The sequence below is a fragment of the Nicotiana tabacum genome, chromosome 4 (assembly GCF_000715075.1).
Source record: "Nicotiana tabacum cultivar K326 chromosome 4, ASM71507v2, whole genome shotgun sequence".
Taxonomy (NCBI): Eukaryota; Viridiplantae; Streptophyta; class Magnoliopsida; order Solanales; family Solanaceae; genus Nicotiana; species Nicotiana tabacum.
In genome coordinates, this window is record NC_134083.1 from 45,363,788 (window position 1) to 45,435,876 (window position 72,089).

Here is a 72,089-nt window from a genome sequence, read left to right on the forward strand (position 1 = left end):
CGTACCATAGTTGGGCCATCACCTGTAGTACTATCAGTTGCTCCAGCTCAAGAGCAGATTCCAGATATAGGTGAGCCGACAGGACCAGCCCAGGCACCACATGTGCCCATAGAGATTCCAGGCTTTCAGGAGACTTTGGCCAAGATATTGACATTTTGCACTGGTCTTGCTCAGGTGGTTTCGGCTCAGGCCGCATCTGTCACTTCTCAGGCTGGGGGAGGCACTCATACCCTTGTTGCTCGTACTCCAGATCAGGTAGTACAGGGACTTCAGATACCGGGGGCAATACCAGCACAACCAGTTGCAGCTGCTCAGGCCTCGGTAGTCCCTGCTATGGCAGATGATGAGCAGAAAAGACTTGAGAGATTTGGGAGTCTTCGACCTCCATCATTTAGCGGTGCTGAGTCAGAGGATGCTCAGGGATTTCTGGATAAGTGCCAACAGATGATTTGGACAGCGGGTATTTTGAAGACCAGTGGGGTCTAGTTCACTACTTTTTAATTTTCTGGAGCTGCCTTCAGATGGTGGGAGGCTTATGAGAGGAGCAGGCCGGTTGGTGCAGTACCACTTACATGGCAGGAGTTCTCTGTTCTCTTTTTGGAGAAGTTCGTGCCGCAGTATCGCAGAGAAGAGCTGCGCAAACAGTTTGAGCAGTTATGTCAGAATAGCATGTTTGTGACGAAGTACGAGATGAGATTTTTAGAGTTGGCTTGTCACGCAGCTTGGTTGGTTCCCACTGTAAGGGAGAGGATTAGGATGTTCATTGATGGCCTCACATATCAGCTGCGATTACTTATGACTCGGGAGAGGGTATCTGGTGCTACCTTTGATGAAGTAGTTGGCATTGTTCGGCAGATTAAGATGGTCCATAGTCAGGAGCGTGGAGAGAGGGAGGCCAAGAGGCCTCGTGGTCCAGGTGATTTCAGCGGTGTTCCTTCAGGGGGTCAGTTTTACCGTGGTAGAGGTCGTCCTTATAGACACGCACAAACGAGTCGTCCAGTTCACCGTGGTGCATCATCCAGCCATGGTTCATACAGTTCTCATATGGGTCAGTCATCTCCTAGTGCCCTTCCAGCCTAGAGTTCATCTCGTGCCCCTTCAGTTCAGGGTTCATTTGCATCGGGTGCTTCTAGCAGTTATTGTGGTTCTCGGGGCCCGATTTAGTCAGCACCACCACCAGTACCGAGGAGCTGCTTTGAGTGCGGGGGTTTGTGGAGGCGGTGTCCTCATCACTCGGGAGGTCCAGTGCAGCAAAGGAGTCAGACTACGACTTCAGCACCAGTTACTTCACCACCCGCCCAACCAGCTTGGGGTGGGGGTCAGTCAGCAAGGGTCGCCTAAGAGGGGGAGACCGATCAAGTGGCGGTCATGCCCGATTTTATGCTTTTCCTGCCATGCCAGATGTCGTTGCCTCAGATGCAGTTATCACAGATATTGTCTCAGTGTGCCACAGGGAAGCTTCTATATTATTTGACCTTGGTTCTACTTATTCGTATGTATCATCATACTTTACTCATTATATGGATATGCCCCGTGAGTCCTTAGTTTCACCAGTTCGTGTATCTACGCCGGTGGGCGATACTATTATTTTAGACCATGTATATCGGTCTTGTGTGGTAACTATTAGGGGACTGAAGACTAGAGTTGATCTTTTACTGCTCAGTATGGTTGATTTTGATGTAATTCTGGGTATGAATTGGTTGTCTCCATGTCATGCCAAAACCCATGACGTTGGCAATGCCGGGGTTGCCGAAGATCGAATGGAGAGGTTCTCTAGATTATGCTTCCAGCAAGGTAATTTCTTATTTGAAAGCCCAACGTATGGTTGGGAAGGGGTGTTTGTCATATTTGGCTTTTGTGAGATATGTTGATGCAAATACTCATATTATTGATTCAATACCGGTTGTGAGAGACTTTCCGGATGTATTTCCTGCAGACCTGCCGGGTATGCCGCCCGATAGGGATATTGATTTCGGTATTGACTTGGTGCAGGACACTTAACCCATTTCTATTCCTCCGTATCATATGGCACCAGCGGAGTTAAAAGAATTGAAAGAGCAACTTCAAGAACTTCTTGATAAGGGGTTCATTAGGCCTAGTGTGTCGCCTTGGGTGCACCGGTTCTGTTTGTGAAAAAGAAAGATGGTACTATGCGGATGTGTATCGATTACAGACAGTTGAACAAAGTTACAATCAAGAATAAGTATCCTTTGCCGCGTATTGATGATTTATTTGACCAACTTCAGGGAGCGATGGTATTCTCCAAAATTGATTTGAGATCGGGTTATCACCAATTGAAAATTTGGGATTCAGATATTCTAAAAACGGCATTCAGAACTCGTTATGGTCACTATGAATTTCTTGTGATGTCATTTGGGCTAACCAATGCCCCATCATCATTTATGCACCTGATGAATAGTGTATTCCAACTGTATCTTGACTCATTTATCGTGGTATTTATTGATGATATCCTGGTGTACCCACATAGCCAGGAGGAGCATGCACAACACTTGGGTATTGTATTGCAGAGGCTGAGAGAGGAGAAATTATATGCCAAATTCTCTAAGTGTGAGTTCTGGCTTAGTTCGGTGGCATTCTTAGGACACATAGTGTATAGTGAAGGAATTAAGATGGATCCGAAGAAAATAGATGCAATTCAGAGTTGGCCCAGACCATCTTCAGTTACTGAGATTCGGAGTTTTCTCGGCTTGGCCGGTTATTATCGTCGCTTCGTGGAGGGTTTCTCGTCTATTGCATCGCCTATGACTAAATTGACCCAGAAAGGTGCTCCGTTCAGGTGGTTAGATGAATGTGAAGAGAGCTTTCAGAAGCTCAAGACAGCTTTGACTACAACTCTAATATTGGTGTTGCCTACAGGTTCAGGGTTTTATACTGTGTATTGTGACGCGTCGCGTATTGGGCACAGCCCTTATGCAAAACGGTAGGGTAATTACCTATGCGTCCAGACAATTAAAAGTACATAAGAAGAATTATCTGGTCCATGACCTTGAGTTAGCAGCTATTGTTCATGCCTTAAAAATTTGGCGGCATTAGTTGTACGGTGTCCATTGTGAGGTTTATACCGATCACCGGAGTCTACAACATCTGTTTAAACAGAAGGATCTTAATTTGCGGCAGCAAGGGTGGTTAGAGTTGCTTAAGGATTATGATATCATCATTCTCTATCATCCCAGAAAGGCCAATGTAGTGGCCGATGCCTGGAGTCATAGGGCGGAGAGTTTGGGCATCTTAGCATAATTACTGGTAACAAAGAGGCCTTTAGCTTTGGATGTTCAGGCCTTGGCCAACCAGTTTGTTAAATTGGATGTTTCTGAGCCGAATCGAGTTTTGGTTTGTGTGGTTCCTTGGTCTTCTTTATATGATCGCATCAGGGAGCGCTAGTATGATGATCCCTATCTGCTTGTCCTCAAGGACACAGTTCAGCACGGTGATGCCAAGGAAGTCACTATTAGAGATGACAGTGTATTACGGATGAAGGGCAGGCTATGTGTGCCTAATGTAGATGGTTTGCGTGAGTTGATTCTCCAGGAAGCTCACAATTCGCGGTACTTTATTCATCTAGATGTCGCGAAAGGATTTGACGCAGCACTATTGGTAGAGGTGAATGAATAAAGATATAGTTGGATTTGTAGCTCGGTGTTTAAATTACCAACATGTGAAGTATGAACATCAGAGACCGGGCGGATTGCTTCAGAGACTTGAAATTGTGGAGTGGAAGTGGGAGCGTATTAACATCGACTTCGTAGTTGAGCTCTCACAGACTTTGAGGAAGTTTGATACTGTTTGGGTGATTGTAGATCGGTTGACCAAGTCCGCGCATTTTATTCCAGTTGGCACTACTTATTCTTCGGAATGGTTGACTGAGATTTATATCCGCGAGATTGTTCGTCTGCACGGTGTGTCAGTGTCTATCATTTCAAATTGTGGTACACAGTTTATATCACAGTGTTGGAGAGTAGTGCGATGAGAATTGGGCACACAGGTTCAGTTGAGTACAACATTTCACCCTCAGACGGACGGACAATCCGAGCTCACTATTCAGATATTGGAGGATATGCTACGCACTTGTGTCATTGATTTTGGGGGTTTTTGGGATCAATTTCTGCCACTTGCAGAGTTTGCTTACAATAACAGCTACCAATCGAGCATTCATATGGCTCCGTATGAGGCTTTATACGGGATATGGTATCGGTCTCCAGTGGGTTGGTTTGAGCTGGGTGAGGCCAGGCTATTGGGCACTGACTTAGTGCAGGATGCTTTGGAGAAGGTTAAATTGATTCAGGAGCGGCTTCGCACAGCGCAGTCTAGACAAAAGAGTTATACCGACAGAAAGGTCCGTGATGTTGCTTACATGGTTGGGGAGAAGGTTTTACTTAAGATTTCACCCATGAAAGGTGTGTTGAGGTTCGGGAAGAAGGGCAAGTTGATCCCTCAGTATACTGGGCCTTTTGAGATACTTAAGAAAACTGGAGAGGTGGCTTATGAACTTGCTTTGCAACCTAGTCTATCACGTGTTCATCCAGTATTCCATATGTCCATGCTCCGAAAGTATGTCGGGGATCCGTCTCATATGTGGAGCCGATGGCTATTTTAGTCCGGCATGTTCGAAAGCTGAGGTCAAAGAACATATCATCAATGAAGGTACAGTGGAGAGGCCAGCCAGTCGAAGAAGCTACTTGGGAGATTGAGCAGGAGATGTATAACAAATATCCACACCTATTTGAGACTCCAAGTATGATTCTAAACCAGTTCGAGGATGAACATTTGTTTAAGAGGGGAAGAATGTAACGACCAGATCAGTCGTTTTGAGAATTATAACCCCATTTTCCCATTTACTGCTCAAGTTATGCTTTACAATTATTTTATGACTTACCGAGTTAGTTGGTTTGGGTCCGGAAAGATTTCGGAGTAAAATGAGACACTTAGTCTCATAATTGAAAACTTAAGTTGGAAAAGTTGACCGGATATTGACTTATGTGTAAACGACCTCGGAATTGAATTTTGATGATTCCAATAGTTCCGTATGATGATTTTGGACTTACGAGCGTATCAGAAAAATTATTTGGAGGTCTGTGGTGGAATTAGGCTTAAAATGGCGAAAGTCAAATTTTTGGGACGTTTGGCCGGGGTTGACTTTTTGATATCGGGGTCGGAATCCAGTTCTGAAAATTTTCATAGCTCCGTTATATCATTTATGACTCGTGTGCAAAATTTGAGGTCAATTAGACGTGATTTGATAGGTTCTGGCGTCGTTTGTAGAAATTAGAAGTTTCAAAGTTCATTAGGCTTGAATCTATGTGTGATTCGTGGTTTTAGTATTATTTGATATGATTTGAAAACTCGACTAAGTTCGTATCATGTTTTAGGACTTGTTGGTATATTTGATTGAGGTCCCGGGGGCCTCGGTTGAGTTTCGGGTGATTAACGGATCAAATTCAGACTTAAAAGAAAAAGCTAAAATTTCTGCCTTCTGGTGCAATCGCACATGCGTAACTTGGCTCGCAGGTGCAAGCATGCAGAAGCGCAATGGCCATCGTAGGTGCGCAGGGTCCGCAGAAGCGGACAAAAATCTCGCAAAAGCGAGCTTGCACATGCGAGCTAGGATGCGCAGAAGCGGAGGCTGGGCTGAGCGCAGATACGGAAGGCATCTCGGAGGTGCGGACACACACATGCGCGTGGGGATCGCAGAAGCATTAATTTGCGCAGAAGAGGGGGAAAATCTGCAAAAGTGATTGCACAAAAGCGGTTAAAAATTTTGCAGGTGCGGAACCTCTAGACAGTGTACAAAAATAGAGGGGTTCGTGATTTTTTCATTTTTTGGACATTCCAAACACGAGTTGAGGCAATTCTTGAGCGGGAAATCACGGAAAATCTTGAGGTAAGTCACTTGTGATCATTTCTACTCCATAATATTGAATTATCATCGAATAATCTGACTAGATTACATATTTTTGAGGTGTAAATCGGGAATTTGGACTTAGGGATTTGAAAATAAGATTTGATGATTTGGGGGTCGAGTTGAGGTCGGATTTTGAAAAATTGGTATAGTTAGACTCGTGGTTGAATGAGCTTTCGCATTTTTTAACTTTTGTCGGGTTCCGAGACATGGGCCCTACGGACGAGTTTTGAGTTAAATTTCGAATTTTGATGAAAAATTAATATTTTCTTATAGAATTAATTTCAATAAATTTTATTGACTGAATTGAATTATTTGTGGCTAGATTTGAGGCGTTTGGAGGCCAATTCACGAGGCAAAGACATTGCAGAATAAAGAATTACACGGTTTGAGGTAAGTAACAATTCTAAATTTAGTCCTTAGGGTATGAAACCCTGAATTATATATTATGTGATTGGTTTTGAGGTGACGTACATGCTAGGTGATGAGCGTGTGGGCATGCACTGTAGGAATTATGATTTGGTCAATTTCATGGAATTGTGTAGTGAAAAAATCTGTTGATATCCGTACATTTTTTCCCGTATTAGAGCAATTGATCTATGAATCATGTTTAAATCATATGTTTATACTGTTGGGACCCACATAGGTCGTGTACTTATGAAATTATATGCTAAGTTGTTATTTGCACTCAGTCATAGTTGTATTTGCACATTTTTACCTCAGTCTCTCTTATTCATTATTGATGCATTATATCATTATTATTGGGCTGCTTATCATGATTTTTGAGATCCCGAGAGACTGGAGAAGTTGATGACTGAGTGAGACCGATGGCCTAACTGTGAGGATATTTATGGGATCGGACTCCACGCCGCAACATGTTTCATTGTTATATGCCATGATTGGTTTGATATAGCGCTTGGGCTGAAGGAGCCCTCCGGAGTTTATACACACCCCCAGTGAGCGCAGGTACCTACTAAGTGCGAGTGCCGAGTGCGAATGACTGTGAGGAAAGAGTGACTGTGAGGTTAGAGTGAATGGGAGGATTGAGTGACTGTTACTCTGTGATGATGTATTGATTTCATTAATTGCTGCATTTCAGCTGTCATATATCACTATTTTGAAAATTCGAAAGAACATTATTTTCTGTTTCAGTCAAATTTGATATGAATTTTCTGTGAAATTTTAAATGTTGAACTTGAGAGCATGACTACCCTTTTATGATTGGAAAGTATTGTATTTGGACTTAGCTGAGAAGCTCGTCACTACTTTCAGTTCCTTATTTATTATTGTTACTTACTGAGTTGGTTGTACTCATACTACACCATGCACTTCATGTGCAGATCCAGGTGATCCTGGGCACATTGGATGTTGATTCTTTCACACAGTTGATTTTCCGGAGATTCAGAGGTAGCTGTTATGTTTCGCAGACCTTGTCTCTCATTCGCTATCCTTTTGTTTATTGTATTTGGTCTTAGATTATTATAGACCGGATTTTCCCAGACTTGTAATGTATAGATGCTCATGTACTCAGTGACACCAGGTTTTGGGAATATGTTTTACCTAGTATTTGTGGGATTTTCACTTAAGTTTAAATTATGATGTTTTCCGTATTTAAAAGATATTGTAGGTTATTGGTGATGTTGGCTTGCCTAGTATTGAGATAGGCGCCATCACGACGGGTGAAATTTCGGGTCGTGACATAAAGTTCATCAAAACTATAAATACGATAAGTGAAACCTCTTCTTAAGAAAATATATTGGCTAGATTCTTATTGGTCTAAGTCTAAATTCTTTCTAACATATACATTCAAGACCAAATAAAAGTTAACACTACCTTAAATTCATTCCGGATAAACTCTTCCATTAACGATTTTGAAGTTCCAAAATCAAGTTCGCTCAGGACAATTTTTCAAATTTATAGTTATTTCAAAGTTTCAAGTATATTAATTTTATTTAAAGTTTAAATATCATTTATAATTAGAATTTTACATATTATGGATGTAAATTAATTTATTTTTAAATTAACATTACCACTGAAAATTCTGACTTCTAGAAATTTATACCTAAAGTTAAATCAAAACTATTTAAAAGTAAAAAAAAAAGGAAAAAAGTTAACATGCATTGGTGATGTATTTTAGGTAATTAATTATTGAAAGTATTTGTAAAAGAAAAAGAGACTAACAATTATATACACTGGAGACTAAAAATACACATTAAACTCTAAAAGCACGTCCACAAGCATATAAATGTTGGTTTAAGGAAAGAATTGAAGTAAGGTAAATTTTAATTGAATTTGAAGTCCTAAATATTAGGACATTCTATATAGTTTAAATAAGAAGTTTTTATATATAAAAAAAATTATTTGATTTTGAACTTTTAAATATTAGAAAATAATTAAATGACTGTTTTATCTAGTATGAAATCTGTTTTTAAAGGATAAAAAAAGCGAATAATATTTAGGTAAGGGACATAATTTTACAGAAAGATAATGATGGTTCGTTTCTTACATCAAATTAGAATGGATTTGAAACCTTTTAAAAAGAAATTAGATTGTATTCAAATTAAAAATATAACATCTCTAAAATTCAAAACATAAATAAAAAGGGTTAAGAAAAGACTCTTAAGTTTTTATTTGATAAGGATCAATGTTCCCGGAAAAAAATCCCATAACAAAAGTAATTAGAATTTCTTTTTTAATAAGTATTTTTCTCTTGTTGAAAAGATATTTTTCTCTTTACTTTGATTTTAGGAATTGAAAAAAAATCTAATTCCTAGTTGAAAACATATTTTTCACATTTATTTATGTATGAATTTTAGGAATGCAATTTTTTTACTTTTCTTTTATTTACGTTAGAAATTTAGGAATGTTTTGTTTTTTCTTTTAACTTGTAGATGGATACTTTTTTACTTTTCGTAAGTAGATTTCATATTAGATAAAATTGTAATTATACTCAATATATGTTTTTTTATTTAAATTAGGAATTGCTAAATACTTTTAGGATAATTTTGGCCCTTCTTGAAAAGATATATTTTTTATTTACATTTTGGATATTTTTTGTTTTTTCGTAAAAAAATTATTTTGATACTTTGACATAAAAGAAATAGGGTTAATGAACATATTTCAAAGGATCAAATTAACAATAGAATGTTGTTTTGCTATCTTTTGGTTAACATAAAGGAAGAGAAAGTTTTCAAAGGCTCTTTTTCCTTTTACTGCTTGATAAGTAGCAAATTTTTCAAGAAAAGTTTTTTCATAACAATAACAGATACATATTCTTTCTTACGCAATTTTGAAGGAACTAAAATTAAATACAAATTCCTAACTATTGGTTTAGCTAAGATAAGTTTTTTTTTTTGGGTAAAAAGGTGTAGAAAAAGTCAAAGTCGTATATTTTTAGTAAACTTCAAAAGTTCTAAATATATTAGGACATTTTAAATGATTCAAATAAGTAAATATTTAATAACCAAAATTTTAGTTGATTTCATGTCAAATGACTATTTTGTCTAATGTGAAATTTATTTTAAAAAGGGTAAAAAAGTCGAACGACATTTCGCTAAGGGTATTCGTACTTTTAATATAGTATATAGATATAGATTGTGTAATAAACATCCTTTTATTAGATTATAGGTCGCCGGTGTAGCTTAAGAGATTTGACAAATAATAAGAGACTTGATCAGAAATAATCATATCTACATACTACAGACTATAAATGAAGTTGTACTAAATATGCGCTATATCTCAATCCAATTTCCTTAAGCAGTAATGTCTAATAGTATGAAATATTAACTAGTAGTACTACAACAATAAAAGATAGTAGATAGGAGTATTATTTAATTTAAAACATCGTCTGACAAATACTAAAAATCTTTTGTCACGAGGAAGTTTATCTAGTTTTCTAAAAGATTTTCCGATGACCATACAATCAAGAATAGAACTTGTAATCCTTGGCTTGCAATATGATCTGCCTCAAGGCACCAATGGGAGCTAAAATCATCAGAAGAACACCAAGTATGATGCATATCTGGCATTAAACAAAGTACTATTAGCAATTAATACAATCAAAGTTTATCAATTCCAAATAGAGTTAATTTGCAAGTTTTGTATATAACATACCCAATTAGTGAACCAGGACAAGCCAAATTTTTTAGGTTTGTAGATTGCAAGCCACATGATACAAGGAAGCTGCAAACAACAGTGTAAACGCATGTCAATTTCTGAAAGATTTAGTTTTGTAATTCATTACAAATGTTATTTTAGTTATATGACCTTTTTATCTGAAATAAAAATTAAATGGAAATTAGGTAGAGAATTGGCTTACAAAGTAAGTAGTAGGAGCAAATGCAAATCCTCCGAAGAAACCCAGTAGCCCACCAAAGAATGGGAATGTTATACCAAGAACCATTGTTAGGGCTGCACAACACAAAATAAGAAAACAATAAGTTATGTCCAAGCTTTAATTTACTGAGCAAATTAATCAACATTAAAATTGTTGAATGCTGTGACATACCAACATAACTAGTCCGAACAATGAACCGTAGCGTTTTAGTTGGACTGAATTTCCTTTGCTTCACCAAGTAAGATTCCACCATGTCAAACACACCCATTGCAAACACCTACAACATCAAGCAAATAAAACAACAATTAGTAAGCATGAGATACCATTATGTTATGCTAAACTTTTGGAATGGATTAGACGCACGTCACGAATTCAAACTCTATACTTGATTAAATATAAATATAGAAGAATTATTGAGGAGCGAACTCATTATTCACCAGAAAGTTTCAAACCATGCCCTGATTCTCAAAAATTTCTAGGATGGATAAGATCCCATCACCCTCAACCAGAAGTAACAGATTCGAGCCTTACGAATGAAAAAACTTCTTGTAATAAGAGGCATTTCTTCTTTTAGTGGGCTCTATGTTGTGCGTGTCTGAATTAGTCGGACCAGTGAGTTTCGATGGTCGAAATATTAAAAAAATTAAGGGTAATGAAGAAGATTATTGACCTGATAGCTTCCAATAACATGGACAACAACGAAGGCGTTAGCAATGATAATAAGCCAAGCAGGTTTCTCAAGGGAGATCAAGATATTATCCTCAACACTTTTCCCAAAAACTGCATAGCCAACAAAAGCCACAGGAAAGTAACACAAAGCCACAACGATATAGGCAAAAATGACTCCTTTCCACATAGGTTTCTTGGCTGGTTTCTCAGGAGAAGAAGGCATAGTTGCCTGAATTTCCAAGACAACATTATGACCAGCAAATGCAAAAGCAACATCTCCTAAAGCACTTAAGAAACCAAACAATCTTCCTGCTGTTGTTGAAGCCCTTGGACTGTAATCAACCTCTGGTGCTATTCCTTTACGTACTGATGCTCCCCAACCTATCGTTGAATAACTGCACAATTTATATACATAACCAGAAAAAAAGAACTGTAAGTCAATATATAGAGGAAAAATCTTTGAAAAGAGATTTAACTTGTACTATAAACTGAATGTAAACAAAAGGGATCTTTACACAAATAGTTGCGGGATTCACCATTTACTTTTTATATACATAAACTATACACTGATTGTATATAGTTATACATATATTATACATGAATTATATATATCTGTACGGCTATTTTTAGTTTAAATGATTGGATGAACAATTATTTAAGTTAAATCTTATAGGCAAAATTGATACTATTTATATTATTACAAGTAATCTATCTCATATCTCAGGTTAATTACTAGCTCAGTCATTATGTACACTTCCATGTAATTATCTTTACAATAATCTGGTGGTTGTGTAAACATCTTTTGCTCTATTAGATTTTCTCTAGGAAAAACTTATAGGAATCAATTATATATTATTCCTTGTAGGAAAAACTTATAGGAATTAATTATTATTCAATTCCTTTCCTCTAAACTTAAACTCTAAATAAACAAAAAAAAAAATCTACAGTTTATGTATATTGAAAGTTAGACAAGTAATGATCTCACTTTTTATGAAAAAATACATTAGTTATCCGACCTATTAGTGTAAAAAATTAGGTTATTTTATACGGTCAGCATACAACAACAACAAACTCGGTGATTTCTTACAATTGGGATCTGGACAGTCAGCAAGAAAAATCAGGTAATTAAGTGGGGAAGAATAACCTGAGAGACATGATGGCAGCAAGGAAGGAGACAAGAGTAATGGAGTTGAAATTGGGACAATAGGAGAGGAAGAAGTGAATAGAACTAAACATCATGATAAAATAGGTGGTTTTCAATGGTCTACAACTAGGACAAGCTGTGTCATATATCTTTTTAATGGATTTGCCACCAGTAACCATATACACTATGTTCACTCCAACTTCAACCATTAGCTGCTGAGGAACCACAATCCAAAGCCCAAGTTTTTCACCAAAAGCATGTTGTCCCAACTCATGGTATCTGTCAAATCTTTTACCTGGAACCATCTCATGCATCTCTACCATTTGCCATAAGGTGTATAATGTTATCACCCATGATAATACCATTACTGTTGCTCCAGCACCCCTGCCATAATATTATAGTATATATGAAATTAATACTCCACTAACAAAATATTTAGCAATTATGAAGCATCTAGATCTAGTAATGGCCTGTTTTTTATGTACTAAGTTAATTATAACTAAAATTTTACGATAAACATTCCTCCGTTTTAAAAAGAAATGAACATTTTACTATTTGGGGAGTCAAATAAGGTTTTCTTTGACCATATTTCTTGCAAATAGTTTTTAAATATTTTGAATTGTTATAAACTATTGTGACATATATTATCTTTTATTCAGTTTATAAGTATGTAAATTTCACTTTAAGAATTTAAGAGATCTATGTCTTAATTCACATCGAAAATTAGTCAATTTGATCCTCGTACTCTGAAAAGATTCAAATAAATTAAAACGAATGGAGTAATTAATAATATCACGCATATTAAACTACACTGATAATAGTATAAAAATATTGACACTTGGAAGAGTCAGACCACTAAACAAGCTACAATAAATATATATGCATCTAATAATCTGCTCGATATATATCAACAAGTACCACATAGAATAAGATCAGTAAACAAGCTGGTAAATTCAAGTGAAAGCAACACAGTGGGTTTTCTTCATATCAAAACGATGATGTTCAATATTATATCTCACGCCAAAATCAAATACTATACATATGTATGTTTGTCCGATTAAAAACAAAGGGGAGGCTAGTAACCCTTGCATGGAAAATGAACAAATTAAACTCTCATAATATAACTATGTACGTGTTTGTCTATGATCAATAGCCTAAACTTTGAGTATGGTAATCGGGGTAACGTTTCAATTAATTTCATGAACCTCAAAGAGCAATAAGCAAAATAGAATGCAAAGTTAAGATCTAGAGTAAGTGAGTTTAGGATGAGTACTATAATCTTATTATATGCATATATTTTGAAGAAAACAGATCATAATCTACAAATATAGCGCGAGTCTGAAAATAATTCGTTAAGTTGAAATCCACAGAACTTATCCTAGATCCGTCTCGAGACATATAATTTTGCAATAGTGAAGAGGTAGTAGAGAAACATACCAACCCAACTGAGACATGGCATAAGGAAGGCCAAGAACACCAGCACCAACCATGGCAGTGACATTGTGAAACGCCGAATAGTACCACTTTGCATTCCTTGATGATGTGATTGGTAGCCAATCGTTCAGATCCTTATTACTGCTTCCCTCAGATCCTGATCCTCTCTTTTTCTTCTCCACTTCAGTCATCTTCTCTTAATTTCCTTTGTTTTCCTTTTCTCAATCTCAATTTTCTGGATATAGATTTCCTTGTTAGAGGATTATTTGAGGATAGTATACGTAGAGACTGAGGACTGTTGAAAGTGTCAAGAGCGTGATAACCTTCTCCCCTTAATAAATAAAGAGTTTGTTTCCTTTTAAAACTCTATTTGGGATTGTTTCATGACCTTTTTGCGTTTCTATTTTATCGTTATAAGGATTAAAGTTCGTATTCTATCCAAATTTTGCCGCTTTAATTATTGAAATATCAATATATAATTAACCTGCTCATACTCGGAGTTGGACTAAATTTATAGTATCTTTATACCTATCCCTGCCACATTATTTTTTTTCCTAAACATAGTGGCTTCATGCAAATAATTACGAGTATAATTATCTACGTAACTTTCGATGTATTTTATCTAAACTAAAAAAATTACACATTGGAGGCAAGTAGTAAAAATCTTAACCTACCAATACAATACACGCTATTCTTCCCAAAAAAACTTATTCGGTCGGATAAAAACAGCGCAATATTCGCGGGTAGAGTGAAATTAAAATGACCTCTGCAATTCGTTATTTACATATAGCGTTTCAGATTCTTAAGATTCTCCGCAGGGGAGGATTTTGTACAACTTTTATGGTATCAACAGAATTTCTTGAATTAAGTTCTACTAATTCAGGAAATTCTGTTGATATGGGAGTGAGTTCCCACAAATAATGAATGACCGATCCCAAGAAAATAGGAAACGAAATTGTATACGGTAAAAACCGAGCTTCAACAGAATTGTATACAGAATTTCTTGCCCTTCGTAGACTAATCGAGACTGGAACATGATAGAACAAGATTCAACCTCGTGTGATATCGAGCCCTGATGCGAAGTTAGATTGCCGGTCTCGTGAACCAGAGACCGATCAAGATCAAGATCAGTCAAGATCAAGATCGAGATCGAGCAAAATAGAGACCAATCAAGATCGAGATCGGCCAAGATCGAGAACGAGCAAAATAGAGACCGATCAAGATCGAGATCGGCCAAGATCGAGGAAAGCTTATCGAGCCAAAAAATAGAAAGCCGGAATATCCGCAATTAGGCGAGAATCTCGGCGGAAATTCCGGCGCATATTAAGGAGAGGCCAATTAATTAATCTATCATAGGATTCCTTGTTGTATTTAGAAATTCTATTAAGAATAGTACTTCCCTACTATATAAAGGGGGTCTGATCATTTGTAGAAAAAAACAACATTCACGCAATAAAAAACTATATACTATCTTCTTTCGGCTTTCAATATTTTGCCACTCTGTTCATATAGTAGCGGAATCTTCACTTGGTTCTAGGGTGATCGAACTTGAGGGCCAAGGCTAATTGATTCACTTGGTTTGTATTTATTTCTTTTACAGTTGATTTCTATATTAATATTTATATTTTTTCAATTTGTGCCAAGTTATATCACGTATCCTTAGAGCCGCGTATAAATTCAATTGTTATCCGTTTTTCGGGTAAACAATAATCTTTAACTTAAATTATATAGTTGTGTTTATTTGATACAAATCTCTATAAAACACACAATTTTACACTTAGCTCTTTGAAGTATCTTTGATTTTAGGCTAATGATGACGAACTCTCAATTACTACCCCTGCATATCGACAACGGATCTGGCCATCAGGGTGAGAATAACAACGTGACGCCCGGTGATGTAAGGCCACCAGCTAACCCCGTTGGGACTCGGGCCGTGGATTCAATTGGCGTTAATTCACATGTGGCCATCGACGCGAACCAGCATACTGGTCCCGAAAATAACGTCCATGGTGGAACTCGATATGCAGCTCGAAATACTCAAAATATCGGAGAAGACGAGATCAGTCTACGTATGATCTTCGAAATGCTGCAAGCTCAACAGGTGGCGATAGCTCAGGTGCAGAGCCAAACCCAGGCATCGAGCAGGGCTAAGCCCGGTCCACCCCAAGAAGTCACCCATAGAACGGGGTCAGCCGTGGTAAGGTCAAATGAACAAGAATCGGGGACTAACCCCTGAAATTATAAAAATGCTCGAGGAACTGACAAAGCGGATAAAGTCAGGGGAAAAGAAGATCGAAGCAAACGACAAGAAGGTGGAAACTTATAACTCCATGGTTTATCAGATCTCGGGGGAACCACCAATGTTGAAGGGTTTGGATTCCAAAAAGCTCGTACAAAAGCCTTTCCCCCCGAGTGGGCTCCTAAACCGATCCCCAAGAAGTTCTGCATGCCCGAGATTCCTAAGTATAATGGAACAACCGACCCCAACGAGCATGTCACCTCTTACACATGTGCAATTAAAGGGAATGATCTAGAGAATGACGAGATCGAATTCGTGTTACTAAAGAAATTCGGGGAGACCTTGCCAAAGGGAGCGATGATATGGTATCATAATTTACCATCCAACTCTATTGATTCTTTTTCCATGCTTGCAGACTCTTTTGCAAAAGCACATGCCAAAGCCATAAAGGTTGAGACTAGGAAGTCGGACCTTTTCAAGGTAAAGAAGAAAGATAACGAGATGCTCAGAGAGTTTGTGTCTCAGTTCCAAATGGAACGAATGGATCTACCACCGGTCGCCGATGATTGGGCCGTTCAAGCTTTCACTCAAGGGCTAAATGAACGAAGCTCAGTGGCTTCACAACAGTTAAAGCAGAACTTGATTGAGTACCCGACTGTTACCTAGGCCGATGTACATAATCGATATCAATCGAAGATTAGAGTAGAAGACGACCAGCTGGGGGTTCCTTCCGGGCCCATTACCAAAAGGGATGTTGATCGAGAACCAAGGTCGAACAGGGATCGATACCAGCCATATAATAGAGATCGTAGGGGCAACAGACCAGGGCACACCTCCGTACGAGGTGTAAGGAGAAATGATCAAGGCCAGAGCTCTCAAGGGCTCATGAGCAAGAATTGTTTCGACAGGCATACCGGACCTAAGGAAGCACCGCGATTATCAGAATATAACTTCAATGTTGATGCATCCGCCATCGTATCGGCTATCGGACGCATCAAGGGTACTAAATGGCCCCGATCTCTGCAGACAGATCCAACCCAAAGGAATCCTAATCAAATATGTAAGTATCATGGCACCCATGGCCGCCGAATGGAAGATTGCAGACAGTCAAGAGAAGAAGTAGCTCGATTATTCAATGAAGGGCACCTTCAGGAGTTTCTAAGCGATCGGGACAAGAATCATTTAAAAATAGAGAGTTCAACAGAAAAAATGAGCAAGAAGACCCGCAACACGTTATTCACATGATTGTTTGAGGGATCGATGTTCCCCAAGGGCCAGTGTTAAAATGCACTAAGGTGTCGATCACAAAGGAAAAGCGATCGGGCTCAAGATTACATACCAAAATGAACCTTATCCTTCAACGATGAAGACGGAATCATACAACCCCATAACGATGAACTGGTAATATCTGTACTCATGAATAGGACCCAAGTTAAACATGTGTTAATTGATCCAGATAGTTCAGCCAACATCATTCGATCGAGGGTCGTAGAATAACTCGATCTACAAGACCAAATCGTGCCCGCGGCCCGAGTGCTAAACGGATTCAACATGGAATGTGAAACCACTAAGGGTGAGATAACTTTGCTAGTAAACATGGCCGGTACCATCCAAAAGATGAAGTTCCATATGATCGAGGGCGACATGAGGTATAACGCCCCGTTCGGGAGACCATGGATCCACAACATGCCGCCGTAAAGGAAATGTTTGCTGTTAACGAAGTGATTCTGATATCAACACTCTCATCGACGAAGGGGTCAAATTCGAAAGGAAAACAGGAGGCCAAATAGCAATCACAAACATCGGACTCAACCCAACTAGAGAAGCAGGGGACTGACGAAGATGATGATTATAGAGTCCCTCAATCCTTCATAGTCCCCGATGACTCCGACGCTACCAAATCAACAGTCGAAGAGCTGGAGCAAATCATACTAATTGAACATTTGCCCGAACGAAAGGTATACCTGGGCACGGGGTTAAATCCCGAGCTCGGGAAAAGGCTTATTCAATTTTTATAGCTAACATGGATTGTTTCGCTTGGTCCCATCTCGACATGACAGGGATCCCATCGGAAATCACCACCCATAAACTAAGCTTGGACCCGAAGTTCCATCCGGTGAAGCAAAAAAGAAGACCCCAGTCCAGGGTCAAACATGCTTTCATCAAAGACGAGGTAACCAAGCTTCTTAAAATAGGGTCCATCCATGAGGTAAAATACCCTGAATAGTTAGCAAACGTAGTAGTAGTCCCTAAGAAAGGAAACAAACTTAGAATGTGTGTAGATTACAAAGATCTAAATAAAGAATGCCCCAAGGATTCTTTTCCTTTGCCTAATATCTATCACATGATCGATGCCACGGCCGGCCACGAGATCCTCAGTTTTCTCGATGCCTATTCCGGGTATAACCAAATACAAATGAACCCAGATGATCAGGAAAAGACCTCGTTCATCACTAAGTATGGTACCTACTGCTTATAATGTAATGCCATTTGGATTAAAAAAGTGTTGGTGTCACTTATCAATGCCTAGTAAATCGGATGTTCGAAGAACAAATAGGGAAATCTATGGAAGTTTACATTGATGACATGCTAGTTAAGTCCCTGCAAGCAGAGGACCATTTGAAGCACTTACAGGAAACTCTCAGTATATTGAAAAAATACAACATGAGGCTGAACCCGAAAAATGCGCATTCGGGGTCGGGTCAGGCAAGTTTCTCGGATTCATGGTATCCAATCGAGGAATCGAGATTAATCCCGACAAGATCGAAGCTATCGATGGAATCACGGTAGTAGACAACATAAAGGTCGTGAAGAGGTTAACCGAGCACATGGCCGCCCTGGGGAGATTCATCTTGAGGTCCTCCGATAAGGGCCACCGATTTTTCTCGTTGCTAAGAAAGAAAAATAACTTCACATGGACCCCGGAATGCCAACAGGCCTTGGAAGAGCTTAAACGGTACTTATCGGGCCCGCCGCTGCTTCACACGCCAAGGGCAAATGAATAGTTTTTCTTGTATTTAGCAGTATCAGAGGTAGCGGTAAGTGGAGTCCTAGTCCGAGAAAATTGAGGTACACAATTTCCTATTTATTATGTTAGTCGGACCTTAGGTGAGGCCGAAACTCGATATCCCCACCTAGAAAAATTGGCGCTCGCTTTGATAAGCGCCACTAGGAAACTAAAACCATACTTTCAATATCACCCCATATGTGTTGTAACAACTTATCCACTTCGAAATATATTGCATAAACCCGAGCTTTTGGGACGGTTGGCCAAATGGGCTGTAGAAATCAGCGGGCATGATATTGAATATCGACCCCGAAGAGCAATTAAGTCTCAAATTTTGGACGACTTCATAGCTAACTTCACGCCGGCCCTAGTACTCAAGGTCGAAAAAGAACTGTTGATAAACTCGGGTACGTCCTCGGGAATCTAGACCTTCTTCACGGACAGTGCCTCGAACGCGAAAGGGTCCGGACTCGACCCATAGGCAAATTGGTTAGACAATCTATTAGAACTGTGAAATTGACTAACAACGAGGCCGAATATAAGGCCATGATTGTAGGTCTCGAACTGGCCAAAGGCTTGGGAGCAGAGGTGATCGAAGCCAAATGCGCCTCCCTCCTCATGGTGAATCAGGTTAACAGAACCTTCAAACTTAGGGAAGAACGAATGCAAAGATACCTAGATAAGTTACAAGTAACTTTGCACCGATTTAAGGAGTGGACTTTTCAACATATGCCTCGATATAAGAATAGTGAAGCCGATGCCCTCGCAAACTTAGGGTCATCGGTCGAGGACAACGATCTCAATTCGGGGGCCGCCGTGCAACTCATGAAGTCAGTAGTCGAAGAAGCCCACGCCGAGATAAATTCCACAAGCTTGACTTGGGATTGGAGAAATAAATACATAGAGTATTTGAAACCGAAAATCTTCCCTCATATCCGAATGAATCGAGGGCCCTGCGCACGAAGGCAGCACGATTCACCTTGTCCGAAGATGGAACCTTATTCAGAAGAATGTTCAATAGTCCATTAGCAATATGTCTGGGACCAGGAGACACCGAGTATGTTCTGAGGGAAGTTCACGAGGGCACTTGCGGAAAATCACTCTGGTGTCGAATCATTGGTTCAAAAGGTAATTAGAGACGGCTATTACTGGATAGACATGGAAAAAGATGCAAAAGAGTTTGTTCGAAAATGTGACAAATGCCAAAGGCATGCACCAATGATTCATCAACTCGGGGAACTGCTCCATTCGGTCTTATCACCATGGCCATTTATGAAGTGGGGAATGGGCATCGTTGGCCCTCTTCCATGGGCACCAGGTAAAGCTCAATTTATTTTATTTATGACTGATTATTTTTCTAAGCGGGTTGAAGCACATGCCTTCGAGAAAGTTAGGGAGAAGGAAGTCACCGACTTCATTTGGGATCACATCATATGTCGATTCGGGATGCCATCCGAAATTGTGTGTGATAAAGGAAAACAGTTCATCAGCACCAAAGTAATCAAATTTCTCGAGGATCAAAAGATCAAAAGAATCCTATCAACACCTTATTATCCCAGCGGGAACGGGCAAGCCGAATCGACCAACAAAACCATCATCCAAAAATCTTAAGAAGAGGTTAACCGACGCCAAAGAAAAGTGGAAGGAAATTCTACCCGAAGTTCTCTAGGCATACCGCACAACCTCGAAGTCCAGTATCGGGGCTACCCCATTCTCATTAGTTTATGGCGTTGAAGCTCTAATACCGGTCGAAGTTGGAGAGCCGAGTATCCAGTCCCGATATGCAACAAAGGAGTCAAATGACGAGGCCATGAATACCAGCCTAGAACTATTGGATGAAAGGCGTGAAACAACCCTCATCCGACTGGCCGCCCAAAAGCAACGGATCGAGAGATACTACAATCGAAGAGCCAATCTTCGATATTTTAACGTCGGGGACTTAGTGCTAAGAAAAGTCACCCTCAACACCCGAAATCCCAATGAAAGAAAATTGAGTCCGAATTGGGAAGGACCATACCAAATTCTCGAGGTCACCGGAAAAAGGGTCCTACAAGCTCGGAACGATGAATGGGGAACGACTACCGAGCAATTAGAACATATCTCACCTAAAATAGTACTACTGCTAAGGTACGCCCCTTTTCCATTCATATTTTATTTCAGATTAACACTTGCAGGTGGTCGACAAGAAACGATGATGGATTTTTCAGCAAACGACACGAAGTCTTTAGGTTTGAAAGTACGTGTTGCACTCTTTTTCCCTCAGACCGATTTTGTCCCAAATGGGTTTTTTTGGCGAGGTTTTTGACGAGGCAACGATGAATCATGCTAACTTAGAATCAAGCCCGATTATGAATCGACATCGAAGATCCATTCAATAATATCTGAAGTTCCTTTGCAATCAACCTCGAATACTGGGGGACTACCCTCGGATATGCGTTATCTTCGAATATCAACTCTAGCGACGAAACTACTTCATAAAGGGAGGGTCTCGATAGATAGAATTTTTTGTAAGGGTCAAACGATCAAAATGAACTGTTCCCACGCAGATTGCTCGAGCCTTGTTTCGATCGAGAATAAAGAGAACTACCTCCCTTACAAACATCTTATGCTTTAAAAATTTGTTATCTTATCTCTTTACATCTCTTAAAGAGCTTCATACTTCCGAAAATAACGAGCCCAAGGGCAATACTTAACAGGAATACGAACGATCTCTCCCTCACTCGGGGACTGCCGTCCGACTCAAACAGCCCAAGTCATCGGGCCTCGGGAGCAAAACACCTAATAGGCAACGCCCCGATTTCTAAAGGTCATGGCCACCCCACTCGGGGACTATTATCTCGGGCAAGCCCGGATAAAATGAGAAAATAAACCCAATGGGTAGCTCCCGAACTAAAAGGCTACAGGAAACTTAACACAGCTCGGAGACGTCCGAAATTCGTAACAAAAATAGGCCTTCAAAAAAGAGAAATCTTTCACAACTGGTTCTAAAGTCTACCCTCGACAAAGTCTCAAGCTTAAGATATTTTCCGAGAAAAACTTTGGTAACATCAAACCCCAATAACGCCTTAACCCAGAAAGGCAGTAAAGTCAAGGTTTGTTCGATCCCTCGAACACAACTTTATTGTTTCATACTAAGGCATTTCAATCATGTAAATACAAAATAACAAAGCAAAGGAAAAATATGAGAGCCGAAAGGGAAAGAAAAACCTTATATTTATATATAATAGTTTTTAACAAAGACCAAATCGGCTTAACACAAAAATTTACAACGGCCAAAAACGGCCTCAGAAAAAATGCAAAAGATAAATAAAAAAGTTGGGATTTTCTCCATCTTCAGATTCACTTGAGCTCTCGGAGTCTTCCTCAGGGAAGGCCAGCCTCCGGGCCCTGGCATCCTCTGCTTTGGCATTTTCGATCTCAGCCATAATATCGAAACCCTGGGCATGACTCTCTCGAGGGATTCCTTTCGAGCTTGCCATTTTGCATGATCCCCCATGCCCTTGGCCTTGCCCTGGATGGCCTCGACGTCGACCCTAAACTGGGCCACTTTAGCATCAACTTTTGTATTGGCCACGGTCACCTCAGATCTGGCCACGACCACCTCAGATCTGGCCACTTCGAGTTCGTTGGCCAAGCTTGCTTTATCATAAACGGCCAAATCCAACTGAGACTGAAGCTCCTTGAGCTTCTCGACCTGCACTGGGGCCTTCTCTTTTGCAGCTTGGAGCTGGGTTTCGGCCGACTCCAATTGCACTTGAACAGTTTCCTTTTTTGAAGCTAGGATGTTCATGTTCTTTTTGAATTCTTCTGCCTCGGCCTGTACCGCATCTACATACGTCTGGAGCCGTCCAATTTGTTCGAGCCTTTGCCGGACATGCAGAATCGGATCATTAGTAGTTATCTCCAATTTATCTTCACTATCGTGAAAAACTTGGAATACCTGCTCGGCCATCTCGACATGCTCATCCCGAGCCGTCACTAAATCGGCCTAAAGCCTCTCACTAAGAAGCTTGTAAGTATCATTTTTCTCAGTGAGGTCCCGAACCTCAGCCTTGTGCTCCTCCCAGATTCGAAGGAAAGCCTCATAATGCAACACCGAAGCCTACAAATAAGGAAGAAGATGTTAGAATTATCTACAACTCCAAAGTTTAAAAGAAATAATGAGAGACCCTCGAAGTTACCCAATTCAGAGCATGATGGGCCTCATTAAACAAGTAAGTGGCTCCCATCGCGTTCATCACGGCTTGATTTTCCTCGGTCACCAAGGATCTAAAGTAACTAGCAATCCCTACGGGGGGAGAGAAAATCCGGACATCCACCGGGACAGAAAGCACTATATTCCGCCTACAGTCGGGGTTAACACTATGGGCCGGGAATCGGTCCACTAGTTTTGGGCTCGATGAAGACCCAATAACGCCCGATGATGGTACCTTCTTCGGTACCGGTAAACCACCAAACTCGGTGACATCCTCTGAGGCAGCGGACTCAAACCCATCCAAGAAGCCATAGATATCAGTCGCCCCCTGAAGACCCTAGTAAGAGCGACCTTCCAACATATTGGCCTCACAGATCATAGCGTCCGAAACCTGAGGGGATCCAGAAATATCGATTAGTCCGAGCTCGTCCGTCGGGATATCTTCCGCTGCCCGGGAAGCCTCGTCCCCGGTCTCTCTCTCGACCATCTCAGCTTGGGATGGAGTGGCCTCAACTCTTTTTGGTTCAGGAACTTCGGCCAAAGCTCTCTCATCAACCTCCGCTGATTCGAAGGACCTTTGTATCAAAACATCATCCCGCACACGCACCACTAGTTTAGAATTATCTTCCTCTTCTCCTTCTTCGGGCTCATCCCTTAATCGGCGGATCAAGTTCGAAGGCATAGCACCAGCGTACCCCTTAAGCTTGCGAGATTTCCTCGCCGACTTTTTCTTTTCCGAGCCTAGGGAACTCGAAGCCCCTTTTCTCTTCTTCTCTTTGGCCTGCTTTAGAGCAAATGGAAGGACTTCTTCGTCACCATATGGGGGCCTCATTGCAACATCCTTCTCGAGGCCTACAAAGGAATAAAAGGGAGTAATCAAGAGAAGAAGGTCAAATGATAACCATTCTAAGAGAGAAACTTATCATAATTGCGGGCCTCTTATCGACCCTTTGATAACTCGATCCAAGCACGCTCGGATTATGGTATCTGCGACACCAGGCCCTCGACCCATTGCTTGAGTTCTGGAATCGGTTCCGGCATCTGGGCCACAACAAAGAAAATGAAAAGTAAAATAGCAAAATTGAACGTTCAAAGGGAAATACTACTTACGATTCATGTTCCATTTCTCAGGAAACGACATGTCTTCAGCAGGGATCAGGTCCGACGTCCTTATTCGGACAAATCGGCCCATCCAACCTCGGTCACGAGTCTCATCTATGCTCGAGAACGGGGCTTTGTTAGTTCGGCGAGCAAGCTTGATCAGCCCTCCTCGATAGAGTCGGGGAATGTAAAGGCACATAAGGTGATCGAGGGTGAAAAAACACCCCTCGATTTTGCTTGAGAAGAATCGAAGGAGAATCACTATTCTCCAAAAGGAAGGATAGATCTGGCTGAGGGTCACGTCGTATCTCTTGCAGAAGGCGACGATGATCGGGTCTAAGGGACCCAACGTGAAAGGCTAAGTGTAAACACTTAGGAACCCCTCCACATGGGTAGTAATCGATTCCTCGGGCGATGGGACTACCACATGCTTTTTTCCCCAGTTGCATTCCTTTTTCACTTTGTCGAGGATTTTCTCGGTGATTGAGCACATGTACCTCGAGATCGCCTCACATTGGCCCGGTACCGAGGAGGCTTTTTCGACCTTAAAGTCGAGACATTTGGGCACCCTACCGGAATGAATTCCTCAGGGTGGGGCTCCACCGCATCCTCACCACCGGTTGGTCATGATGAAGAAGCGACCTCTTTTTGCGGCACGGTTTTGGAGGTTTTTGCCATTGATGATCAAGGGAAAAGAGAATTAGGATGATATGCGGTTTGATTAGGGTTCTAGAAATTTGGGTGTGAAAATTATGAAGCAAAGGAATTTTCTGAAGAAGAAGCAAGAGTAGAAAGAGCTTTCAGTGTAAAGTTTGAATGAGGAAAGATAAGGTTCTTATAGGTTGCTGGCGACGGTTCGGAACCGGTAATGGCCGACCAGCAACTGACATGCATTTAATGCCTTGGTAACTGGACTGACGGGACGTTTCGTCGCATACGTCATAATCAGACTCATCGCTGACGTCATTACCCATCGAGTTGGAGTTCGGAAATTCATATCGTTTCTCGCCATCTTCTTTCCGAGAAACGAGGGGACTATCTGTATACGTTCAAAATCGAGCTTGCCCTTCGTACGACTAATCGAGACAGGAATATGATAGACCAAGGTTCAACCTCGTGTGATATTGAGCCCTGATGTGAAGTTAAATTGCCGGGCTCGTGACCCAGAGACCGATCAAGATCAAGATCGGTCAAGATCGAGATCGAGCAAAATAGAGACCGATCAAGATCAAGATCGGCCAAGATCGAGATCGAGCAAAATAGAGACCGATAAAGATCGAGATCGAGCAAAATAGAGCCCGATCAAGATCGAGATCAGCCAAGATCGAGGAAAGCTTATCGAGCCAAAAAACAGAAAGCCGGAATATCCGTAATTGGGCGAGAATCTCGGCGGAAATCCCGGCGCATATCAAAGAGAGGCCAATTAATTAATCTATCATGAGATTTCTTACTGTATTTAGAATTATATTGAGAGTAGGACTTCTCTACTATATAAAGGGGGTCTGATCATTTGTAGAAAAAAAACAACATTCACGCAATAAAAAAGTAATACACTGCCTTCTTTCAGCCTCATTATTTTGTTACTCTGTTCATATATTAGCGGAATCTTCACTTGGTTCTAGGGTGATCGAACTTGAGGGCCAAGGCTAATTGATTCACTTGGTTTGTATTTATTTCTTTTACAGTTGATTTCTATATTAATATTTATATTTTTTCAATTTGTGCCAAGTTATATCACGTATCCTTAGAGCCGCGTATAAATTCAATTGTTATCCGTTTTTCGGGTAAACAATAATCTTTAACTTAAATTATATAGTTGTGTTAAAATATTCGGTGGGAGTTCTACCTAATTAACCAGTCCATGCATGCATATTCAGTTATTCACATAGTGAACTTTTGCAAATTGTTGGTTACAGTAAAACGAACCAAATGTGCTATGAAATCAAATGACTCTACGATTGATGACGACTAACATTGGATTAACACTATTATTAAACATCAGAACTTTAATTCGTGGTTTCATAATGTGGACGTACACTTATATTGCATCATGTTAAGATTTTTTTTTTACCGAATTCAGTATCTATGATATATTTGGGAATATTGAAACCCATTAACCCACATAATAGTTTCAGCATCTCAAGGTTGTTCCTCTCTCATTTAATTTGTACTGTAGTGTTACGAGTTCAAATCTCATTATTAGTTACACTACTATCCAGTTAATTTTTTTCCTCTTCTGTTAACTGTGTAAAATAAATGACAGAACTCAAAATGTTACCAAATTTGAAACTTATCTTAAGATAAAACTTGGAAGTGCGGAGGAATTTCAATTTATAGATTCATCCACGTCAATAACGACGCAGAAAACTTCGATCATCCCTTTTCGCATGCATTGAATTCATCTCTGTCAAAAACATCTATAAACTTGCCAATACGGCGAAGATTTTAACTTTTATCCTTTTGCTCTTGGCCAAACCAATGACTACCCTCTAAATTAGGCACTATTTTCATTTAAACACTTTGTATTCAATCTATTGAACATCTTACCTTGCCGAAAATGTGCCCGTTAAACACAATCAGGTAAAAACCAAAATGCGATTGACCTGGCATTGAAAAAAATGAAACCCGCTTTCCATTGTGTGTGTCCAACCAAATATAAAACGAATGTCGGATTTTTATTAAGCTATTAGTATAACTACATAGTTGTCTTACTAGGCTCTAGCGACATAACCAAGGAATATTGCATCTACCATTTACGAGTTCTCCAAACCCGAGAATAGTATTCTCTACGATCTTTAATAAACCTCAGAATTTACTTATTAATTTAAGGTCATATCTTTTAGCAAATCCTTCCGTGACTGTAATCAGCTAAAGCAAACAAAGCAATTAATGAATGAATAGCATGTGAAGAAAAGCCAAAATTTGCCCATTTGGGCAAATATTTGACGTTTAAGCAGGAAAAATTTTGAAACTGTGAAAAAAAACAGTTTATGGCCATAAAATATGAAGTTTTTGGGGCTAGCCATAAAATATGAAAAAAAAAAAAACAAATCATCCCCTTTTCTTTTCTAGTAGGAGTTGGGGCTGGTTGACAGAATTCTCTCAGTTTATGGCTAGTTACATCATTGAAACTCTTCGTCACAAAGTTTTGGCAATAAAAAACAAATTGATCCATAATTTTTTTTTGGGAATTTGACCGTCATATTATAGTGATCAGAAATAATGAACACAGAAGGATACATTTTCAAAATTGCAGGGAAAATAAACATAGAATGCTCGGTGTGGGCATGTATGAACTACTTTGTAGCGTATTCCAACTTTCAAGAATGACTACACGTAAGTTTTGGTACTCCAAAATAACTCGAGTAATTTATATACTTTACTAGCTGCAAATGAGTATCAGCAACATAAAGTAACTAGAGAAAATGGCCACAAAGTAAAAGACCACCTAAACTAATTCTATTTCGTTCTCTGTACCTTTCAAACAATAGCTCTTCACTTCGTTGAAGTCTGTTATATTCAGCCATATCAAATCCTGAACTTTGGCAACTTTCAAGTTCTCCGGATACGTCTCCACCATCTTCAACTGTATAGATTGCTCTATTCTTCGGTTGACTGTGCAGAATTGCTGGGCTCCAACTCCCATGGCTGCTGATGGAATAACTACGATCATTCTGAGGGGAGGTGACGTCCTACAAGAAGGTAATTTGGAGCAAAGTACAATAGATGTCATAAGGGAATAGAATGGCATTTACTACTACTATATATGTACAAATTATATGGCTACCACACTACTACAGTGAACGCGTAAACTTAAATGGCACGGCTGGAAAAGTAACTTCAAGCAATTTGTGTTAAGTAAATGAATTTGTTTAATGTCTAGCATTTTTAGATGGAAAGGCTTCCAGGTCTTCCTTATGAAGAAGTATTAGCAAGATAAATCACCAAATAGGCAAAATGATGGTACTTCCTCACCTGACCAGAGTTAGTCAACATCCTCCTAGTTTGACCACTTGAAGCCAACCAAAGAAACTAATTCCCAAAAGAAATCCAATCATCTAGCAAATATAGCTAAAGGCAGCACCTAATTTCTTGCTAGTACGTCATACCAAAGGCAGCACCTTTTTTTCTTCTTTTTGATGAAGTAAGACAATTGCATTAAAGGCATCAAGAAGATGCAAGGAGTACAAAAGAGAGAAACATGAAGACATAGTCAGCTCTACAGCTAAAAACTAGGCTAAAGCTAAGGAGCTGACGAAGTCCCAAAAATTAATAGGGCAATTAACAGGAACTAAGTTCTGCCAACTATATAACCATAAAAGACATCTAGCCTTAAGTGCGTATATAGGAGTTGATATCCCATCACAACACAAGCATACCAGATCAAAACAAAGTATCAGTTTACCTGTCTTGCATCACATATTGACGTTTTCCTACTAACAGGAGTTGGCACTTCATTCTTGGGAGTGAAAGAACCATCGTTGCTTGTCTCCCACTGCAACCAAGGTAAGATAACCCCATCAGTTCCAACAGGATGACAATTAGCTCCTGCAGGACTTTGGTTAACTGCTTCCCCATAAGTAAAACTGTCCCTTGGCTTAGCTATTCCTCCTAATGTTGAACTTGCATCACTTCTTTCTCCATCAAAAGAAGAAAAATCTGTATCTTCTATATTTGCAATGAAATCCTCAAAAAACTTCTCTGCCTCCTCATTCAATTGTTTTGATGTCCTGTTTCTATCATTGCTTCTCTGGAAAATTGTAAAAAGCTAGTAATAAAGGATCTACTATAGAGGTGAATAATAGCTAATCAAGAAGGTTGGAAATTGCCGTTCAACTAAAAAAAAGGAGAGACCTTCCTACGTGGTTGTTTCTGCGCAACAACAGAATTTTTTGTATCAGCCCTACCTCTTTGGTCTTCCTGCAGAATTTCATCAAGCAGATATTGATTACACTTCTCTGACTTTAATATTAAAGAATGTTGAGGCATTAAATTTCCAAGGATTAAATCGCATGACATAGTGAGTGCCAAAGAAGAATCAGAACCAGTGTGCAAAAGGAGGCAGAATATTAGACTAGAAGAAAGACCTCATAACATAGTGACCCGTGTGCGACAAGATGGGAAAATGTAAGCATGGAGAAAACATACCTGCTCCAATTTTGTTACATGATTCTTTCTGGCCTCATGACCTGACTTGGCGCCACTAATTTTCTTCCCCATGGTCTGCATGAGTAAACATCAAATAGTTAGCAAGCTCGTTAACTATGCAGAAGTAATTTTTTCTTATTTCATGGAACAAATAAATCACACACCTGTTCAAGTTCAGTTTTGATTTCTTCAACAGCATGCCTGAGTTCTTTTCTCATAGCTTCGTACAGTTCACCATTCACAACATCTCCATTTGGATGCTCACCCTGAAGAACAAAAACATATATATTTTTTTAAAACGATTGATAAGGCATAAGAAAAAGTCAGTGTGTGCTACTTCGACAGATAACAAAGTAAACCTTTTTCTGCGCATAAACCGCTCGAATGGTTTTCTCGATGCCATTTTTACAGGTAAGAGCATCCTTTGTGTCATCGTCAGTCAAGGCAGAAGAGTGACTCTAATATGAATGAAGAATTACATATTTAGTAAATTGCCAAAAGGCATGTAGTGACACACAAAAATCAAAACATTATGGGAACAAAGGGCAACAGCAACTGAGAAATGATACATTAAGCTAATAAGCTCCCTACTATTCAAAGATAAGCAAATATAAATTGTTGTGGCTTACAGAGTAGCCATCATGCAATTGCGACATGTCTTTTTGGCTAAAAGACCTCCTTAATTGTGGACTATTTACAGTTGTTGGTTTCAGCGATGAAGGGAAGTCAGTGAGCCTGATGCTCTGATTCTTCTTGATGTCAATTCGGCTGCTGGAATTTCGAAAATGATCTGCATCACTCTGTCATACAACAAAGAAAATTGCTGATCAAAAAGTGTCTCCACTGCACATTTTATTTGCTGATACCTTTAGTTTTCTCTTATTTCTGCTTTTTAAATAGTGATCTTAAGAACTCATAGATAATACTTAAACAACCCAAAGCTTTCTGGACATACACCAATAGAAAATGTAGATGTGCCAGAAGTTGCATGTTGCACTAGTGTGTTTTCAAATCAGTATTAAAATTGCAATAACCTATTGTGGTATGTCCAATCACTGGTTGGAGATAAAGACCTTTAATAAAAGAACCAAACCAGGACATTTAAGTTCGAGGCGAGCTTTGTCACAGAATTAATTGAGTCACAGTCAGCTTGTCCTAAAAATTAATCGAGAGCTTGCATTGTAAGAACTAAAATTATTAAAGATGGAGGACATCATCAATTAGTACAAAATTTAAAGCCTAAGAGAATTTGTTACAAGTTCGCAGTATAAGACGAAAAACTGGGAAATGTTACACACCACATATAGTCATCTTTATTCTCTTGCAATCCAATGGGAGAAATCCAATTTCAACACTTAAAACCACTGAAAATCCCCCATATTCTTTTGGATAATAAAACTGACCCTAACATTAAGTCACTGATTCACCGGACAGCACTTACATCAGAAGAAAAGAGCACTATAAACAGAGTAAGTAGGAAAAACACTTTTTTTATGACGGTGATAGCCAGGCCAGCTTGCGCGCACGTCTGACTAATCCACCGGCTACCTCTCACCGGCACTTGTACGGGGATGCAGTCCATCAAGACGTAACAGATTAAAAGTAATCTCTTAAATCTTTTGTCTCTACTGGGAACCGAGTTAACAAGAAAAACACTTTTAGTACAGAATGTAACAGAATACCATTCGATAGATGCACCACAAAGGTAATGTATTGCTAGAAACAAGCATTTATTATTTTGTTTTCAGCTATTTCTACCTTCTAAAGCACTTCGGATTCAAACTTCTTACTGAAGTTATCAGCAGTTCAAAGTTTTCAGAAGAAAACATTACCCTCACAAATTTGCAAACATCCTAAGTTAAATACACATGCTGACATTTAGGATAACACTAATAAAGAAGTTAAAGGGGGCAGCCATTACATTTGAAGAAATCTCTGCATAAAATAGGGTAATAACATACAAATATAGACATAGTACATGAAGGCACGCCTCCTCAATTTAATTTTTCTTTATTTTTTACGAGCACTAAAAACATTCATTTGATAGTTTCTTGTTATAGGATTTCATGCACAGTTTCTCTTTGATGATACAGGGAAGTTATATATTGAAGGAATTCATATTTTGATAAAGACACTGAAGGAGTTCATTAAGGCTAATTTATCATTAGATGAACATGAGTGACATAAATTTTAGTCTTTCCGGTCAAATGTACTCAATCAACACAGTTTTGGTGAAAAAGGACCCTTCCGGCTTGGAAATTAATAACCAAAAGAGATGTCTACTTTCCGATGCCATGACCAATTAGGTTTCAGTGTACTTATCATCATACTATATTATAAGTAGGAAGCCTCTAAATCAAAAGTTAAATTACGAAAATGTCCATCTAAAATTAATTTGTTCCACTTCAAATCAAGAGGTTGTGAGTTCGAGTCACCCCAAGAGCAAGGTGGGGAGTTCTTGGAGGGAGAGAGCCGAGGGTCTATCGGAAACAGCCTCTCCACCCCAAGGTAGGGGTAAGGTCTGCGTACACACTACTCTCCCCAAACCCCACTAGTGGAATTATACTGGGTTGTTATTGTTGACCTTCATAAAAAAGGAAAAAATATAATTAAATAAAGAATTTCAGCTACACTATTCAGTATTAATGCCCGAGAGTCCCTTCAAATTTTGTAACATTCACCTTTATGCCCGATAGTCTCTTCCACTTCCTACATTGATTGGACTCTTTAATCCAACACTAAATACTAAAGAAACTTATCAAACCACGTTTGAACATTAATCTCATGTCAAGTTTAAATAGTGAGAATTTTATGCTGATTAAGTGGAGAAAGCATGAGCTATTTACACCTCTTACTGGATCATTTTTGTCAATTCTTATATTTTTGTGGTGTATCCAGTTGATAAATTCAAAAGTCAGTGCAGCCACCTCTTGAATATAAACACTGCAGACATTCTTCTAATGGTTAGTCTTCTTTTTGAATGTTCTCAGTATTACTTATTTTTTCTCCTTATTGTCTTCTTATGGTAGTTGAAATTGAAAATAAAATGGCAATAGTTATTATTTGTAAATTGAAGTGGCAATTAATAAGTTTATTTTCAGATGCATCACACTTAATTTTGCATTCTTAAAACCCCATGTATAATTAATCTTTTGCTTCAATTACTTAGTTCCAGACATGGAGTTCGAATTAAGTTCTAAGTTCGATAATTTTTTTTCTTGATATTCTGCTTAGAAGTGTATTCGATGCCTTTTCATTAATAAGGGGAATAAAAAAGGAGAAGGGAAACACATTTGTCCAAGGAATTGGAGTACTTCATTAACTTGAATACTAATCTTATAGCATATGACTCCTTTTTTCTGCTGCTAAAATTATAGCATATGACTCTAAATATTATTTTTCTTAAAAAAAAGGACTCTAAATATTATTAAAATCTACGCATTAAATTTTAATTTCTGGTTTAGCATGTTGTTAACTCATTTTTTTTCTTTCTAATTTCCTCTCTAGAATATTTATGGCTACAAAGACAAAGAAGTCTGTTGACAAAAAGCCAGCAAAGCAGAATAAAGGCAAGCTGATGTTAAGAATAAGAAGAAGAGGAGAAAAGCTCTGGCCATCGTAGAGTCAATAAGCAGCATCCAAAACAAATCAATCCATTTATACTTTTTGGTTCTGCTTCACTTAGTTCTCTTGTTTATTAGAAGTAAAACAAATGCATTATGCCTTGAGAAAAGTTTGCTGAATATACTAACCATGTTGGTTCTTCTTTTCCATTTTTAGTCGATGTAAGGTTGCTCAAATTGGCTATACAATTCATATTTTTAACTAATTATTGTATCATTTTGCGCATTTATTGGAAATTTTTTATTTTCTTTTTGTTCCATTTTTATTATTGTTGGTTGCTTTATACTTAATTGGCATTTTTTGTACAAACATCTTATTCTTACATTCTTTCGGAAAAACTATAGTATGTACGAAAGAGTTACAATTTCTATCCATATTTGCTATATGGATAATTTGATATTGCACTTTCAAAAAAAATACTAATGTCAATCGGTAAACAAAAATTCTTGTTATGATAGGGCAATCGTTCGTCAGAAGGAAGCATAGTCCAAGAATATCGTCTATAAAAATATATTAGGTGAGATATATGATCATATAACATGATTGTACCTCATAAAATGAAAATTAATATAATTAGAAACATATCTAGCTAACCAAATAGAATTGTTTACCTTTACAACTCAAACTCTATCCAATCATTTTGAGCACATAATAACTATATCATTTTCACCATTCGTTGTTTTCAGCTTGCATTTTTTCTCTTCAATTTTTTGTATGATATATGCTTGACATAACTTTTTTAATAATATTTATGCCATTTCAAAAGTTTATACTCATAATATGAAATACACGTGCAACGCACGTGTCCAGAAACTAGTGTGTTTATAAATTTGTATATTACATTTTCTTTATTCTGATCAGTAAAAGAAAATTTGTATATTACATTTTCTTTATTCTGATCAGTAAAAGAAAATTTGTATATTACTTAGTCCATTTGAGCTAAGTTCAGTTTCATCCCTCCCTAGTCCATTGGAGCTAAATTCAATTTCATCCCTCCCTCTTCGCCTCCACACAAACTAAAAAAGGGGAAGAGAAGTGAAAGACTTCCATATAAATAGTTTTAGGAGTTTTTCAAGTTTTTTCAAATAATCATTCACAAAACATCAACTTGGTTTTCGTGTCCAAACACAACTTCAAATTCCAATTACCCTGTTTCAACTTCAACATCAAATACTACTTTTTGCAAATCTCAATCATTTCCAAACGATGCTCCTAGTTTAACATTCTCTTTGGTGAAATTACTTGAAGCACTCCAACAGTTGTAGAGGTATGTTCCAGTTCTACTCCCTAATCAAAGTTTAGGAATAGACAAAAAGCGAAGGAAAGGGCAGAAAAGTTTCACCTCAGAGTCGCTAATCTGATAACGAACAGCAGAAACGGACCTCCTCCTTCTCGAACTGGCATCTGAAGTAGCTATGTTACTCCGGGAACGATCAGCAGTAACGCTTTTCCGATCACTAGCAGAGGTCTTCGAACCCTGCCTCGACACTGACCTACCCCGCCTCGTCGACGACGCCGTTTCGCTCGCCCAATGCCCAATCCCCGACGCACGCTTTCCTGACCGGCCACGGTCACTATTTTCTCTCTCCTCCTCCTGAGAGAAGAATTCTATAGCCAAATCATCAAGGCTAATTTCAGGAACTCCCGATCCTCTAGTCGTATTAACAAATTTCCCACGCGGAGCAGCATTGTAGCCTAAGTCAGCCTGCGCAGGCTCCTCAAAGCGCCGAGGCCCGTGGGAGAATCGGCTCAGACTTCTAGAACGGCGATGAGCTTTGTTACTAGAGGAGCCGGAGGAGTCGTCGGCTCCGGCAGGACTTCCACCTACGGTGGTTCTCCGAGTAGTGGATTTGAACGCCGATGACGCCATCAGTGAAGAACCATTCAAAAACGATTTTGATTAAAAATAATCAAATATCAATTGTTTATAGTGGAGCGTCTTGCCCGTGTACCTAATTAAATGTATTTTAATGAGAGAGAAAAGGATGGAGTTAGGGTTTGAACTTGAGAAGTGAGGTGTAGAGGGTTTTCTGAGAATGGAGTTTTGATGAAACAGCTCAGAGAGAGAGAGAAGAGTATATGATTAGGAAGAATGAAGAAGAAAATTTGGCGGAGGTATCGAAATTGGAGAAATTTTGAAATGATACAGTTGAATGACTTATTAGTCCACACTAAAATATTCAATCAAATTTGTGTCATAATTAATTTATTAATTCACAATAATGCGACCAATAATTAACAATAATTAATAGACGGAAAACACGAACATGAGAAATATATGAGAATCTCCCAATTAATCGAATTGCAGTAATAAAATATTATCCTACGGTTTTACACCTTCAATTGTAATCTCAGATATTAATGTGACATTTGACCAACTAATGCAGAGCTATGACCAAGAAATATTCCTTGATTACATTAGTCTTTTGGTATTAAACAAATGCTACTTTAAACCAGATTTTGGGGGTGAGGGAAGGAGAGGGAAATCTCAAACTGACTGTAAAGAACAGTTCTGGTCCAACAGAGGAATATCATTTATTCTCCATTTTCAAATTTGAAATTGAAATGAAGCATTCAATTTATATTTTGTTTTTCAACTGTTTTTGTCCAGCAGAAATATCGTACTCTCCATTTTGAAATTCGAAATTGAAATGGATTTTGTTCCCTCAAATTATTTGGAGAATTTTTCCAATTTTATCTTGCTGTCAAAATATTAAAAACAGTGTTTTTTGGGGAGTTAGCTAGTCCACTGCGAGTTACGCAACTAAGCAGAATACGTGATGAAACTCTTGTTTAAAAAAGAGAACTTTTACCCCAAACCGAGAAATAAGTACTAAGCTAGGTTTGAATATAGATTTGATTGAAACTTGAAAAATAATTTTTTAAAGTTATGTTTGGATATATATTTTATTTGACTGTTGGGACCGTTTGACCTGCGAGGGGACCGGTCTAGTCCTTGGCGGGCCCAAAATATAGGACCGGCCCCAGGGCCACTAAAACCGGTCCTAACGGCCCTGGCTCGTTTGACCCCGGTTTCGTCATAGTCGACTCCTTGTTGAGAGTATCCTTGAGCAACTAATCTGGCTTTGTTTCTCACAACTTTTCCAAATATTCTTGAACTACGTAATGACCTGATTCATGCGGCGCCATGATACGTAGGCGCTCATCGGATTCGATCAAAATCATAAATAAATTGAGTGAAAAAATAAACCGAAACAAAGAAAGAACAAAAAAATAATAGAAAACGACCCCGGAATAGAATTTTGATGATTACAACAGCTCCGTATGGTGATTTTGGACTTAGGAGCATGATCGGAATTTTATTTGGAAGTCCGTAGTGAATTTGCGGACGCGTAATTCTGACTGCGTCCGTGCTTGGGCTTTCACGGCCGTGTAATAGTGAGCGCAGTTCACGTTTCTTCATATCTGGGCCTGGTTTGAATATAGATTTGTTTGAAACTTGAAAAAGGATTTTTTTAAATTATGTTTGGATATACATTTTATTTAAAGAAAAATTGAAGATTTTTTAGCAGTAGAAAAAAATTTCACTCAAAAACTGCGAAACTACAAAAATTTTGAATTTTTTTTCTTTCTAAAACATGATCATTTTGCAAACAATGTTTTCAAATAAAATTTGAAAAATTGAAGCCAAAATGGGAGCTAAACGTTAGCTAAAAAGGACAATACGAGCTAAATGAACCCCGACCTCCATATATTCAAAACGTCAATTCAGTATTTCATCTACCACACAACTGCTCTGCTACTATTAGTTGTTAAAGCACCTAAGCTCTCAACCAAACAAGTTAAAGCTTAAAAGAGAACGAGGCCGCAGACATTTTGGTTACTTGAGCTTCTCCCCATTGGCTTTCCAGGGCTGTTAAGGAACCTGACGTGCATTTTATACTTGGGACCTGTTGGCTAAGCACCAGGTTCCTTTGCCAGAACGTCATAACTCGTAAGTGTGATCTTGTTTTTCCTTTATTTGGGGGAAAGGGAGACGAGAAAGAAAGAGCACCAAGCAAGGTCCAAACTTATTACACATTCATAACACAACAAAAACAAGAAACATATCCAGAGTTGCAAAGACTGGGTCTCGGAATGTGTGGGGAAGTCTACAACAACCCAATTGATGACCTCAAACCATATCCAAGAGTGCAGATATCCCTAAATTACATCAAAGAGCCGCTCACTTGTAGTCCGAGTGACTACTTTATTCTAAACCGCTTTATCTAGTAACACAAATCAGACTCCTCACCAGCAGCACCACTACACTTGGCCACCAATGAGTAAACTGCCACTTTTACTGAACTGATGCCATGTGCTTAATCAAGTCCACCACTCGTGTGCTGCAATTCCATCAAGGATTACTATTAGCAGGAAGGTACAGATCACAAAACTCTTAACACAATGCAGTCACGCAGAGCATATACTGAATTGGAATGATAATGAATAAATATACACAATCTCTTATGTTTTTACCTGTAACCCCATTCATTGTCGTACCACGAAACGAGCTTAACAAAATTCTTGCTCAAAGCAATTCCAGCCTTGGCATCAAATATGCTTGATCTGCAAATTATTTCCATTCAGAAATACAGATCAGTCTGATTAGAAGAGCAAGATCAAAGTGGATCAGTAGACAAGGTTCATGCAAGAACTTTAGTGGAGCTCGTGGAACATAAAATGGAGAGAAAATAGTTCATGAAACACTTCAAAATCCCAAACTCACCTATTGTCTCCCACGAAGTCTGTGGACACCACATCATCTTCAGTGTAACCTAGAATTCCCTTCAATTTTCCTTCAGATTCCTCCCTTTAGAAGTTATATACCAATGCAAACGTTAGCAACTCAATACAATCTAGCAGCTCCAAAAGAATAATTTTGGACTAACAGATACATCATTACAAACTACTATTGATGCGATAACAGAATCCTTGAGGGGAAGGGGAAAATGACTTGCACATACTAGTGCCCTTGTGAAAATTAAGTACAGACAACAAGCTTACTTAATGGCAGCCTTGATTTCATCGTAGGTAGCTTCTTTCTCCAGCCTCACTGTGAGGTCAACCACGGACACATCAACAGTTGGGACTCGGAAAGCCATTCCGGTTAACTTTCCATTCAATGCTGGTAGGACTTTCCCAACAGCCTTGGCAGCTCCAGTACTGCTGGGAATAATATTGAATGATGCAGCTCTTCCACCCCTCCAGTCCTTGGCTGATGGCCCATCAACAGTTTTCTGTGTGGCTGAAATAATATAAAACAGGTTGCAGAACTGAGTGAGCAAGCTACAAATGAAATATATTTAAAAGTAAAAGCAAGAGTTACCCTTACCTGTGATGGAGTGGACTGTGGTCATGAGACCCTCAACAATTCCAAATCTGTCATTTATAACCTGCAGAATGACATGAGAAATTGTGACACGTTGTTTCATTCTCGTATCCATGTTATGCAATGACACAAAAAACAAATTTGAAGAATCGGGTGGGTAGAACCTTGGCCAAGGGAGCAAGGCAATTTGTGGTACAGCTAGCATTTGAAACAATGTTGAGCTCGGGCTTGTATTCTTTCTCATTGACACCGACAACAAACATCGGAGCATCCTTGCTAGGGGCAGAAATGATGACTTTCTTGGCACCACCCTGATGATTCACAAAAATTGAGCAGATATTAGCTCCCTTAAATCACTGATAAAAACTGAAGCTAACGCCGAAAGGAAAAATAATCAATTAACCCAACTATCACAGCATTAGCAGCAACTAGCAATTAGCATACAAAGCCCGAGGTGGGTAGTAACCACTATACCATGTTAATTCAGAGTCCTTAATTTGACTCAACAATCAGATATGCTTTATCTAAAGTTAAATTGCTTTAGTTGCACCAAGGCTCGAAATTAAATGTTCTGTAAAAGTTAATGTTCTTGCCAAGAAAATACTTATAATATCATTTATATATAGGTGCTAGCGTGCTCACCAAAATGCAGGTATAGATCTTCCGTTCATCACAATAAAAGATGTACACATCAAGCAATGATTAACATCACTAATACCAATTTTGTAATACTGCTTTCAGTATGTCATCACAATAAGAGATGTACTCATCAAGCATCAGTTAACATCACTGAAACCAATTTTGCAATGCTGTTTTCAGTATATCATCACAATAAAAGTTGTACTCGTCAAACATCAATTAACATCAGTAATACAGAGTGATTATGTTTAACTTGACGATCATACAAACACAATGCACATAATTGTGGAACTTTTTCCTTATATAATTTAAAACAAGGAACATCAGTTAAGAACAGAGACCAATTTAAAAATGATTACAAACCTTCAAGTGAGCAGCAGCCTTGTCCTTGTCAGTGAAGACACCAGTCGACTCCACAATGTAATCTGCTCCAGTCTGGCCCCATGGAATCTCCTCTGGGTTCCTTCACATATTCCAAGAAAGTTCAATCACGAATTCTGCTCGACCCAAGAAATTTTTAAAGCAATCTCTATGGTAAACAGACAAATATTAGTACCTAAAGCCAAAAACAGTAACAGCCTTCTCACCAAAGAGAAGGGTCTTGTCATCCTTAACCTTGAGCTCGTGGTGCTTCCACTGGCCGTGTACACTATCATACTTGAACATATATGTCTACAACACCGACATACATAACCCATCAACTAATTAAGCTTTCACAAGATTATTAATGAAGTTATTGAAATTTTCGTTTCTGGTTTTTGGGACAAGTACCATGTATTCAACAGAGATGAAAGGGTCGTTAACTGCGACAAGCTCAACATCATCTCTTTGGAGAGCAACCCTGGCCACTAATCGCCCAATTCTTCCAAATCCTAAATCATGAGAACAATATTTCAAAACCGATCTTAGCAAAAAAACATGGAAATTACCTAACAAAGCTAGATAAAATTCACTTGACGAGCACAAACTCTTACCGTTAATTCCAATCTTAACCTTGGCTGTGAGAGTAGAAACAAGAAAAGCAAAAGGATTAATTAATCAGAGTCCATGATGTAAAAAGAAGAATTCGTGTGCGAAACCAGGAAAAGAAAAAGGAAAAGTGAATCGAAATACCCATGATTTTTGAGAAATGAGAGGAGGAGCGAAGTCCGATCTGACTGAGTGATTGAAGGGCTTTGTAGAAGAGTGTAGTGGATTCAGAGTTGGTGGAAGGGTTTGATACAACGGGGGAGAAGATTTATGAGAACAGTCTAGTGGTATTGCATGTGTATGTACTTATGTTTTTCTTTTTTTTTTTAATTGTCATTTAAATCAAAAAATTTCCTGTAAGCAACTCAGTAATCGTTTAAGATAAAACAATATGAATTTGTAAGTGTGTTTGTAGCGCACAATTGACGTTATTGCAATATAAATTTTGTTGGAACATTACATACATACAAGCTCTAGTTAATAAAAAATATATTCAACAAACATATACTCCTCCCATTCACTTTTATTTCGCACATTTTGACTTTTCAGGTCTTTTAAGAAATAATTATTTACATGATAATTTTATCACAATAACTCTATTAATTGATACTCAATAATTGAATCCAAAATCCCAAATAACTTCTGAAGAAAAAAAGAATAAAAGAATTAAAAATAAATTTAATGGACTTTTGTATTTAACGGAGGGTGATAATAAAAAGTTATTTGTGAATTTCAATATTAAACATTGAAAAACTATAATTAATTATTATTTATTCAAGAAATATTAGTTAATAAATTAAGGGTAAAATAAAAAAAAATCTTTTCTTAATATATGTATAAAAATAAAAATTTATTTTTAATATACCTCCGAATTAAAAAGTGAAGTGAGTAATACTCTCTAGTCTCTAGGTGGCCACTGCACCAGTCAACCACTTTGAGTTGAAACGGACGGTGTACCTCTTGATTTGCGTGACTGGTAAGCGGATAAAACCAACCACGGATTACTTGGCAAAAGCGGAGAGCACAATCTTACACTTGTCAGCTTTTTAAACACATCTCTCTGTAACAATCGATGTTCCCCTTTCTCAACTTGTATATAATGTATGTCCCACATCTTCTATTTTAGGATTAGGAATTAGGTTATACATAAAACGGAAAAGGTCAAATGTACTCTAGTATTAGGAAATAAAGTTTATATGTACCCCTCGTTATACTTTTAGTTCAAATATACTTCTTTTATTATATTTTTGATTTAAATATATATTTTTTTTGTTAAGTTTGTCCACGGTAGATATCAAATTCTGCGTGACACTGACATTTGATAAGGTGGATGCCACGTGGCTTGCCACCTCAACACCCTTAACTCATTTTACCTTTTCCTTTTATTTTTTTCTACCACTAAAATTTTCTTCTCCTCCATCATTATTGCACTATTGTCGCTACCATGGAAAATATTGTATTTCAAATTTTAGTCTTTTATATATGAATTAGGGGCACTGAGGTGGCATGTCATGTGACATCCACCTCATCAAATATCAGTGTCACGTAAGATTGGATGTTCACCTTAGACAAACTTAATAGAAGAGTGGTATATTTGAATCAATAGTATTACAACAGGGGTATATTTAGACCCAAAGTATAACGAAAAGTATATTTAAGGGATTGTTACACAAATAGCCGACCAGATTCAATATTTACTTTTTCTAGTCGGTATACATAGATTATACACAATTATACATTGATTATACACTATATATATATATTATATTAATTATATTTTCGCCGACTATTTTTAGTTTAAGGGATTAGATGAGCAGTTATTTGAGTTAATTTTTCTATATTTAAACCTTTTCTCATAGTACAAGAATATATTTAGCCATTTGCGGTATATCTACTACTAATATATAAGGGACAAACCCAGAAGCGGCCCCCTAAAGTTGGCTCCGCCTTTTATTTTGACACCTTTACTCAAGCCTTTTCCATTTTAACACTTTAACTCATTCCTCTATGTGCCACTTAAACACGAAAAGCTGGCTTGTCACATTGTGTGATTTGCACCTCTTTTGAGCGCGTGGAAAGCTGCATTTTTTTGTTTTTTGATTTATTTCTCTTTCTGCTTCCTCCCTCTCTCTCTCTCAGCCATCACCTCTGACCTTCCCCTACCCACCAACCCTTCGAATGCCACCCTCATTTTCCCTTACCCCTCCCTCTCACTTCTATGTCCACTAATATGATAAATAAACGACGAAACTGTGTACGCGGTCCTTGTAAATCTTTTCTCCATCATTACATAAAAAATGAGCAAGTCTGGGTAACCCCTATTTATGATATCCAGAAACATCAGAGCACAAAACTATGTTACAAAATTCAATAATGTCAATAGATTTCTCTTTCCAATTAAAACTGGTTAAATTCATTAGTTATGTAAGAATATCATCTTTGATTTCTTGATGCAGATATGCAAAATATCAGTTCTCTATATTGTAGTGAATCAACTAAATAAAAAATGATTGTCAAATTTGAAGGCAAAATAAATTCGAGAAATGAGAGAAATTATCTAAGTGAAATGACAACTTGAAGCCAGTGATAGAAGATTTCTTATTGAAACCAGTGAAGATTTCGGTGGTGAAAGCTCTGGTGGTTGTGGGAATATGATAGAACCAGAGGATGGGGTGAGCGGAGAAGATGACGGGGGTGGGGGTAATTGAAAAATATAGTTTCTTTTTTTTTCCTCAAAATTTATCTTTAAATTAATTGGGAACAAATGCCACATGTCATCATTTCATTTGTTGTTTTGCCACATAAGCAGCTTGTGAATTACACTCTCTTTGTATTTTTAACTGGTCATGCTTTGTGTTTAAGTGGCACGTGAGAAAATGAGTTGAAATGTCAAAATGAAAAAAATTTGAGTAAAGGTGTCAAAATGAAAAGTGGATCCAATTTTAAGGGGCCGCTTATGGGTTTGGCCATATATAAGAGACGATAAGCAGCTGATGGTCAACATGCCTGCTTGGCACCAAAAGGGCGCTTTGGTAATTTCGGTTAAAATGGAGCAATATGATTGCTTAAAAAAGAACTTTACTGTAGCTTCAACATAATCTTTGAGTGTTTTGACTAAATTACCCCTGGGCTTAGGTCATCAAACATCACACACACTTCTACACTCCAATCCCTCACGTGGGCCCCACGTCCTACCCCACCCAACTTTTTCCCTAATCGTTCAGTGATGCACCCGGAGGTCCCATTTATCTTTCCTATTTCTTCGTTTGATTTATATTGTTTTAGTATTGATTGATCAGAGTAACTAATATGTGATATTTAGTATTATTTACTCAAAAAAATAATACTTCATAAATTTTAATATCTAAATATGATTTTTTTACTTTAATTATCTCAAAAGTGTACTTCTTTGTTGGTTCTTTCTTGGCAACTAAAATATTATTTTCTGTCACAATAATTTACACAAATATTTTCTTGGCAACTAAAATATTTTCTGTCATTAAAATAATCTCTAATAAATTTATTGGCATCAATTCTATTGAGTTATCTCTTACATTGCATATATATTGTCTGTCAACATCGTAATTTTTACTTTATTATTGAAATCTTACATGATCAAGCAATTAAAAAAATAAACATTATTTATTAGTCCATCTAGAAGGAGAAAAAGGGGAAGAAGGAGTACGAGCAATTGCACTAGCGGCAAGAAAACTCTATATATAAAACAATAAAAAGGGTTAAAAAAAATCACAGTAAGAGAAAGTATGCAGTAGGCAGAAAAAAGGCAAAAGGAGCACCGGGGCTAGAATTAGGAGCAAGAAGTACGCTTCGAGAGACAAATCTGAGGAGAAAAATAATTTTTTTAAAATATATTTAAAAAAATAAGATTTGAAATATCATATGGTAATTATACTATATTATTACCATAAATTTATTATCGCCTTTGATAATTGCAAAGTGTAGTTACCTCATTTTAATTATGCATAATTTTATGTGGACTAAGTAATTAAATGTACAGACAAATATATTAAATTGTGTAATTACAATAAACTACACTCAAATTCAATTACATAAAAACTTTCCAAACAATCACTAAGAGTTTAAATATTTGAGCTTCAAATTATTGGGCACGTGCTCAGCACGGGCTAAATGGGACTAGTAAAAAAGAAGCGAGAAGCTTTTAGGTTAGGATGCTCTTTTGTTATTAGGAGTAGTGTTTTTCTTTTAGGCTGTTCAATGAATAATTCTTTTTGTCCAAATTCCAAATCATGAATTCGTGTTCGACCCAGATTATTCCTATGGTCCGAACTAGGATGTATATTATCTCCAACTTCAATTTTAGCATTTAAATTATAACTTTATTTATTCATGTTATAAAGAAATAGAAGAAAACAACCTAAAATTATTCTAGGTGGCTGTCACGATCTCAAATTCCCTCCGTTGGATGTCGCGATGGCACCTAGTCTCTAAAATTAGGTAAGCCTATTAATGCGGAATACTAATAAATATCTGAAATAAATAAACTACAATTCAAACAATTTCAACTCCCAAAACCCGGTAGAAATAAGTCACAAGCTTCTAAGAATTTATTCTCAATGTCTCTATATGTCAAGGTCTAAATAAAATATAAGGAAGCAACATAAAATGATAGAAGGGGACGCCGGAGTCTGCGGACGCTGGCAGATATACCTCGAAGTCTCCGTGCGCAGGCAACTCACTAACGTCTAGGCTGGTAAAATGTACCTGGATCTGCACAAAAAGATGTGCAGAAGCGTAGTATGAGTACACCACAGCGATACCCAGTAAGTGCCAAGCCTAACCTCGGTAGAGTAGTGACGAGGTCAGGTGAGACCCTACAGGAATATAATAATGGTATGGTAAAATGTTTATCAATGTAGTAAAATAAAATGACATTGAAAATGAATCAAATAGTATGTCACATTTAATGACATCAAATAATTACAAATAATATCTCGTGAAATCAAAACAAAATTTCCTTCAACTTTATGAAAATCACAACAATTAATCGAAAGCAACTATGGCCATAAATCAATATCAACAAGGGCACTCCCGAGGTACCGCCTTCGAAGTCCCAAATCATAAATAAATTCACAATATCTCATGTCCTTATATCACCGCGGGAGCCTTCACAATTTATTTAAAGAAAACATTTTTTTTTCGAAATAGCATCCCGCGTTTTAGCCACCCTTATCACACCGCATGACTTCTAGTAGTCACCCCTACTAGCCACGCGTATCAAGCCACCCTTATCTCACCGCATGCGTTTCAACACCCAGACCTTATACCACCGCATGCGTATCAATATCACAATATATCACAATTTGCACCTCAAGTGCTCAAATAATTTAACTTGCCAAAATAATTCAACAACAATATTTTTCCACAATAAAGAGCTCACGGCTCATGCCAAAATAAATCATCAATAATAGTTTTCCACAATAAAGAGCTCACGGCTCATGTCAAAATAATTCAACAACAATATTTTTTCACAATAAAGAGCTCACGGCTCATGCCAAAATAAATCATCAATAATAGTTTTTCACAATAAAGAGCTCACGGCTCATGTCAAAATAATTCAACAATAATATTATTCCACAATAAAGAGCTCACGGCTCCCTCCCAATGAGTATAAAAATATTCAGGAGTAAATAATTTAGGAAAATAATATTTCAAAATCTTTACTACGTTGCTTCAATATCAAGTTTAAAAATGTCAAATACTTCATATTAATAATATTTAATTTAAAGAAAATCAATTTTCAAATAATGTACAGAATAAAAAAAACCAAGTTTCAACTAAACAGGTAAAACAATTAGTAAGAAAAGATCAAACAAATTTGAAGTATATATCTCATATCAATGATGAAGAATATAACAAGATAAAATAATTTAATAAATGCGCAACAGTGATCTACACAATTTAAAAATATAATCTTTCACAATTTAGTCCGTGTACACACTCGTCACCTCGTGCACACGACTTTCAACAAATTTCAATAATCACATCAATACCAATCCTAGGGAAAATTTTTCCCACATAAGGTTAGACAAGTCACTTACCTCGACTTGCTGCAATTTAACCACGTATTATGCTTTTTCCTCGATTTTCTGACTCCGATCGACTCGTATCTAGTCATAAATTCGATACAGTCAACAAAAATTATAGTAATCAATTTCATAAGAAAATATTACATTTTCATTAAAATCCGAAATTAGCTCAAAATTTGCCCGTGGGGCCCATATCTCGGAATCCGGCGAAACTTTTAAAATCCGACAACTCATTCAATTACGAGTCCACCCATAATAATTTTACCAAAATCCGATAACAACTCGACCTCCAAATCTTAAATTTTCGTTTTTGGAAGATTTTTGCAAAAATCTTGATTTTTCTTCCATAAATTCACGGATTCATGATGTAAATGAGTATGGAATCATGAAATATAATCAATATAGGATAAGGAACACTTACCCCAATGTTTTCCCGTGAAAATCGCCCAAAAATCGCCCAAGAACCGTACTCCAAAAATCCAAAACGAAATGAATGAAATGACCATTTTTGGTCCTTAAGTTTCTGCCAATCCGTCACTAAAAGTCCATTTTTCGTCACTAAAAGTCCACCAAAAACAGCTCTACCAGTCTTACTTCAATTGATCATAACTTTATGTACAAATGTCCAAATGATAAATGGTTTAACTTTCTGGAAACTAGAATCCACCGACTACAACTTTCATGTTTTACAATTATTCTGATTCCTTATGTATTGCGAGATATAGGCTCCCAAATTCGGCTGCATGCATCAGAATTTCTGGCGAAATTTCTGGCGAAACTGCTCTACCAGCCTTCATTCAATCTCTCATAACTTTCTGTACAAATGTCCAGATAATGCATAGTTTAACTTTCTGGAACCTATAATCAAACGGCTACAACTTTCATGTTTTGAACATTTTCTGATTCCTTATGAATTACGAGATATAAGCTTCCAAAGTTGGCTCCACGCAGGAAATTTCTGCAACAGAAATTTCTGCAAACAGAAATTTCCAGCACTTTGTCCGAAATCCATTCCGTTTACCTTCTGAAATCCACCCGAGACCCTTGGGACCTTAACCAATTATTCCAACATGTCCCAAAATACCATACGAACTTAGTTGAGGCTTCAAACTACATCAAACAATATCAAAACGACGAATCGCACCTCAAATCAAAATCAATGAACTTTGAACTTTTAAATTCTATATCTTGTGTCGAAACATATCAAATCAATTCGGAATGACTTCAAATTTTGCACACAAGCCATAAATAACATAACTGAGCTATGAAAATTTTCAGAATCGGATTTCGACCTCGATATCAAAAAGTCAACCCCTCGGTCAAACTTCCTAAAAATTCAACTTTCGACATTTCAAGCCTAATTCCACTACGGACTTCCAAATAAAATTCCGATCACGCTCCTAAGTCCAAAATCACCATACGGAGCTGTTAGAATCATCAAAATTCTATTCTGGGATCGTTTGCACATAATTTAACATCCGATCACTATTTAAACTTAAACTTTTAATTTTTCATCAAAATTCCATATCTCGGGCTAGGGACCTCGGAATTTGATTCCGAGCATACGCCTAAGTCCCAAATCACGATACAGACCTACCAAAATTGTCAAAATACTGATCCAGGTCTGTTTGCTAAAAATGTTGACCAAAGTCAACTCAGTTGAGTTTTAAAGTTCTAATTCATATTTTAATTCATTTTTCACCTGAAAACTTTCCGAAAAATTTTTACGGACTGCACACTCAAGTCGAGTAATGGTAAATAGTACTTAGATCACATAATTAATCATTAAATTTAAAGATAATATTTTGGGTCATCACATTCTCCACCTCTAAAACAAACGTTCGTCCTCGAACGGAGTTAGAAAAAGTACCTAAGATGGTGAATAAGTGTGGATAACATATGCGCATATCATGCTCGGTCTCCCAAGTCGCCTCCTCGACCGGATGACCCTTCTACTGAACCTTCCCGGAAGCAATGTTCTTTGACCTTAGCTTTCGAACATGCCTATCCAAAATAGCCATTGGTTCCTCAACATAAGATAGATTCTTGTCCAACTGAACCGAACTGAAGTCTAGCACATGAGACGGATCCCCGTGATATTTTTGAAGCATAGAAACATGGAATACCGGATGACCGGCAAAGAGACTAGGTGGTAGTGTAAGTTTGTAAGCCACCTCTCCAACTCTCTCAAGAATCTCAAAAGGCCCAATATACCTAGGCTCAAATTGTCCTTCTTCCCGAACCTTATCACACCCTTCATAGACGAAACCCGGAGCAATACCCGCTCACCAACCATGAATGCAACATCATGAACCTTCCGATTCGCATAACTTTTCTGTCTAGATTGGGCTGTACGAAGTCAATCCTGAATCAACTTAACCTTTTTCAAGGCATCCTGAACCAAGTCTGTACCCAATAGTCTAGCCTCGCCCGGTTCGAACCAACCCACTGGGGACTGGCACCACCTACCATACAAGGCCTCATACGGAGCCATCTGAATGCTTTACTGACAACTGTTGTTGTAAGCAAGCTACGCAAGTGGTAAGAACTGATCCCAAGCACCCCCAAAATCTATCACACACGCACGAAGCATATCCTCTAGTATTTGAATAGTGCGTTCGGACTGCCCGTCCGTCTGAGGGTGAAATATTGTACTCAACTCCACACGAGTACCTAACCCTCTATGTAAAGCCCTCCAAAACCATGAGGTAAACTGTGTACCCCGGTCAGAGATGATGGATACCGGTACACCGTGAAGTCTGACAATCTCGCGAATATATACCTGAGCCAGCTGCTCTAAAGAGTAAGTAGTAATCACAGGAATAAAATGAGCTGACTTAGTCAATCTATCCACAATCACCCAAACTGCATTGAACTTCCTCCGAGTCCGTAGGAGCCCAACAACGAAATCCGTAGTGATCTGCTCCCATTTCCATTCTGGAATTTCCAACTTCTAAAGCAATCCACTCGGTCGTTGATGCTCATATTTCACATGCTGACAATTTAGGCACCGAGATACATATTCCACTACTTCTTTTCTTCATCCGCCTCTACCAATAGTGTTGTCTCAAGTCTTGATACATCTTTGCAGCACCTGGATGAATGGAGTACCGCGAACTATAAGCCTCCTGAAAAATCAAGTGGCACAAACCATCTACATTTAGCACACATAGCCTTCCCTGCATCCGTAATATATTTTCATCTCCAATAGTGATTTCCTTGGCATCGTCATGCTGAATTGTGTCCTTAAGGACAAGCAGATGGGGGTCATCATACTGACACTCCCTGATACAGTCATAAATAGAAGATTGAGAAATCACACAAGACAAAACTCAGCTCGGCTCGGAAACATCCAGTCTAACAAACTGGTTGGCCAAGGCTGAACATCCAAGGCTAAAGGCCTCTCTGCTACCGGTAAATATGTTAAGCTGCCCAAACTCTCCGCTTTACGACTCAAGGCATCGACCACTACATTGGCCTTCCCAAGATGATAGAGAATGGTGATATCATAATCCTTAAGCAACTCCAACCATCTCCGCTGCCGCAAATTAAGATCCTTCTGTTTAAACAGATATTGTAGATTTTGGTGATCGGTGTAGACCTAACAATGGACACCGTACAAATAATGGAGCCAAATTCTTCAAGGCACGAACAATAGCTGCTAACTCAAGGTCGTGGACCTTTTTTTTTTTGTTCCTTTAACTGTCTAGACGCGTAGGCAATCACCCTACCGTCTTGCATCAACATCCCGCCGAGACCAATACGCGACGCGTCACAATACACAGTATAAGACCTTGAACATGTAAGTAATACCAACGCTTGTGTCGGAGTCAAAGTGATCTTGAGCTTCTGAAAGCTTAACTCACACTCGTCTGACCCTGTAAATGGGGCACCCTCTTGGATCAATTTGGTCTTAATAGTTGTTCATAATCAATTACAGAATCGTCATTTAACCTCATGTTAACAAAAATCTCGTTGCAAACCTTCACAATACTGATAACTAGATGCGAGGCATGAAGACTTCATAATTATTTACCCGAATTAACGAGTCACATTTAACGCCACCTAGGCGGGCACCTACCTCGTAGGTTAAAAATTAATAATTACAACACGAATTTGACAACTATGCACAGAGAATTTCATATAAGAATTTTCAAATAAACCTAACATGCATGACTCCCTATTAGTACTATAGTACAAATTTAATTTCACATGGGAGAACTTAAACACAAGAACTTTTCTCACAAGGATCTCGTCCGTATATAACTTCCACCGCAGCTCGTAGCCCGGTTTAAACGTATCAATTTATATAAAAATGTGAGGATCTCGTTCCCAGTTCTGAATCACAAGTAATATGCACATCGTGCCAATTGAAAATTTCTATTTTCTCCTTTTAAATAATTTCGGTTACACCAAATCACAACACATAATGAACCCCACATCGGTAGGGCATATAATTCATAATTTGCAATTAATTATTCGGAATTTACATCAAAATTTACCAAAATGAGTAACAAAAAGCCACATTTAGCCTCGCAGCTCTTATTAGTGACCAACACGAAATGATAGGCGTAGTTATCTCCATAAAATCTCCCAACAGGGATAAACACATAAGTAAATTATAGAATTATGAAGCTCACTCATAATTGGAGCACAATAGGAAGACTCATTTCGATATTGAGAACTGAATCAACTTAAGGAAATTATTCCTTTATATTAAATCGAGGTCATACCTGTAACGACACCATCTGATGTAGCGACCTCCGCCATACCGTAAAATAAATATATCAACGGCTGGGTCTCCATCTCTAGGACGCCTTTTACCCGTATGTCCTCCACCCTTAACTGGTCGTGTGGGTGGTGTAGTAACTATAATAAGGCACGTAGCCTGAGTGCTTTGATGAAATATGCCTCTCCCAAGTTTGAAATAATTTTCTCATGATGTGCCTAGTATCACCGTATTCATAACAACCCTTTTTGCGGGTTAGGCTGCTCATATTAAGTCTGTGCAGATAACTGGAATAACCATTGTAGGAACTCATGTCGGTGGTGCATTAAAAGAACTTACTGGAGCACCCCGAGTAATCCGATGTGCGGAATGGGCTGGCCGACTGCCCGAGCCCCCGCCATAATGATTTATACTTGCAGAGTAGAATCCACTGAATCCCCCAGAACCTCAAGACGTCTTGGTCTCCTTAGTTTCCTTTTTCCTTACCCCGAACACGTTCTAATATTTTGGCAATTTGTACAACTAGCATAAATGAAGTATCAGCTTATAGCTCCCGAGTCATACAAAATTTTACGATTATAATTAAGTCCTTTAATGAGTCCGTGGACTCGCCCTCTGGCTGTAGGAAGCAAAGTAGGAGTATGACGGGCTAACTTATTAAACTTTATGGCATATTCTGACATCGTCAATGGTGACATGACGCAACCGTTCAAACCCTATGCACCACGCATTACGGAGAATCCGGGAAACAAACTCTTTCAAAAGCATTTCTGAGAACTAAGCCAAGTGGGCGGTGTTGCATTGGCTGGCCTGCCCTCTTCATAGGCTTACCACGAACACCGGTGGTGAATTATCTCTCCCAAGGCAAATTTCTTCTTTTGTTATGCTAACTTAACATTGTTGAGCTGACCCATTTCTTAACATACTCTTCGACTCTTCTTTGGGGTAACCCTTACCCTTATTTATACACAACGATCACAAAAGTAGAGCTCCATACAGAAAAATCTTGTCATGAACCACATAGTTCAGACTCTCGTCAACAAGTGTACTTACTCCGAAGCACCCCAAAATCCACAACAGTGACGTCCACGCTGAGTAGACCTTCTACAAATTTAGAGTTGTTTCTATAACTCCTTTGATATTGAAGTATTGGATTATTAAGGAGGCGTACATACCGCAAGTCCTAACCTTATCCTCCACAAAATCTCATGTCTTAAACATGTGTAAATTTTAGGGAACCTTTCAGTACCACATATATACATTTCAGGCCAAAACTGATATAATACATGACCCCGCAATACACCCATTGGTAGTGGACTCCCCCCACTCGGCGCAAAGTCATAGGTCACAACGTCCAATGATCCTCAATAATAACCTTCACAGCTTGTATAAATCAACCAGACGCCAACGTCCGTTGCACCCCCACATGATTCACTAGGTGATCTCTCAATACGTCCGCATCTTCAGTCGGAACCACACGTTGAGGCAATGTTTGAGCATCTCTGGCTCCCTCATAGTCCATATATGGCATTACCACCGTCGACGCACATTTGATACCGAGTGCGCAATGTCATACACGAGTGGATAAAAAGGAATATAAGATATATGTTTCAAGCTAAATCAATGCCGCACGATAAGGAGTCAAAGAAGTGAATATTTCCTAACAGTTCCATAGCCTCTCGAAGATAAGTACAGACATCTCCGTACCGATCCGCAAGACTCTACTAAACCTGCTTGTGACTCATAACACCTATGAACCTAGTGCTCTGATACCAACTTGTCACGACCTCAAATTCCCTCCGTAGGATGTCGTGATGGCACCTAGTCTCTAAAACTAGGTAAGCCTATCAATGCGGAATAATAATAAATATCTGAAATAAATAAACTACAATTCAAACAATTTCAACTCCTAAAACCCGGTAGAAATAAGTCACAAGCTTCTAAGAATTTATTCTCAATGTCTCTATATGTCAAGGTCTAAATAAAATATAAGGAAGCAACATAAAATGATAGAAGGGGACTCCGGAGTCTGCGGACGCTGGCAGATATACCTCGAAGTCTCCGTGCGCAGGTAACTCACTGACGTCTAGGCTGGTAAAATGTACCTGGATCTGCGCAAAAAGATGTGTAGAAGCGTAGTATGAGTACACCACAGCGGTACCCAGTAAGTGCTAAGCCTAACCTCGGTAGAGTAGTGACGAGGTCAGGTGAGGCCCTACAGGAATATAATAATGGCATGGTAAAATGTTTATCAATGTAGTAAAATAAAATGACATTGGAAATGAATCAAATAGTATGTCACATTTAATGACATCAAATAATTACAAATAATATCTCGTGGAATCAAAACAGAATTTTCTTCAACTTTATGAAAATCACAACAATTAATCGAAAGCAACTATGGCCATAAATCAATATCAACAAGGGCACTCCCGAGGTACCGCCTCGTAGTCCCAAATCATAAATAAATTCACAATATCTCATTTCCTTATATCACCGCGGGAGCCTTCACAATTTATTTAAAGAAAATATTTTTTTCCCGAAATAGCATCCCGTGTTTTAGCCACCCTTATCACACCGCATGACTTCTAGTAGTCACCCCTACTAGCCACGCGTATCAAGCCACCCTTATCTCACCGCATGCGTTTCAACACCCAGACCTTGTACCACCGCATGCGTATCAATATCACAATATATCACAATTTGCACCTCAAGTGCTCAAATAATTTAACTTGCCAAAATAATCCAACAATAATATTTTTTCACAATAAAGAGCTCACGGCTCATGCCAAAATAAATCATCAATAATAGTTTTCCACAATAAAGAGCTCACGGCTCATGTCAAAATAATTCAACAACAATATTTTTCCACAATAAAGAGCTCACGGCTCATGCCAAAATAAATCATCAATAATAGTTTTTCACAATAAAGAGCTCGCGGCTCATGTCAAAATAATTCATCAATAATATTTTTCCACAATAAAGAGCTCACGGCTCCCTCCCAATGAGTATAAAAATATTCAGGAGTAAATAATTTAGGAAAATAATATTTCAAAATCTTTACTACGTTGCTTCAATATCAAGTTTAAAAATGTCAAATACTTCATATTAATAATATTTAATTTAAAAAAAATTAACCTTCAAATAATGCACAGAATAAAAAAAAACCAAGTTTCAACTAATCAGGTAAAACAATTAGTAGGAAAAGATCAAACAAATTTGAAGTATATATCTCAGATCAATGATGAAGAATATAACAAGATAAAATAATTTAATAAATGCGCAACAGTGATCTACACAATTTAAAAATACAATCTTTCGCAATTTAGTCCGTGTACACACTCGTCACCTCGTGCACACGACTTTCAACACATTTCAATAATCACATCAATACCAATCCTAGGGAAAATTTCTCCCACACAAGGTTAGACAAGTCACTTACCTCGACTTGCTCCAATTTAACTAAGTATTATGCTTTTTTCTCGATTTTCCGACTCCGATCGACTCGTATCTAGTCATAATTAATTCGATACAGTCAACAAAAATTATAGTAATCAATTTCATAAGAAAATATTACATTTTCATTAAAATCTAAAATTAGCTCAAAATTTGCCCGTGGGGCCCACATCTTGGAATCCGGCGAAACTTATAAAATCCGACAACCCATTCAATTACGAGTCCACCCATACCAATTTTACCAAAATCCGATAACAACTCGACCTCCAAATCTTAAATTTTCGTTTTTGGAAGATTTTTGCAAAAATCTTGATTTTTCTTCCATAAATTCACGGATTCATGATGTAAATGAGTATGGAATCATGAAATATAATCAATATAGGATAAGGAACACTTACCCCAATGTTTTCCCGTGAAAATCGCCCAAAAATCGCCCAAGAACCGTACTCCAAAAATCCAAAACGAAATGAATGAAATGACCATTTTTGGTCCTTAAGTTTCTGCCAATCCGTCACTAAAAGTCCATTTTTCGTCACTAAAAGTCCACCAAAAACAGCTCTACCAGTCTTACTTCAATTGATCATAACTTTATGTACAAATGTCCAAATGATAAATGGTTTAACTTTCTGGAAACTAGAATCCACCGACTACAACTTTCATGTTTTACAATTATTCTGATTCCTTATGTATTGCGAGATATAGGCTCCCAAATTCGGCTGCATGCATCAGAATTTCTGGCGAAATTTCTGGCGAAACTGCTCTACCAGCCTTCATTCAATCTCTCATAACTTTCTGTACAAATGTCCAGATAATGCATAGTTTAACTTTCTGGAACCTATAATCAAACGGCTACAACTTTCATGTTTTGAACATTTTCTGATTCCTTATGAATTACGAGATATAAGCTTCCAAAGTTGGCTCCACGCAGGAAATTTCTGCAACAGAAATTTCTGCAAACAGACCGAAATCCATTCCGTTTACCTTCCGAAATCCACCCGAGACCCTCAGGACCTTAACCAATTATTCCAACATGTCCCAAAATACCATATGAACTTAGTTGAGGCTTGAAACTACATCAAACAACATCAAAACGACGAATCGCACCTCAAATCAAAATCAATGAACTTTGAACTTTCAAATTCTATATCTTGTGTCGAAACACATCAAATCAATTCGGAATGACTTCACATTTTGCACACAAGTCATAAATGACATAACTGAGCTATGAAAATTTTCAGAATCGGATTTCGACCCCGATATCAAAAAGTCAACCCCTCGGTCAAACTTCCCAAAAATTCAACTTTCGACATTTCAAGCCTAATTCCACTACGGACTTCCAAATAAAATTCCGATCACGCTCCTAAGTCCAAAATTATCATACGGAGCTGTTAGAATCATCAAAATTCTATTCTGGGATCGTTTGCACATAATTTGATATTCGATCACTATTTAAACTTAAACTTTTAATTTTTTATCAAAATTCCATATCTCGGGCTAGGGACCTCGGAATTTGATTCCGGGCATACGCCTAAGTCCCAAATCACGATACAGACCTACCAAAATTGTCAAAATACCGATCCGGGTCTATTTTCTAAAAATGTTGACCAAAGTCAACTCAGTTGAGTTTTAAAGCTCTAATTCACATTTTAATTCATTTTTCACCTGAAAACTTTCCGAAAATTTTTTACGGACTGCACACTCAAGTCGAGTAATGGTAAATAGTACTTAGATAACATAATTAATTATTAAATTTAAAGATGACATTTTGGGTCATCACAGTGGCGCTCCTAAAATCAACCAGCTTATCTGCATTTGCTAGCTGCAACGATCCGGACGGTCGTTTCGAGAGTTATAGCCCCGTTTTCCCCATTTTAACTTTTTTTGGTGTTATTCAACTATATTATATTATATCGGGTTAGTTGGTTCGGGACCAAAGTGGTTTCAGAGTGAATTGAGACACTTAGTCTCTTAAGTAGAAACTTAAGTTGGAAAAGTCAATCGGATGTTGACCTATGTGTAAACGATCTCAGATTTGAATTTTGATCTTTCCGTTAGCTCCGTTAGTTTATTTTGGACTTAGGAGTGCGTCCGGAATGTGATTTGGAGGTCTGTGGTAGAATTAGTCTTGAATTGGCGAAATTGAAAATTTGGCGATTTGGGTCGACAGTGGAAAATTTGATATCAGGGTCGGAATGGAATTTCGAAAGTTGGAGTAGGTTCGTAGTGTCATTTATGACGTGTGTACAAAATTTGAGGTCATTCGGACGTGGTTTGGTTGGTTTCGGCAACGGTTGCCGAATTTGGAAATTTAGAAGTTCTTAGGCTTGAATCCGAGGGTAATTTTGTGTTTGGGTGGTGTTTTGAGTGATTCGATGGTTCGACTAAGTTTGTATGTTGATATATGACTTGTTGGTATTTTTGGTTGAGGTCCCGAGGGTCTCGGGGTGATTCCGAGTGGTTAACGGATTTGTCGAAGTTGGAATTTGCAGCTGGAGCTGCTGCTTCTGCTATTTCCGCACCTACGGAAGGAAGAGTCGCAGGTGCGCGTGGGGAGTGCGCAGGTGCGAGCAATGATGGGCTAGGAAAGATGCGCAGGTGCAAGTTGGAGGTCGCATCTGCGAGCCCGCAGGTGCGAAACTTGGGGCGCAGATGCGGAATGGGGAAATGTTGGGACGGCTTCGCAGAAGCGGAGGAAACGCGCAAGTGCGCCTTCGTAGGTACGACGGGTTTGCCGCAGATTCGGAGTTTGAGCGCGTAAGTGAGTTGCGCAGGTACGGCTCCTTGGACCGCAGGGGCGGTTGCGCGGGTGCGAGAAAAGGGGCCGTAGGTGCAAGATGCCTGGGCAGAAGGTATATAGGAACACTTCGCGAATTTTTGGGCATTCTTCACAATTTCTATTCGGATTTGGAGCTTTTTGGAGAGTTTTGAAGAGGGAATCAAGGGGGTTTTCATTGAGGTAAGTTACTTGAGCCTAATACTCGTATATATGGTGATTTTCCCGTTGTTTAATCATGTAATTAGTGAAAATGAGGGGTTAGGGCTTGGAATTTTTGGAGAGTAATTTAAGAATTTGAAGGACCAAACAATGTCGAATTTTGATGAATTTGGTATGGTTAGACTCGTGAGTGAATGAGCTTTCTAGTTTTGTGAATTTTGTCGGATTTTAAGATGTAGGCCCGGGGGCCGGGTTTGAGCCAATTTCGGGTTTTGGTCTAATTTTGTAGCTTTTCTTGTGGAATTCATTCCATTGGCTTATATTGATGGTATTGTACTGATTGTGAATAGATTTGGAGCATTTGGAGGCCGAGTTCAAAGGCAAGAGCATTGCAAGGTAGAAATTTGATCGGTTTGAGGTAAGTAACGATTGTAAATCTAGTCCTAAGGGTACAAAACCCCAAATTTTGTATCATTCTACTATTTTTAGTGACGCACATGCTAAGTGACGGGCATGTGGGCGTGCATTGTTGGGGATTGTGACTTGGTCTGTCCCATAGCAACTGTAAAGTTGCATACTTTGTTGAAACTATATGATACTTATATGTTTTAGAAGAGTTTCTGTAAATTGGGCTGAATGCCCTGTTTGGGACTTGCGCGAGTGCTGTTTGGACCCTTAGGGGATTTTTCTTACTATCCTCTCATTGTTTTCGATTGAAAATCTATACTCAGTCATGGTTATACTTGTTTACCGCATAACTCAGTTTTATGACTCTATTTTGATGCACATAAATGTTTTGGGCTGAATGACTTATTTTACTGAAATGCCCGAGTGGCTTGAGAGGGTTATGACTGAGTGAGGCCGAGGGCCTGATTTGTGAGAATATTTATGTGATTGGGCTGCACGCCGCATCATGTTTGATATCGGCCGAGGTCCTGATTGTGAGGATTAGTGTGCATCGAGGCTACCCGCCTGCAGCATACTTTATTATTATAGCACATGAGTTGTCCGTGCAGCACGTGAGTTGTCCGGGCAGATTATTAGTGCTTGGACTGAAGGAGCCCCTCCGGAGTCTGTACACACCCCCAGTGAGTGCAGGTACCTACTGAGTGCGAGTGCCGAGTGCTGAGTGACTGGGAAGCATGAATGATTGTGAGGTATGCTCGAGTGGCAAGAGTGATTGTGAGGTATGCCCGAGTGGCACGAGTGACTGTGAGGTTTGCCCGAGGGTTATTTATGATTTGATCATTTTTGCTCACCTTTGCATTGAGCCTTTGTTTGAAAAACTGTTGGAAAAATATCTTTAAATGATTTTTTACTGGAACCGGGTTTAAATGAGATGATTTGATTCAAACACTGATTTTTAAAGCATGTTGTACTTTACTGAGATTTCATGATATGAACGTTATATGCTTTATTTCTTGTCACTATTGCTCAGTCTTTATTTATTGTTGTTACTTACTGAGTTGGTGTACTCACGTTACTCCCTGCACCTTGTGTGCAAATTCAAGTGTAGCTGGACACGATAGCGGTTGTTGATTGTTCTGGTTGCAGATTTTCTCAGAGATAGCAAGGTAGTTGTTGGCGATCGCAGCCCCTGCTCTTCTCCCTCTTATCTTCCTCTAGTTATATTTAGCTATTTTCCAGGCTGAGTTAGCCTTGATATTGTTAGACAGATTGTAGTAGATGCTCATGACTAGTGACACCCCGATGTCGGGCTTTTCCTTCCGCACTTTTATTTTGATTGGAACTCTTTTACGAAGGTGTTTATGTTAAATAACATTGAAATTATCTTTGAAATGAAAATATCGGTTTGTTTTTGAAATGAGTCAGCTTGCCTAGTTCCACGATATGCACTATCACGACAGGGGTTAGTTTGGGTCGTGACAGATTGGTATCAGAGCCTAGGTTACATAGGTCTCACGAGTCATGAGCGGGTTTAGTAGAGTCTTACGGATCGGTACAGAGACGTCTGTACTTATCTTCGAGAGGCTACAGAACCTTTAGAAAACTCCACATTCTTGAATTCTTGTCGTGCGGATCTGTTGATTCTACTAACTAAATATCTGTTGTTTCATTCTCTCACAGATGGTGAGGACTCGTGCTACTGGTCAGGAGGGCCAGCCAGGGCCGCGAGAGGCTGAGGCCGCGGTAGAGGCCGTGGTAGGGGTAGAGGTGCAGCCCATACAACAGCTGGGGCAGTACCTGTAGATCCACCGGTTGTCCCAGATCAAGACCAGGTTCCAGTTGTTGATGCACCAGCTCAAGCACCACCCATGCCTATTGTGATTCCAGGCCTTCAGGAGGCCCTAGCTCAGATTCTGATAGCGTGTACTGGCCTGACAGCGTGTACTGGCCTTGCTTAGGCGATCTCTATTTCGACAGCCGCATCCACTTCTCAGGCCAGGGGAGGCACTCAGACTCCCGTTTCTCGCACACCCGAGCAGGTTATTCAGGGACTTCAGACACCGGAGGTACCACCAGCCCAGCCGATTGTTGTTGCTCAGGATTATGCAGTTCCTGCTATGCTTGAGGATGATCAGTATAGGTTGGAGAGGTTTGGGAAACTCCAGCCACCACCTTTCAGTGGCACAGAGAGACAGGATGCTAAGGACCTTTTGGACAGGTGTCAGAGGATACTCCGTACTGCTGGTATTTTGGAGATTTGTGGGGTCTTATTCACTACCTTTCAGTTTTCTGGGGCTGCACTCAGATGGATGGAGACTTACGAGAGGCGTAGGCCTGTTGGCGCAGCACCCCTTACTTGGCAGCAGTTCTCCGTGGTCTATTTGGAGAAGCTAGTGCCTCGATCCCGCAGAAAGGAGTTACGCAGACAGTTTGAGCAGTTTTGCCAGGGTGATATGTCTGTGACACAGTATGAGATGCGGTTCTCCGAGTTGGCCCGTCATGCTATCTGGTTGGTTCCCACAGACAGGGAGAGGATCATGAGATTTATTGATGGTCTCACTTATCAGCTACAGTTGCTTATGACCAAAGAGAGGGTTTCAGGTGCTACTTTTGATGAGGTTGTCGACATTGCTCGACATATTGAGATGGTTCGCGGTCAGGAGAGGGTTGAGAGGGAGGCCAAGAGGCCTCGTGGTCAGGGTGGATTCAGTGGTGCTCCTTTTAGGGGTCAGTTCTAGCACGGTAGAGGTCGTCATTTCAGGCAGGCTCAGTCAGCTCGGCCATTTCATCGGGGTGCATCATCTGGCCATGGTTCTCACAGTTCTCATCAGGGCCACTCATCACTTAGTGACCTTCCAGTTCAGAGTTTGTCTCGTGCTCCACCTGTTCAGGGCTCTTCCATGCCAGGTTCTTCTACCAGTCATCCAGGTGCTAGGGGTTCCCTTCAATTTCCGTCGCCAGCACCAAGGAGTTGTTTTGAGTGTGGGGAGCTTGGGCATATGTGGAGGAAGTGCCCTCGTCGTCATGGAGGTATATCTCAGCATAGGAGTCAGCCTCCGATTTCAGCACCAATTACCTCACCACCCGCCCAGTCAGCTCGGGGTGGAGGTCAGTCATCTAGGGGTCTCCCTAGAGGGGGATGCAAATCAGGGGGTGGCTAGGCCTGTTTCTATGCCCTCCCTACCAGACCAGATGCTATTGTTTCATATGCTGTGATTACAGGTATTGTCTCAGTTTGCCACAGAGATGCCTCAATATTATTTGACCCTGGTTTCACGTATTCATATGTTTCCTCGTATTTTGCCTATTTTCTGGGTATGCCCCGTGAGTCTTTAGTTTCATTTGTACATGTATCTACTCTTGTGAGCGATACTATTATTGTGGACCGCGTATATCGGTCATGTGTGGTGACTATTGGGGGTCTGGAGACCCATGTGGACCTTTTGCTGCTCAGTATGGTCAACTTTGATGTGATATTGGGTATGGATTGGTTATCTCCATGTCATGTTGTTCTAGATTTTCATGCTAAGACGGTGACGTTGGCTATGCCAAGAATTCCGATGGTTGAGTGGAGCGGTTCTGTAGATTATGTACCAAGTAGGGTGGTTTCATATTTGAAGGCTCAGTGTATGGTTGAGAAGGGTTGCCTATCTTATTTGGCTTTTGTGAGGGAACAAAGACTCCTGTTATTGATTCTGTTCCGGTGGTACGTGATTTTCTGGATGTGTTTCCTGCAGACCTGTCGGGCATGCCGCCTGATAGGGATATTGACTTTGGTATTGATTTGGTGCCGGGCACTCAACCCATTTCTATTCCACCGTATCGTATGGCACCGGCGGAGTTGAAGGAATTGAAAGAACAGCTTCAGGAACTCCTTGATAAGGGGTTTATTCGGCCTAGTGTGTCACCTTAAGGTGCACCGGTTCTATTTGTGAAGAAGAAGGATGGTTCCATGAGAATGTGTATTGATTAGAGGTAGTTGAACAAGGTCACAGTCAAGAACAAGTATCCTTTGCCTCGTATTGATGATTTATTCGACCAGCTTCAGGGAGCGAGGGTGTTCTCCAAGATTGATTTGAGGTCCGGTTATCACCAGCTGAAGATTCTGGATTCAGATATTCTTAAGAAAGCTTTCAAGATCCGATATGGCCATTATGAGTTCTTGGTAATGTCTTTTGGGCTGACCAATGCCCCAGCAGCATTCATGCATTTGATGAACAGTGTATTCTAGCCCTATTTGGACTCATTCGTTGTTGTATTCATTGATGACATCCTGGTGTACTCTCGTAGCCAGGAGGAGCACGCTCAGTATTTGAAGATTGTATTATAGAGATTGAGGGAGGAGAAGCTTTATGCAAAGTTCTCCAAATGTGAGTTTTGGCTCAGTTCAGTAGCATTCTTGGGGCACATGGTGTCCAGTGAGGGTATTCAGGTGGATCCGAAGAAGATATAGGCAGTGCAAAGTTGGCCCAGACCATCCTCATCCACGGAGATTAAGAGCTTTCTTGGTTTGGCGGGTTACTACCGTCGCTTTATGGAGGAATTTTCATCTATTGCATCGCTCTTGACCAAATTGACCCAAAAGGGTGCTCTATTCAGGTGGTCGGATGAGTGTGAGGAGAGCTTTCAGAAGCTCAAGACTGCTTTGACCACAACTCCAGTGTTGGTTCTGCCATCAGTTTCAGGTTCTTACACCGTGTATTGTGATGCCTCGAGGATAGGCATTGGTTGTGTTTTGATGCAAGAGGGTAGGGTGTTCGCCTATGCCTCGCGCAAGTTGAAGACCCATGAGAAGAACTATCCTGTCCATGATCTTGAGTTAGCAGCCATTGTTCACGCCTTAAAGATTTGGCGTCATTATTTGTATGGGGTTCATTGTGAGATCTATACTGATCACCGGAGTCTGCAGCATCTGTTCAAGCAGAAGGATCTTAATTTGCGTCAGCGGAGATGGTTGGAGCTTCTTAAGGACTATGATCTCACTATCCTGTGCCATCCGGGGAAGGCCAATGTGGTGGCTGATGCTTTGTGGCCGATGCTTTGAGTCGCCGGGCAAAGAGTTTGGGGAGTTTAGCATATCTTCCAGCAGCAGAGGGACCTTTGGCATTGGATGTTCAGGCCTTAGCGGGCCAGCTTGTCATATTGGATATTTCGGAGCGTAGTCGGGTATTGGCTTGTGTGGTCTCCAGGTCTTCTCTTTATGACCGTATCAGGGAGCGTCAGTATGATGACCCCCACTTGCTCGTTCTTCAGGACAGGGTTCAGAGAGGTGATGTTAGGGATGTGACTATTGGTGATGACGGCGTGCTGAGAATGTAGGGCCGGATATGTGTGTCTAATGTAGATGGGCTTCGAGAATTGATTCTTGAGAAGGCCCACAACTCGTGGTATTCCATCTATCCGGGTGCCACGAAGATGTACCAGGATTTGAGGTGGCACTATTGGTGGAGGCGGATGAAGAAGGATATAGTTGGGTTTGTGGCTCGGTGTCTCAACTGTAAGCAGGTTAAGTATGAGCATCAGAGACCGGGTGACTTGCTTCAGAGATTAGAGATCCCAGAGTGGAAGTGGGAGCGGATCACCATGGACTTTGTAGTTGGGCTCCCACTGACTTCGAGGAAGTTCGATGCTATTTGGGTTATTGTGGATCGACTGACCAAGTCCGCGCACTTCATTCCAGTTGGTACTACTTACTCTTCAGAGTGGTTGGCTGAGATTTACATCCGAGAGATCGTTCGCCTGCATGATGTCTCAGTTTCCATCATTTCAGATAGGGGCACTCAGTTCACATCGTAGTTTTGGAGGGCCCTGCAGCGAGAGTTGGGTACTCAGGTTGAGTTGAGCACAACTTTTCACCCTCAGACGGACGGTCAGTCCGAGCGCATTATTCAGATATTGGAGGACATGTTGCATGCTTGTGTCATTGACTTTGGGGGTTCATGGGACCAGTTTCTGCCACTCGTGGAGTTTTCATATAACAACAGTTATTAGTCGAGTATTCAGATGGCTCCGTACGAGGCTTTATATGGGAGGCGGTGTAGATCTCCGGTTGGATGGTTTGAGCCGGGTGAGGCTAGGCTACTAGGTACATACTTGGTCTAGGACGCATTAGATAAGGTGAAATTAATTCAGGAGCGGCTTCGCACGGCGGAGTCTAGGAAGAAGAGCTACGCGGATAGGAAGGTCCGTGATGTGTCTTTTATGGTTTGGGAGAAGGTTTTGCTGAAGGTGTCACCCATGAAGGGTGTTATGAGATTTGGGAAGAGGGGCAAGTTGAGCCCCCGGTTCATTGGGCCTTTTGAGGTGCTTCAGCGGATAGGGGAGGTGGCTTATAAGCTTGCCTTGCCACCCAGTTTGTCGAGTGTGCATCCAGTATTTCATGTTTCCATGCTCCGGAAGTATATTGGAGATCCGTCCCATGTTTTGGATTTCAACACGGTTTAGTTGGAGGGTGACATGACTTATGATGTGGATCGGCAGGTTCGAAGGTGCAATGGAGAGGTCAGCTTGTGAAGGAGCCACCTGGGAGACCGAGCGGGAGATGCGGAGCATATATCCACACCTATTCGAGACTCCAGGTGTAATTCTAGACCCGTTCGAGGACGAACGGATGTTTAAGAGGGTGAGGATATAATGACCCAGCCGGTCGTTTGGAGAGTTATAGCCCCGTTTTCCCTATTTCTACTTCTTTTTGTGTTATTCAGCTTTATTATGTTATATCGGGTTAGTTGGTTCGGGACCAGAGTGGTTTCTAAGTGAATTGAGACACTTAATCTCTTAAGTAGAAACTTAAGTTGGAAAAGTCAACCGGATATTGACCTATGTGTAAACAATCTCGGATTTGAATTTTGATGGTTCCGTTAGCTCCGTTAGGTGATTTTGGACTTAAGAGTGCGTCCGAAATGTGATTTGGAGGTCCGTGGTAGAATTAGGCTTGAATTGGTGAAATTGAAAATTTGGCGATATCGGTCGGCAATGGAAAATTTGATATCGGGATCAAAATAGAATTTCGGAAGTTGGAGTAGGTTCGTAGTGTCATTTGTCACGTGTGTGCAAAATTTGAGGTCATTCGGACGTGGTTTGGTTGGTTTCGGCATCGGTTGCCAAATTTGGAAATTTAAAAGTTCTTAAGCTTGAATCCGAGGGTAATTTGGTGTTTGGGTGGTGTTTTGAGTGATTCGAAGGTTCGACTAAGTTTGTATGTTTATATATGACTGTTTGGTATTTTTGGTTGAGGTCCCGAGGGCCTCGGGGTGATTCTTGGTGGTTAACGGATTTGTCGAAGTTGGAATTTGCAGTTGGAGCTGCTGCTTCTGCTATTTTCGCACCTGCGGAAGGAAGAGTCGCAGGTGCGAGGCCGCTGGTGCGCGTGGGGAGTGTGCAAGTGCGGGCAACACTAGGCTAGGCAGGATGCGCAGGTGTGAGTTGGAGGTCGCATCTGCGATCCCGCAGGTGCGAAACCTGGGGCGGAGATGTGGAAGGGGGAAATGCTGGGCAGGCTTCACAGAAGTGGAGAAAACGCGCAGGTGCACCTTCGCAGGTGCGACGGGTTTGCCGCAGATGCGGAGTTTGGGCGCGTAAGTGAGTTGTGCAGGTGCGGCTTCTTGGATCGCAGGTGCGGTCGCGCGGGTGCGAGAAAAGGGGCCGCAGGTGCGAGATGCCTGGGCAGAAGGTATATACGAACACTTCGCGAATTTTTGGGCATTCTTCACAATGTATATTGGGCTGAATGCCATGTTTGGGCCTTGCGCCAGTGCTGTTTGGACCCTTAGGGGCTTTTTCTTACTATCCTCTCATTGTTTTCGATTGAAAATATGTACTTAGTCATGTTTATACTTGTTTACCGCATAGCTTAGTTTTATGACTTTATTTTGATGCACATCAATGTTTTGGGCTGAATGCCCTGTTTTACTGAAATGCCCGAGTGGCTTGAGAGGGTTATGACTGAGTGAGGTCGAGGGTCTGATTTGTGAGAATATTTATGGGATCGGGCTGCACGCCGCAGCATGTTTGATATCGGCTGAGGGCCTGATTGTGAGGATGAGTGTGGATCGGGGCTGCTCGCCTGCAACATACTTTATTATTATATCACGTAAGTTGTCCGTGCAGATTATTAGCGCTTGGGCTGAAGGAGCCCCTCCGGAGTCTGTACACACCCCCAGTGAGCGCAGGTACCTACTGAGTGCGAGTGCCGAGTGTTGAGTGACTGGGAGGCATGAGTGATTGTGAGGTATGCCCGAGTGGCAAGAGTGATTGTGAGGTATGCCCGAGTGGTACGAGTGACTATGAGGTTTGCCCGAGGGGATGTTTATGATTTTATCATTTTTGCTCACCTTTGCATTGAGCCTTTGTTTGAAAAACTATTGGAAAAATATCTTTAAATGTTTTTTACTGGAACTGGGTTTAAACGAGATGATTTGATTCAAACATTGATTTTTAAAGCATGTTGTACTTTACTGAGATTTCATGATATGAACGTTATATGCTTTATTGCTCGTCACTACTGTTCAATCTTTATTTATTGTTGCTACTTACTAAGTTGGCGTACTCACGTTACTCCCTACACCTTGTGTGCAGATCCAGGTGTAGCTGGACATGGTAGTGGTTGTTGATTGTTCTGGTTGCAGATTTTCTCGGAGATAGCAAGGTAGCTGTTGGCGATCGCAGCCCCTGCTCTTCTCCCTCTTATCTTCCTCTAGTTGTATTTAACTATTTTCCAGGCTGAGTTAGCCTTGATATTGTTAGACAGATTGTAGTAGATGCTCATGACTAGTGACACCCCGATGTCGGGCTTTTCCTTCCGCACTCTTATTTTGATTGGAACTCCTTTACGAAGGTTTTTATGTTAAATAGCATTAAAATTATCTTTGAAATAAAAATATCGGTTTGTTTTGGAAATGAGTCGGCTTGACTAGTTCCACGATAGGCGCCATCACGACAGGGGTTAGTTTGGGTCATGACACTAGCAATCCAGTTTTTGAAGTAACGAAGATATTGGTAGAAAATGACACCAGGTAGCTCCTCTAAAAGGTTGTTATTTAGGAAATGAGATTTTCACCTTCTTATACTACATATGAAACTTATTTATCCTCTCTAACCAAGTTTTAACTTAATTATATACAATTTATCAATTATATACAAATTAGTATTAATGAATATCCCTTTATATTAGGAATTGATAGGGATTCAGTTATTTCCTCTCTCTCTGTCTCTCTTTCTCTCTTTCCGTCTCTCTCTCTCTCTCTCTCCGTCTTCTCTATTCTTTCCCTAATTTTTCTTCCTTCACTTTCCTTTCTACTATTTGAAGTCTTGAATAGCTTCGTATGATAAATTATGATGTGTGTAAATCGTCGGTTCTGATTTTTCAGGTGTTTCGGGATTAGTTCGGAAGAATGAATTTTATATTGGAAATGGAGTTTTGATGGTTCCAATAGCTCCGTATGGTGATTTTGGACTTAGGAGTGTGTCCGGATATTCATTTTAAGTCCGTATTAAAATTAGGCTTGAAATGGCTAAAATAAAAATTTAAGTTGGAAGTTTGACCAGAGAGTTGACTTTTTGATATCTTGGTCGGAATCTAATTTTGGAAATTTGGAATAGGTCTGTTATGTCATTTATGACCTGTGTGCACAATTTGAGGTCAATCAGACTTGATTTGATAGGTTTCGTCATCGAACGTAGAAGTGGATATTTCTAGTCGGTTTCGATGTCGTTTATTCAAGATTTAAGTGGTATCACATTAAGAAAATAATCTCCAAATTCAGTTTTTATTGAATAATTAGATCCACATTGAAATTACGGAGCCATAGCAAAAAGAATCGTCGAATTCAGACATCGTATGAGAGAGTTATACCTATTTCCGTGTCGGGAACGATTTTCCATCGCCACTAGCACCCAGGGTAGCGTGGGGCGCTGGGAAATTTTGGAATTCTGGAAACTGTACCAAAGGAAGCGCCCCACGCTACCTGTGGCGCTCGAAACAGCTGAGTCCCTATATACAAGGGTTTTCAGCCATTTTTGACAAAAATAGAGTTGGAGAGCTCGGTTTAGGCAATTTTTGGGCTATTCTTACGGGTAAACATTGGGGTAAGTGTTACTTATCCTATATTGATTATATTTCATGATTCCATATTATTTAGATCATGAATCCGTGAATTTATGGAAGAAAAATTCGATTTTTATAAAATCTTCAAAAAATGTAAAATGAAGATTTGAAAGTCAATCCGATGTCGGAATTTGATAATTTTTATATGGTTGGACGCGTATCGGAATGGGTGTTTGGTTTTTATTTGTTTCGTCGGATTCTTAGACGTGGGCCCCACTGTCGATGTTTTAAGCATAGTTGGAAACATTTATAAATTGTTAAATTGTAAGGACTAGAGTAAATTGTGATTAATTTGCACGTTGTTTGAATAGATACGAATCGTTTGGCTTGTATTGAAGAGATAGGAAGGCGTATGGATGTTGATACGCGTGGAATGGAATTTCCAGAGTATTGTACAGCTTGCTCGGTATTGGATTTGGCTTGTTCGAGGTAAGTAACTCTTATAATCTTAGAGCTGAGGGTAAAAACCCTGAATTATACATGTTATGTGTTTGTTGTTGAGGTGACGCACATGCTAGGTGACGGGCGTGTGGGTATGCACCATGTGAACTGTGATTCCGTTATTCCTGTGATACTGTGTAGTTACCTGAACTTATCTAAAATCATGGAAATCTCTACGTACTAGAGATATTGAGTTGAGAATCATGTTAAAATCATGTTGATGCTATATGCCATTATTATTGAGACCCACAGAGGTCATATTGTTGTTGAATTTGTTTAAATTGAAATTTGAAACTCAGTCATATTCATTCATTTCATATCATCTCTCAGTATATGTTGCTATTTATTGATTCATCATATCATCATCTTTGGGCTGATTTTCATGACATTGTGAGCCCGAGAGGCTGGAGAGATTGATGGCTGAGTGAGGCTGAGGGCCTAATGGTGAGGATATCTATGGGATTGGGTTGCGCGTCGCAACATGTTTCATTGATTTATGCCATGATTGGCTTGTTATAGCGCTTGGGCTGAAGGAGCCCCTCCGGAGTCCGTACACACCCCCAGTGAGTGCAGGTACCTACTAAGTGCGAGTGCCGAGCGATTGGGAGTATTGAGTGACTGTGAGGACTGAGTGATTGGGAGGACTGAGTGAAATGACACATATAAATTTATCCCTGAGTTGCATCGCATTGACATGCATACTTGACATACAGGCATAGAGATGCATTTTTCTCATGTTGTACGGTATCACGTCATTCATGACTTCTTACACATATTGGCATTTGAGCATATTGATGCATTTTCCACTGGCTATATGGAAAGAAAATAAAACATCTTACTTATTTTTGAAAGGAATTTTGGAAATATTACTGTTTCAAACTTACTCATATTTTTGGCAACTTCGGTAAAAGACTTGAGTTTTCACTGATACACTTGAATGGCAGAGCTATTTTCAGAAATCATGATTAAATTGAGCATGTTATTGTTGAATTATTACTTGTGCTGCTTAAAATTATATTGTTATGAAATGTTGTTGGATATTGGTGTTGGACCCCGACTTGTGTTCCAGCTCATCACTACTTTCAACCTAAGGTTAGGTTTGTTAGTTATTGAGTATATGGGGTCGGTTGTACTCATACTACACTTCTGCACCTTGCGTGCAGATATTGGATGTTGATGTTGCTGTGATCGACGGAAGCTGGATTTGAAGATGTACCTGCGTTCCGGTCGTTGCTGTCTCTTGTTCATGGTAGCCTTAGATTTATAAGAATCTGTTTATGTACATTTCGAACAGATGATGTGTTTATTTTATACCAATTTTGTAAATTCTAATCTTAGAAGCTCATGATTTGTACTACCAGTTCTTGGGGAGTGTATTAGAGTCAGTTAAATATTAATTGAATTAGATAGTTGTTAATTGGCTTACCTGACGGGTTGGGTTAGGTGCCATCACGACTAGGTGAATTTTGGGTTGTGACAAGTTGGTATCGGAGCTCTAGGTTCATAGGCTCTACAAGTCATGAGCAAGTGTCTAGTAGAGTCTTGCAGATTGGTATGATGACGTCCATACTTATCTTCGAGAGGCTACAGGGCATTTAGGATAATTTCTCATCTTTCTTTCCTTATCGTACGAAATTGATTCAGCTTTAAATATAACTCTTTGAATTCCTTCCGCGAATTCGTGTGCGCATTTGAGCGCTCGGTATCAGTTGTTCATTGCCGACTTGTGATTCTATAAATGAGATTCAAGATATGTATTCTGTATTTTGGTGATGGACCAGTCTGGAGGACTTGAGGCCAAGTTTAGACTGCAGCTTAGGCTCGATGGTTTCAGTTGTGTGAACTTGTACATCTGGACTCATATATCTGGTAATGTCCCTATGAGTGGAATTTGCGGATCGATGAGCGGTTGAATGACTATATGAGGAGTATGATGTGACTGTGGGATGTGTGCAGATGGTTCGATTATGACGGGAAGAGTTTGTTTGGGATGTGAAAAGGACTATTGGGTGCTTGATTTCTAACTTGATGTGACGTATAGTCTTGAGTTATGAGTGTGTTGAAAGAATTTTCAAGTTGTTTAAATGTGGAATGAAGTAGATTTTTTATGTCTTGTGTTAAGTTCAGACCCAGGGAGATTAAGTGATGGCGTAGTAGTTATGGTTGTGAAAGGTTATGGAGAGATGTCAGTTTGAAGCTAAGCAGGTGGGTTATCACCTACGAGGTAAACTACAGATGTGTGGTCATTATGATGTTGTATGGAGGCTTTCTTTCTACCAGTGGGGTGTACGTGTTCAGATTTGAATTTGAATCTGGTTGAGAAAGTTGACTTGATTGTCAAGAGAAACAAAATACGAGCTTAGTGGATGATTGAGGTATTTTATGGTTGGTGTTGCATGAGCCTGTGAAGAATTTTGTTGAATCTCACTGCAGTATCATGACAGTAATACGGTATGGGTGTTGTGAGTTATTAAATGAATAATCTATGGCTTTGATCCAAGTGGGGGAGCCTATTATTGACAGTTTGATTTCATAGTTATATGTTAAATTTTAGTTTTGGTCTGAGACATACTTGTAGATCAGTTATGAATGTAGAGGTTGAGATTGGGGATGACTCGAGTAAGAAAATTCCTGGATACGGGTTATATTACACTTTATGAAAATATAAAAATCATGGAATGATTAAGTTGTTATTTGAAGGATGTAGTGCGCACGGAGTATGAATTTGATTAGTGGTGTTAAAGTAGGGTTACTTCTTTGAGTGTTGTTGTGCTAATGGGGAACGTGTCTTTCAGCCCGCTAGGACGGTGCAATTTAGATTTGAGCAAAATGGGTGACTCCCGAGAAGGTTCTAATGGATTCAAGATTTATATATGGCAATCGAGAATTTTTTTGAATTTGTGAATGGATAGAATCTGAGATTTACATTTAATGGTGCCGGACTTGCGGTAATTCTGTATGACTATGGATTCTACAGTCCACCATAAGAAAGGTAAAAGAATAATTTTAAATTCACATAAGGTATTTTCAGAGTAGGCATTTCGGTTGTGGTACTTATGTGGGTGCTTAAGAAGAATACAGTAACTTATGGGCCTTATGGTGATATGGTTTTATATTAGGATGTCTTGTAGTAAGCTTTGGGTAAGGATTGTGGAGTTCTGACAAGGAGAAGTGTCAACTTGAGGATAATTCAAAAGAAACTCGGAGAAAATAGAACGACTGGTAGTAGGCTAGACCAGTATGGTAATGGTATGATCGGTTCTTTGGTTACCTATGATGTGGTGAGGCTCTATAGATATTTTGGTGGAAATATTCTTGGGTTTGGTGACCTGCGTGGCTTGGTAGAGTTAGGGAGATTCCGCTCTAATGGCTTGGTTATGTGCAAATGGATTTCAAAGTGTTCTTGATGGTTTCTACCATGGTTTGAACCAGATATCTTTTTTTACCTGTGTGGGGAACGTGTTGTGTATTGTTATTTCCTCTTGGAAGGAAGCAAGAGAAAGGTGTTTAACTAACTAGGTATGTAATTTGTTGGTGACTCAGAGTCCATAATGAGATTCTTGTGCTTGTCACATGATGACATGATAGATGTGGTGTGTTGTGTGGGATTAAGATTTACATCTACAAGTTGGCAGTTCAGTCTTGAAGGGAAGGTCAAGAATTTTGGACAGCATGGTCAGTTTCAGATATTTAGGTGAATATTATAACTGCTCGGTAATCCCTGAGAAGGGTGCGTATTTCAGAAGGCGCATAGTATTTTGACTTACGGATGTTCATCGGTATTGCGGTACTCACCCAGTTGATAGACTGCTGATATTCTAGTTATTACTATATTGCACAGAAAGTTTTTGGAAGAATTCCTCATGGGATGATTGTGCATGAGAGATGTGTTAGTCATTCAAATGCTAGAGTTGGGATCAGTTATGATGATTCATGCGTCCTATGAATTTGGAGACTGGGAGTTCTCAGAAGCATATTGTTTCAAGGTTATGACCTGTTTGAAGTGAGTATTTTATTTAAATCCAGTGGAGGCACTAGTTGCGTTAATTATTTGTGATAGCTACGCGCTATGAGTGTGCATATATGTGAGGTTTGAGCCAATGTGTGGGCATCGGGGCAAGTATTTATACTCTAAAAAATATTTAGGCTATGATATGCCTAGAGTTGACTGTTAAGCGTAAAGTTATAACGTT

The 72,089-nt window shown here is 39.4% G+C and overlaps 3 protein-coding genes across 3 annotated transcripts; all 3 read right to left on the bottom strand.

Moving 5' to 3' along the window:
* Nucleotides 1–9,664: 9,664 nt before the first annotated feature.
* On the bottom strand, nucleotides 9,665–13,829 carry LOC107780560 (lysine histidine transporter 2-like). The gene is made up of 7 exons (XM_016601107.2): nucleotides 13,504–13,829; nucleotides 12,067–12,450; nucleotides 10,924–11,317; nucleotides 10,425–10,530; nucleotides 10,236–10,327; nucleotides 10,031–10,099; nucleotides 9,665–9,938 (listed from the first exon to the last, which is right to left on the bottom strand). The coding sequence occupies exons 1-7, from the start codon at nucleotides 13,689–13,691 to the stop codon at nucleotides 9,840–9,842; spliced, it is 1,332 nt and encodes a 443-aa protein (XP_016456593.1). The 5' UTR covers nucleotides 13,692–13,829; the 3' UTR covers nucleotides 9,665–9,839.
* Nucleotides 13,830–27,307: 13,478 nt separating this feature from the next.
* LOC107786377 (uncharacterized) lies at nucleotides 27,308–35,316 on the bottom strand. Its single transcript, XM_016607846.2, has 8 exons — nucleotides 34,157–35,316; nucleotides 29,820–29,990; nucleotides 29,550–29,648; nucleotides 29,355–29,456; nucleotides 29,191–29,265; nucleotides 28,897–28,962; nucleotides 28,448–28,792; nucleotides 27,308–27,734 (listed from the first exon to the last, which is right to left on the bottom strand). The coding sequence occupies exons 1-8, from the start codon at nucleotides 34,682–34,684 to the stop codon at nucleotides 27,459–27,461; spliced, it is 1,662 nt and encodes a 553-aa protein (XP_016463332.1). The 5' UTR covers nucleotides 34,685–35,316; the 3' UTR covers nucleotides 27,308–27,458.
* A 1,519-nt stretch (nucleotides 35,317–36,835) lies between these two features.
* LOC107786368 (glyceraldehyde-3-phosphate dehydrogenase, cytosolic-like) lies at nucleotides 36,836–40,774 on the bottom strand. The gene is made up of 11 exons (XM_075251768.1): nucleotides 39,899–40,774; nucleotides 39,760–39,783; nucleotides 39,557–39,657; nucleotides 39,342–39,457; nucleotides 39,149–39,248; nucleotides 38,311–38,457; nucleotides 38,150–38,210; nucleotides 37,822–38,062; nucleotides 37,544–37,627; nucleotides 37,294–37,383; nucleotides 36,836–37,160 (listed from the first exon to the last, which is right to left on the bottom strand). The coding sequence occupies exons 1-11, from the start codon at nucleotides 39,900–39,902 to the stop codon at nucleotides 37,115–37,117; spliced, it is 1,014 nt and encodes a 337-aa protein (XP_075107869.1). The 5' UTR covers nucleotides 39,903–40,774; the 3' UTR covers nucleotides 36,836–37,114.
* Between the last annotated feature and the right edge of the window lie 31,315 nt (nucleotides 40,775–72,089).

Bases quoted from the DNA above. Each gene is read 5' to 3' on its own strand.
- LOC107786368 (XM_075251768.1), bottom strand. The intron at 39,249-39,341 runs GTACTAATATTT...GAATATGTGAAG, and splicing joins GTTACTGTTTTTGGCTTTAG to GAACCCAGAGGAGATTCCAT. The intron at 37,161-37,293 runs GTAAAAACATAA...ATGGAATTGCAG, and splicing joins GACAATGAATGGGGTTACAG to CACACGAGTGGTGGACTTGA.
- LOC107786377 (XM_016607846.2), bottom strand. From the start codon at position 34,684: ATGGCGTCATCGGCGTTCAAATCCACTACTCGGAGAACCACCGTAGGT. The intron at 28,963-29,190 runs GTATGTTTTCTC...GAAATTCTGCAG, and splicing joins ATGTAACAAAATTGGAGCAG to GAAGACCAAAGAGGTAGGGC. The intron at 28,793-28,896 runs GTCTCTCCTTTT...ACAATTTTCCAG, and splicing joins AGAAACAACCACGTAGGAAG to AGAAGCAATGATAGAAACAG.
- LOC107780560 (XM_016601107.2), bottom strand. From the start codon at position 13,691: ATGACTGAAGTGGAGAAGAAAAAGAGAGGATCAGGATCTGAGGGAAGC. The intron at 12,451-13,503 runs GTATGTTTCTCT...ATATTATGGCAG, and splicing joins GCCATGTCTCAGTTGGGTTG to GGGTGCTGGAGCAACAGTAA. The intron at 10,100-10,235 runs GTAAGCCAATTC...TGTTGTTTGCAG, and splicing joins TTGCTCCTACTACTTACTTT to CTTCCTTGTATCATGTGGCT.